Raw genomic sequence first — 72,089 nt, forward strand, 5'->3', positions numbered from 1 at the left:
ACGAATAGCTCAAGTAGACAATTTTGAGGTAAGATTTTGAGTGAACAACTTTGAATCAAGGGAAATCATTATTTTAAACAAAATTTTTTAACCACAAATGAAAAGATATCAAAATTAGAAATTTATGAAAAAAACAAAACAAAAATTAGATTGAAGAAAATCGAGGGATAGTGGAAATGCGACGTGATTAATCGACAAGTTGGATGGGTCATTGGATTTCACCAATAAATAGGCTAGGCTGTATTTATTCAATTTCAAGACCAATAAGAAAAGAAAAATAGAAAGAGAGAGATGGGGAGAGAAAATGGAACAACTCCATGGTTTAGGTTGTTGGAAAAGTAGTAATTGGTGTTAGCAATGGCTGGTTTTGGTGATTGAGTGGTCAATCGGTGGTTGTAGTCGACGACGAGGATCCCAATGACATCGGCAATAATAGCAATAAACTCGATTGGCCAAATATCAGTTGACGATGGGAGGCTTGAATGGAGAAAATGGGTGTGCGTGTGAAATTTTAACAAACTTTTGAAGTTTTCCAAATGACACTTTTGCCCAAAAAGTTTTGGGTTATTGCATATAAAACCAGTTATTTTTAGTTTAATATGCACATGATCTTAGATTTTGTTTAAATTGCACCAAAATAGTTATAATTTACAGTTTACATATGAGAGTTTAATTGTTTGACATAAATTATACTCTTATCCTTGAAATTTATGCAAATGTGAAGTTTATGTTTATTACATTAAAATTCAATTTTTGATATGCATGCATATATGGTTGTATCATTGTCTGACTTGACATATAAGCAAAAAGAGAGGGAATATTGTAAAGATTGAGATTTTCACAATGCATATAATGCCACAAAACATTTAATAGCCAAACAAATAACACTATTTCCTTCCAAAACAATTTGTAAAATAGATTTAGTCATGTGAAAAATATATTATCAACCTTCAAAGCACCAAATTAAAACTAAGTATTAGAAAATTTTAACCAAACGAGCAATTTCACCCTTATCAATAAGATCAAATGCAAATACAAGAGATACAAATTCAGGGACGGATTTAAATGTGAGTTGTCCTTAGCTGAAGTCCAGAGCAACCCACAATAAAAATTAAAATTTTAATGTAAATGTTCTGCCCATATCCATTTCAGCCCACCCCACCTTAAATTGTTGGATTCGCTCCTATACAAATCATAAGTAATTTAGATGGATGGAACTAAGAAGTTTAGAGATGGGGAAACAAAATGAGATATTGATGTTTTTCAAAGAAAAGTGAAGCATAGAAACAAATTTAGATTTGTAGTTTATATAAGTAGATGTGTCATAGATATACTATATTAGCATAAATGTTTTATTGGGAACAATGGTAGACTTCGGAACCATTATATACAAGATGAGAATTTATTTCACATGTCATAATTATTAATTTCTATTATTGGCATAATCCTAATCTCGACCTGTGACTAAAAAATTGTCTACACATACAGTATTAGGAATAATATTCAATGTGAAGCGAAGGCAAATAACTTACTATATTTGTCTACAAAAAATATTCTTTTTCAATATCATATATCTATGTTTATCTTTACTTTGAAAATAAAACTTAATTTATTAAGAAATTATTTTGATAAAAATGTAAAAAAGTTAAAATTTCAAAATAAGGCATCATATCTATATTTATCATTCTTCAGAAAATAAAACTTAATTTAGAAAAGAATTTCTAATAAACAATACAAAACAATTAGAGCTGTAAATAAATCATTTAAGCCAATGATCCAATCCAAACTCGATACATAATTAGTTGGGTCGACTCTTAACAAATTCGAATGATTATTGGATCAACCTAATAAGAATTTATTGAGTTTGAGTTAATAACAGGTCAACTTAAAAAAACTTGAAATCAACCAAATAACAAGACATGTTTAAATGGGTCAACATGAAACCCATAATCCAAATTGACCTATTAATTAAAATATCTATTAATTTCCAAAATACTCTTAATAACTTCTTCAATTTTCATTCATTTACTTTCTATTTATATTCATATGTTTTTGTTATTAATATTTTAATTATTTTTTAAGTTGTATCATGGATGATAAATGTACTCTATTTAATTTATACCTTTACTATTTTGGATTGTTCAAAAAAATCATAACGAAACTAATTACTTAACTAGTAATTTGCGGGTTATTTTATTTTATTTTTAATTTTAATATTTTAGCTAATATTTAAATTTAAATATATACTTAAATAGATTAATGGGTCAACTTAATGTATATATGTTAACTTTAACAAGTATTTAATAAGTTAAGCATTCTCAATCTAATAAACTAACAGATCATTAAGTTCCGGTTGAACTTTAACGGATTATGACCCGTTAGTGACTTGATTCAAACCCGATTTATTTACTTATTTTGACACCCTACAAAAAATAAATTTTAATATATGAGATCACAACTATATTTATGTTTATTCCAAAAATAAAACTTAAGTTGGAAAGCAATTTCAAATAAAAAAATATAATTCCAGGAAAAGATACCATATTTACATTTATCTTTATTCAAAAAATAAAATGTAACTTATAAAGGGTCGAGCTAACTTATCTTGATTAATATATATGTCATTGACAAATAAACACACCAAAGCAAGCAGATGGCCCTCCACAACTGTGACAACGTGAATTCCTCATCATGTCCTTTAGCCACCTGATTTCGGAAGCTAACTCCTTAGTTCGAGAATGGAATTGATGGTTCTGTGTCTTTGTTCGTTGAATCTAAAGAAGATTACAAGGGCACCAAAAATGGAAATAGTAAAGGAACTATTATAAGTATATTTTGACTAAGGAATGGTTATTTTTCAGTCAAGGTTTGGACTTAACAAGGCAAAACATTTTGTGCTCATTGTTGTATTTAGGAAAGGAAATGATGTATATAGATAGATAGATAGATAGTTTGAGAAAAGATCTAACATATAGCATTCTGCATCGAGCGATAAGAAGAATTAGAACAACTTATCCTGAGAGATCTACACAAACTTCCCAGGGGGTCACCCATCCTTAAGTTTTCCTAGCTCAAGTACATTTAATCCAGGAGTTCTTTGCTTACATTCAGCTCAAGAGATATCCAGCTAGTGTTATTCATTCCTTACATATCCTCGATATATACTACTACCCTTCTCTGGACTCTTAGGGTATTACATTTTCCTCCCCTTGAGCACATGACGTTCTCGTCATGCGACCTTACAACTGGTTCCAGATCTTCTCCTCTTTAAAGGCTGCCATCCTAGAAGCCTGCCAGGAGCCGCTCCTTATTTAGGCCCTTATGCCCCAGTGCCACTCCCAGCCCTTATCGGATCGTTTTCTCCAAGGGTCGGCTCTGATACCACTTGTAACATCCTGTATCGAGCGATAGGAAGGATCAGAATAACTTATCATGAGGGGCTTAAGCAAACTTTCTAGGAGGTCACCCATATTTGAACTTCCACAACTCAAGCACGCTTAACCCAGGAGTTATTTGCCTGTATTCAACCAAAAAAGTATCCAGCTGGTGTTATTCATTATTTACATATCCTCGATATATACTATTCTTCTTTGAGCTCTTGCGGTATTACATAACATTCTGCATCGAGTGATAGGAAAGACTGAATCAACTTACCTTGATGGGCTTACGCGAACTTCTTAGGGATTATCCATCTTTGAGTTACCCTAACTCATGCATGCTTAACCCGGAAGTTCTTTACCTACATTCAGCTCAAAATATTTCCAGTTGTTATTGTTTTTTTATTACTTATTTTCGATATATATTACTATTTTCTAAACTTTTGGAGTATTACAAAAGATGCACAAAAATAATAAAGAAAAATGTTTCGCCCTTATTTGGCTTGGTTTGTTTTGAAACCAAAACTTAATCTGCATAGGGGATAACCCCAATTTGCTCCCTAGTCCCCGAGTGCGATTTTGTTCACCCCTTTTAACGGGGGTAAACGTAACCCCCGTCAGTAAGGGTTAAAAAAATAACTTATTTTTAAAAAAATAATATTTTATCCTAAAAATTGCAGAAATTAACTATATTTCAAAAAAAAAATTATTTTTAGAACTTAACTAAAAATGTGATAGGATCAAAACTGGATGGATTAGAACTTATAAAAAAATGACAAAACTTACAAAAATAATTGATAGGGTTAAAACTGAGTCAAAACTGGAAAGTAATTGTTTTCAGTAATTAGTTTATTTTAGTGGCTGAAAATAATTTTTTCAGAAAAGTGGCTAAAAACAAATTTTTTTTTAAAACATGATTAATTTTTATAATTTTCAACATAAAAATAAAATATTTTTTTTAAAAATGATTATTTTTTTACCACTGACGGGGGTTACGTTCACTCCCATTAAAGGGGGCGAACAAAATCGGACTCCCCAATCCCTGTTGTAATTTAGGTGTGGATGTATGGTTAACTTATATTTTATAATTTAATATTTTATTTAATATTTTAAGTTACATTTTATTTTAAAAAGCTGTAATGCTGGAATGCTGTAAGGGCAGCAGAATCATGCTGCATCATAATTTAATATTTTATTTTAAAATTAAAACTTAGATTTTATTTTAATATAAATTAATATCTTATTTTAATAGTACACCAAATAAAATAATATTTTAAAAATATAACTAAAAACATAAATGTTAAACATAATATTAATTTAAAACTTTAGAAAATTAGAATTACAATAATTATTGTAAATAACTAAATGTTTATCCATAATTAATAATATTTTAAACAATAACTTATAATATATTTCTAATTTTTAAGAATATTTCATTCTAACTCATAATTTCTAAGAAAAAAAAAGTAAATAAAGTAATTGTGTATTGGATTTATTAATTTTCTTATTTTTTAGTTTTTTAGTTTTTTTTTTCAAATTTTTAAAATTTAAACGGGCCTAGTATGCCCCAAGGGCAAAATGAGCAACGAGCCAAATGGGTGATGACCACTTACCTTAGGCTTGACATGACCCTAACAAATTGGGTTGGGCGACTGACTAGCTTGCTACAATATTGATCAAGCCAAGCTTCAGCACGGGTGGGGCAACCTAACCAATTTGGCAACTCTAGTTAAGATCAAGCTGCAAGCTCGTCCTAAGTGGGATTTAGCTTTTGGGTGGAAGAGGGGTCTTTAATGCAACAATCACTACAATATTGAGGTATCTTTTGTCCTTGTGTTTGCACATTCATGGCACACAATTTAGATCCACACCAAATAACCCTCATTTTCTCGTTATAGTCGCGAGCAGGGGTATTTATGGTGTAGTTTGACCGATGTATGCTCTGTTTAATACATCAAATTATATGTGTAATTTTTTATTATTTTAAATCATACAATCTGATTTAATCTCTATAAATCGCACCAAACCACATCGCATAATATGATAGGATTTGGTGCGATTTTCACAATTTATCTAAGTGGGCTTTCTATTGGGTTTGTTAGATTAACAAATTGGTTCTAAAATTTTTTTGATTGATCATTTTAACAAAGAGCTGGAAGGGGATGATGATAGGTAGAGAGTGTAGGTGGGAGCTAAATAGAAAAAAATGTTTAGGCTTTAGAGTTTTATTTTTTTAATTTTCATATTGTTAGATGATGTTGCATCTTTTTTTATATTAGTTTTGATGATGAAAAACATTTATTGACTTAATTCTTAATTCATGAGTCAAGATTTTTAGTTTTCAACATATATCAATTTCAATATCAAGTATTATTTTGTTCAAATAAAAATCAAGTTCATTCTTATACATATGGAGATTTACAAAAACAAGTATATTATGATTTAAAAGAATCTCCTAAAATGATTTTCAAAATTAGTCTTGAAATCATTGGTCAACATAAAGCTAAAATTATTTTAAGGCAAAAGACCAACTAGAACATATTTTTGAAAATATTTTTTTTTGAATAATTATCTCCTAATATTTCGATAGCTAATATCTATTGGTGTTAAAATTATTTTTAAAGAATTTTTCAACAAATAGAAAGTATATATTTTGGAGGTGGTAAAATCGTAAAATCCTGAATTTATAATAAAACCAAAATTCTACTTTCTTATTATTATGGATTTTGATGTTTTAGATATTTTTATTGAATCCAAATATGGGGTACTTGATTATTTACATTTATGTATTAAAGTAAATGAAAGATAAAATATAAATAAAAAATATTGACATTTACTTAAACTAAACAAATGTAAATATGTTGTAATGTATACATGCTATGAGTTGTGCTTTCAAGTAAAAATTTATCATGTTTCTGTGCATGTTTCGAAATCCCTTTTGAAAAGGTTTTCAATGAATATTTTTCTAAGTGTATATGCTATTTTGAAATATCTATGTAATGCATATGTTTTCAAATCAAGTTTTGGATTATGTTTTGAAACCTGTATATCATGTTTCGAAACCTCTAAAGTATGTTTCGAAACCTTCATTATATGTTTCGAAACCTCTGACATTTTTGTCAGCAGGTCATTTAAAAAATCGAGATGCATATGTGCTGCAATTTTGTATTTATCAAAATCATTTGTTTAATGCTTTCTCTATGCTCTAAGAATTCAAATTCAAATTTGAATTGGAGATTATATGTTTAATCATAGTGGGCATAAGACCTTGTCTCCCACTCAATGTTTCTGTAACTGCAAGTCCAACTGGAAAGGCTGTATATGTTTCAAAACATAAGAAGTATGTTTCAAAATCTAAGTATAAAATTGTGATGTTTCGAAACTTGCATGCTATGTTTCGAAACCTACTTTTCTGTCTTATCTCTAACGACAATAAAACAGCTAGATTTCTATCTCTTGATATAAATAGGAGGTATTTGAAAACAAAAAGAAGACACAACAAAAGAGCACACACTGGAGACACATACACAAGCACAAGTGTACTAAATCCTTCTTGACAAATCTTTCAAAGAAGATCTATTCATTTATTCCTAGATGTGCATTATGGTGTGAAAAATGAGAAGCAAATTGAAATTCGAAGTCTCTTCCTTCTAAGCTCTATAATCCTCAAACCAAGAGGTTTTTGCAGCTATTGGTAAGGCATTTAATTACTATAAATTTATTGGGTTGTAAAGATAAGTTTCAATTACTTTGTTAATGGTGTAAGATTTGAGTTGAATCTAAAAACTCATTATGGAAAAGGTTTAAGTTGAGTCTAAAACTCACTTGTTGTAAGGTTTTAGTTAAGCCCGTAAAAATTCACTTGGTGAAAGGTTTAAGTTGAGTCATAAAAACTCATTATACAAGGTTTTAGGGTGAACCGTGGTAAAATCTGTGTTGATCACTAATGAAAGTGATTGGGATTGAAAAATCCTTCAAGTGGAAAAACTTGAAGGTAGTGGACTAAGTGGGTGCCGAACCACTATATATCTTGTGTGCAGTTAATTTTTTATTTTTGTTTATCCATTATTGCTTGAGATTTCAAAAGAAATGTTTTCAAAAACTAAAACATATTTTTCTTGAGAATCAGCCTATACTTATTCATATAAACATAAATATATATCTTTAATCTCAAACACCTTTGGTATACTCTTACTTATGTAAACCATCTTTGCCAAATATCATTATTTTGATATACAAGTTAAAAGATTTTGAATCAAATAAAATATAAAAGTATATTTCGAAACACACATTCTATATTTCGAAACTTGCTAAACAAAAAAATTTATTTCGAAACATATACTCTATATTTCGAAACATAGTGTTCTGCCATCAATAAGTATTTTAATTATCGAAAAATTTATACGAATCCCAATTCACCCCCTCTTGAAATATATTTGCCATCATTAGAACTAACACTAGACTCTTAATAGTCAAGAAATTCGGTTAAACATCAAAATTATTTTTATCAAACCACAAACTGTATGATTTATAGATTTCTCAAATCATCTCAACCAGTTTCCCCCAAAAAAATCACGTCGCAATGCAGTTAATTTTCACGATTTAGCAATTTTTTTGAACACCCCTAGTTGCAAATTGTATGTAAACACCAAAATCTTATAGTGTTCATTTGGTCTAGACAAGAATCAAACTGATTTTTTGAAATTTTTTAAATTGAAGGCTAGATTGAAGTAGGGAAGGATTAAAGTGGACCAGAGTAATTCGGTTTCATTCAGTCCTATGTTGCATATGTATGTTTTTTTATAAGCAAAACTTGAAATAAATCTATAAAACTCAAATTCTGCTTCAAACTACTCCAAAAATGTTTGAAGCATATTAAAAACAATATTTGGTTGCCAATCTTTAAGACAATTTCATTTAGAAGTGTCATTATTGAGATATAATAATAAATTTATTTGATAAAAAACGTTATTATCTAATCGTTTGACTTTATAAAAAAAAGTTAAAAAATATGAAAAAATTACTCAATAAACATTTTGACACTTAACTTAGACACTAAAAATGACCCTTTCCATAAAAATGACCCCACAACAATCAAAGAGGGGGGCGCCTGGTGGGTTACCCACCTATATCTATTTTTTTATACTTAATATATATATATATATATATTAAACATATAAATATATTCATATATATTTAATTTATTTGACCAATTCACTTGACTAAACACAAAAACGAAAATAAGAAACGTTTTCGATATAAAATAAAGATGAAAAAACAGATACTTTTCAAAAAAAAAAAAAAGAAAATAAACATAAACAGTTTCGAAACAAAAAAACGTTTCGGTACTACCTTGCTTAGGAAAAACTTAAGTCATGAGAATGCATTGCAATAGCAGTCGTAGACACTATGATAGGCATCCCTAAAGGTGCATCAACGACAACCACGGGTGGGTTTGCCACCAACTAGCAAAAGCAAAGAAAGAAACCTCCACGCCCCCCCGTTGTCGGATTGGCATGGCGTTGAATGTCTTCTCAATAGGCCATAAGTCACCAAGTGCTCCTTTTTTATGAGAATAAACAAACAAGCCCACTATATATACGATCAATCCCGATCACTAGTCTTATCAGACCATAAAGACATATTATTATTATTAAGGGTAAAGGAATGCAATCTGAAAAGGAGAGATGGCAGATAAATTGATGGTAAAATATATAATTTAAATTTTATAGTTATAAGTTTTTTTATTTAAATATTCTAAAAAAAATTATTTTACTTAAATTTATAATTTCAAGTTAATTATATTTTTAATTTTTTTTATTATTTCAATTATACATATTAATTATATAATTTTGAATCAATTATTGTCTCGATAAATTTATTAAAAATATAATTAAAATAATAAAAAATAAAAAATATAATTGACTTAAAATTATATAATTTAATATATTTTTAAAATAATAAAATATATAAATACAAAAACTAAAATATATATTTCGAATTAATTAACTAGAGATAGTAGCAAACTGAAAGCCAAGCCGAGGATAATAGGGCTTGGAACCCACTAAAACATCACATCATTATGACTCCTAATGTAATGCACCCAATGAAGTCTACCCCTTTGCATTCTCAATTCTAACTCAAGCCAACGAAAGGGTACTGGAAATCCTTTAAAACTATCAATTCTTTTATCTATTTATTTATTTTTAAATTTCTTTTCTCAACGCATTCCCAATTCTAAGCAACTGTCATTGACTCATTGGCATCATGAAACCTGATATTAACTCTTAAGAGATCAACGCAAGATGATATCTGTTGTCTCTGTGTGTGGATATTAATTTTAAAATCATATTATATGTGTATTATTTTTATATATTTTGAACTATATAAAAGAATATTATGATTAAAATATCCCTCATTTTTATGTACCTTATAAGGGACTTTTTTATCATTAGTATACTTTTATGTAGCCTAAAATATACACAAAAATATACTAATAATATTTTTCTTAATTATAAGAGATCAAAGACAAATTAGGCACAATCCATTCAAATAATAAATCTAAAGTAAAAAAGCCAACTAAAAGGGTATGAGAAATCTTTTCTAATTATCAATTCCTTTATTTATTTATTTATTTTTCGATTTATTTTCTCAATGCAATCCCAATTCTAACTTTAAGTGTCAAAGGGACTTTTAAAGAACCCACAAAGACAATTCTTCTTTGTATGAAGACTTTGAGATCAACCTTTAGTTTAGATTTCCATCAAGCTCGAGTGGGCTACTTTCTTCTGGGTCTGTATCAGAAGGGCTTTTCCTGAAACCACCAAAGACGATTCTTCTTTTTTGCAAGACTTGAGATCCCCCATTAGTTTAGTTTTCTATCAGGTTCGGGAGGGCTACTTTCTTCAAGGTGTGTGTCTACATGTATTACCACTACCAACATTGTGCCTTAATTTACAGTCCAACAGCTACCATTAATGCTATAAAATAAGAAATCCATATTCACAAACCATAACAACTTCAAGCTTGGACTAGGAAATGTCTTTGATGAATAAACAGAAGTGGATAATGAAATCGGCAAGTCAAGCTACCATGCTGCAGCACCATAGAAATATAGAAGACTTCCAGCAAAAAGATTTCCATTGACATAATCTAAAACAAGCCGATAGTGACACAGCATGCATACATTCATCAGAAGCCAGTTAAGTTATTCAAGGCATCGGTCACAATTCATCCTGCATGCCTGTGCATTCAGCAGCAGCAGCAACCAGCCAGCCATTCAGGAATGAGTTAGTTTGCTTTATGCAATTTTTAAGGTATGGTAATTTACAGGTGCTTTGCGAGGATGGACTTGACAACGCCTTGGGCGATCGGGTGATAACATTCTCGAGCTTCTGAGAACACCCTTTTTGCAAAGATCTTCTCTTCTTCCATTCCGCTGCCTTGAACCAATGCTGTATAGAGCGGCCTAAGGTACTTCATCCTCCCAACTTCCTTGAGTGTTTTTTCCACCTCATTGTGGTAATCCCTACACTTGGATGAAATGGCCAGTTGGAGAAATGCCACCTTGACCTCGTAATCTTTTGACTCTGATAGACGATAGCGAGCATCCAGGTCCAATAGCTGCATAACCAATCATGTACAGCACGCCGACTTAGCAAATGTCTAATGTCTTCTTTGGAAGCATGTTATTCAGAAGACATCCGAACTAGAAAAAAAAGTTCCAACCAGCATTGATATTGAACACACAATGCCAGCTTGAATACAAAAGAAGTGATTTCACTGTGTGAGCCCAATAGAAAGGAACAAAAACGGAAGGCATAATCAAGCAAGACTTCTAAACCATGAGTTGTTTACCATTTGATTAAATCACTTGTTTGTAACCCAACTGACAAAAGACATGAAACAGTTAAACATAGAGAAAACATGATAATACAAAAAGACAATCTTCATCCAGAAAAGCCTGCATCAGGTTCCCGAAAAAGAAAAAGAGAGAAAAGAAAAGAAGAAGAAGAAGCAGCCTGCATCATGTAAATTACACTAGGGTTACCACTGTCAGTAATTTCTTTTAGTTTTTCTTCCAACCACATAGGATGATTCGCGAATCAGGAATAAATGTTCAGAAATTTGAAATGCCAAGATGAAAATTTATGATTGCCAACATATGACTTAGCAAACATGAGAATATCTTCCATATATATAAAATGCAAGAAGCATATTGCCAGTCGGGATATAATGAGAGTAAAGGATCCTACAATCAACTCAGGAAATTAAATTAACGTTTATTCAAGCCACATAGATCACAAAAAGCCTAACAACTTGACAAGAATTAGGGATAACTGGTACTGGATCTCAATAAGACTTACCTGTGAAGCCTCAACAGACTTGGGCAGGTTCTCCAAATAAAGTTCCCATTCCTGTCCATGCCAATCGGCAACTTCATCCTCCCTTGGCATTCTACCAAGGTTGAACTCATTTGCTAGTGATACAATCTTTGTATAAATGTCAGAAACTGGCTCCATGGCATCTGGAGGAATACCAGTACCCTCGGTCCATAATGCCAAATCAATTTCATTCTCTATTCCCGGAACATTTGTTTTTAGGAAATTGAGGAACATATCCGTGTCTATAGACTGGAACTTGAAAGTGGCAATATATTTCTTCAGGAATTCATCAAACACAGGCCTTCCAATCTGGGTAGGAATGAATAACAAAAATTCAGTCTGGCCCCTCTCCACTGAGAAGGATCAAAAGTTTAAATTGCAATAAATCCAACATACCTGCCGCTCAATGCGCCATAAGAACTGGAAACCTTTCTCATAGGGAACTTGAGAATACACATCATCTGGATCCACTCCTTCCTGATTTGTTTTGAGCTTTGTGAGCTCCATATTGTCCTTAAATCTCTCCATTTCCTCCACCAAACCTCTCCAACCAATTCCCATATTTAATGCAGCTATGCCTTCCCCTTGCACAACTTCAACTATTCTCCTCTCCGCATATGTAGTGAAGCCCTAAAATCAACAAGACTGTATTAAGAGAGCTGTCTCTAACCATACACGTCAACCATTCTGCATATTCATTTGTGCACATCAAGAACCTTTTGACCTTATTTTTGTTACTTCGTTTAGAAATTCCCCATAACTTGCTATTAAAAAAGCATTTCCAATGAAGCCACCAAATGATCAGGAAGAGCTAAAAACTTTTACATGATGAGCACATTCACAAGACAAAATGATTCACATGGTAAATAGACTGGATCTTGAAGAATGTTGGAGTTTTTAGACAGTTATTTTTGTTCTATGACTCGAAGAATGGTGGGTATTTATGTACTAACATAAGCAAAATATGAGAATAGTTGAGATTAAAATATTATGGTAAATGCATGGCCATAGAAGCAAAGACAAAATAAGAAAATAGGTTATATGTAATAAGGTTGAAATGGCACCTATTGAAGTTAAAATGTGAAAACCAACACTAAAGTGATAAGAATATGTGAGAAAAAGACGGATTGACTTGTGAAATAAGTGAATAAAATGTAGGAAATGTGAAGAGTACGATCAAAGAAAACTTGATAGAAAACTCTTAAACATGAAATAGATATAATAGTTTTAGAAAGGATATGGCAATGGATAGAGATGGCTGAAAGTCTAGAATTCATGCAATTGGCCTCAACTAAAAGCAGGGCCGGCCCAAGGGCTAGTGGGGCCCTAGGCGAAAATATTTTTTTTTTAGGAGGGTGGGGTGGGGGTGGGGGTGGGGGTGGGCAATTCTGTGTGTGTAGGGGGGTTGGTGGGCGGTGGCTTGGGGGGGGGGGGGGGGATTCTGTGTAGGGGGGTTGGTGGGCGGTGGCTTGGGGGGGGGGGGGGATTTTTTGGGGGGCCCCAAATTGTGTGTGTGTGGGGGGGGGGGGGGGGGGGGGCGGGTTTGGGCCCCCCAAGAATTTGGGGGGCCCTAGGCATAGGCCTTAGTGGCCTATGCCTTGGGCCGGCCCTGACTAAAAGGATCAAGGCAAGTGATTGTTCTTGTTGTTAAAAGGCACATAATCAAGTAAAAACTCACTGATGTGATGCAGAGAAATAACTGCAATTCCCAAAAATATATGAATTTCATCATGGAAGGGAAGCCATAAACCTTTCCCATGAAGTAGTCTGCGAAGCATCACAACTTGTGAGATGCCTCTGTTTTTCGCAAGCAATGGCTGTGTCGATGGCTTTATTGCCTAAATGCTATGCAGTCTTAATTCTTTCCAGAAGAAATTCCATAATCACTCAAACTAACACTCTATTGATCCATGAAAGAATACCAAACAAGAAAACAATCCAATTGGTGGCATATTTCTTTTCATTTTGAAATTCCTTTGAAGGTTGAAAAAACATCTTTACCTGATACCACAGGCAACTAAACGGAAAATCATAAAGAAACATAACAACGGATTCATTTCTTCTTCTTTTTTTTTGTCTTTTGAACAATGAATTGCAGATACCTCGTTCAACCAAAAGTGATCATTGGTCTTGTTGGTAATCAAATTCCCAGTCCAGCTATGGGCGAGCTCGTGCGCCACCACCTGCGCGCCGCTTGCATCGCCTTTGATCACCGTCGGTGTCAAGAACACCATCCTCGGATTCTCCATCCCGCCGTAGGGAAAACTCCGCGGAAGAACCAGCAAATCAAACCTCTCCCACTCATAAGGCCCAAACAGCCCCTCCCCAACCCTAATCATCTCCTCCGTCCCGGCGAACTCCCTCGCAGCGGCGTCCAGAACCTCCGGCACCGCCTCCGCGTAAACCCTTGTCCTGGGCCCCACCTCCCGGAATCCAATCTCTCCGACGGCGAATGCGAACAGGTACGGCGGCACCGGCTGGTCCATCACGAACTCCTCCACCACTCTCCCCTCGCCGCACCAGAGAGAATCCTCACACACCCCCGCCGCCTCTCCGGCGGCCGGCGGGCGCCGCTCCACCTGCCGCGCTGCCATCACGGCAGAGAGCCTCGCCGGAAAATTCAACCTCGCCGAGTAACGGATTCTCGCGGCGGGGGTATCCTGGCAGGGGAAGATGGAGCGGGCGTGAATGGCTTGGCATTGGGTGTAAACGAAGGGGTTGGTCTTTTTGAACGTCTGCGGCGGCAAGAGCCACTGGAGGGCGGAGCTGGAGGGGGAGGTGGAGAAAATCACGGTGAAACGGGAGTGGTTGGAGAGAGAGACGGTTAAGGATTGGCCCTTGATGGGGTCGGGAGAGGAAAGGGAAAAGGGGAGGGGGTTTTTGGTGTGGGGTTCAAAGACGGCGGAGATGGAGAGGGATCGGGCGTCGAGGAGGAAGGGGCCAGAGTGGGGGCGGGGGAGGGAGAGGGCAGCCGCGCCGAGGATGGTAGAGGAGGAGAAGTCGAAGAAGAAGGAGAGGGAGATGTGAGTGGCGAGAGGGTGAGAAGAGTCGGTGAAGGAGTGGGGGTCGATGGGTGCCATTGTTGCTGCTTGGAGCTCTGCAAATGTTAGGGTTTTGGTTTTACAGTGATAAGTTCTGCTTCCGCCGGCCAACATTTAATGACAGCGAAGAAGAAGGCAAAGTCGCTGACAAACGGTTCGGAACCCACCCGGGCCAAGGATCAGACGGGTCGAATCGGAATTTACTTCTCTTTACTAAATTTAAAGGTAAATTACTAAAATTAGTAAACATTTACTTTATTTTTAAATTTAAGTTTAAATTTTAATTTATCAACCAAAATATTCCACTTTTCATTTCACTTCACTTCAATTATAAACCATTGTCAGAGTTTGTCAATTTTCGAGATATCACAAAATAACATGAAATTTTAAAAATAATAAGTTATCACATAAGTTGTATAAAAATAAAAATAAAATAAAAAAACGAATATGATAGGTTGTCAAGTCATCCCTATATCAATGTCTTTACTTCTTTCTAGTAAAAACTTCTTGTATAGGTTAAGTTAATTAAAGATGGGATAAATTTATAATTTTAACTTCACAACTACTTAAATAATGGGATTCCACCACCTTTTGACTTGAGGTACTTGGATTATTTGAGATGGACAAAATCACAAATTTGAGTTTGTCCATGTGATGAGAAGAAGAACATGAAGATACAGTGAAAAAGGCATACATTTTAGTTAAAAAATAATTAAAATTTATTAATTTCAAAAAAGTTCAGCAAAAAATAGGTAGGGCTCGACGAAAAGCAATGTCTACTCTAAAAAGGTCATCCGAATGGGTTTTGTAAAAATGTGGCTCTAGAGAAAGTCTTTAGGTGTTTGAAGTCGCAAAAAGTTATATTCCATGGGAATTGGGAAGAGGGTCTTCAAGAAAGATTAAGGTCTTCCGATTTGCAAGATAAAAGATAGTCAAAAGGTATGTAGGGATATCTTCTACGTGAGCTTTTTGATGTCTAAGTCAAATATAATCATAGTGCTGAAGTGATTATGTAAATGTAGTGCAATATGAATGGTGCTTTCGAAAAAGTAGAGACTCTTCGAAAAATGTATACGCATAAGAGTCGGTGAGAGTTTTCGAATTCGCAAGAAGATGAAAGGTCAATAGGTATTTATACTTCTCGAAGGATTTGGACACATGGCAGGGTGGGATCCGTGGGGCACATACGAGAGGGCACGTGGCAAAAACCTTCGGATTAGGGTGCCCAACTATCCTTCGATTAGGATAAGGAAGGACCTTGGGCCAAGCTTTGGAGGAAGCTATCCCCCTTAAAACGTCTTCAGAAGACCACATTGGCATTCAAAACTAGTCCCTAAAGCTAATCCCTTTGAAAAGTTACTCAAGTCTTCAAGGAACAAGCCCTCGAAGACCTTTTTGGGATAAGGCACTTTTCCGAGCCCGACTAACTTCTTTGGGGAAATTCCCCCAGAGGCTCACTTGAGGAAACCTTGCGAAATATATGTTACAACAACATGCGTTTATGATCAACAATATTTGTATTCATACTCTCACTCCAATCTAAAGTTATCTCTCAATTTTTAAGTACCATAGTCAAAATCCTTATATTTTTATTCATCTCGATTAAAAGCCTTTATCCCTCTACTTTTCTCTTGACCAACTTCCAATGTGACCCTAAAACCTAAAAAAATTGTTTTTCCCATTAAGTTTGGGTTTAATTACAAACTTAATTTTGAAACTCTAAATCACTAGTGATAACACTGACCGTTATCAATCCTTAGTCACTCCTCTCTTTCTCTTTTTTGTCACCTTATCACTTAATCAAATATTCTTAGTGTCGCATGAGATTGCTAACAACATAAATTAATTAAGGATAATGATATTTTTATAATTATATTATTAAAAAATAAAAAAATATAAAATTAAACTTTCAATATTTTTAAAATAATTTATTCCATTCTTTTTTGTTTAATAATTCTTCTTTATAAACGGTGTGGAGGGACAAGGGCATTGATGCTTTGCTATGAGAATAAAAGGAAAAGTGTAAGGGTTAAGCTGTTATTGTTCTTTTCTATTTTATTATTTTTTACGAAAATAGGTAAACACGTGTCAATCACAAAGTCAGTCTTTATGTCTTGATTTAATTTGAAATGTGTCGATGTTCAGAAATGGTCGGTCGAGATTCATCGGCCCGTACTGATTCAACAATCACAAATACGAGAGGAAGAAGACAATAACACCATTAACAAGCAATACATAAAGATTTTTTTACGTGGTTTGATCGAAATGATGCCTAATCTACCACTGTCCTCTGATTAATTTGGTAGAGTAACAGTATATATTTTTTATTATGTCTGTACAATTAGCTCTGACCCCTATTTATAGTGCGAGATATCAACAATTTATACAAAGTTAAAAGTGGTGGGGTCACCTCGTAAGAGACAAAGTGCCCTTATTATCTCCATAAAACATGGAGTAAAAGTTTCACACCATGTGGGGTATGACTTTTCATGGATAATGATAGATAGATATCAGATCCGATTATTCTGTTTCGTAATCTCATTCGCGAGCTGATTGGGTTAACCCGCGAGCTAGAGTCATTGCTAGGAGCTCGCTTGTTATCGTGATCAGAGCTCGTGCTTTAACAACTATGCGACCTCGCAGAGATGGCTTCAACCTTGAGCCCATTGGACTTCGAGAAGATGGGCCTTATCATCGGACCATTCCCAACCCGTAGCAGTTCGTATAATAGCCCAAGACGGTTCGAAAAATGCTCGTAACAGAATCTTTATACAAAACTGTTACTTAAACACTTAATTTTAAAATTTAATGTGATATTTATATATTAATATATTATATTATGTATCATATTAATATAAATATATAATATATCAATGCAAAATATCATCTCCAGTGTCAAAATTAAATATCTAAATAATATTTTTTATTTATATATTAAATAGAGATGATAATTTTTTCTCAATTTAATTCAATTTTAGGACTATTTTTAAACTCGGGACAGCAAATAAAGTAGAGTTAGGTTATTGCGAATAATTTATATATGTAATTTATGTATATTTTAGAAGAGTAATGCTAATTATTGTTTTAAAAATAGTGATAAGATATAATAAATTTTATATTTAAATAAATGTATTTACTACACCTTATTTTCACCTACAAAACATTTTTATTGATTTATAAAATGTTATAAATTATGATGCAATTAATAGGAGTAACATCAGTTCATTAAATTGTTTGCGATGAAATTAGGAGCTAAATTTATTTCTTTTAATTTAAGATTGAGATTGAGCCTTAACCGACTTGAATTTAGTTGACTTCAATAATTCACTTTTATTTTGTGAATTAGTTGATTCTGAATTTAATTTTATGAACTAACAAGGGTTGAAGGTTCAATCATCACATAATTCACGAGTTGCTCATACTTACATAGTTTTCATATTCGAGATTGTTTTGGAAGCCTCCAACCTTGAACATGTCTCAAGTATCCTTAGCAATAAAAAAAAAAAAAAAAAAAAGGAGAATTTTGGTCGTCTCAAGACATAATACAAGTGGTAAAATTTCTAAATTTCATTAAGAATGGCAGGAATCAACTCTTGATGGAGATAAGAATACCTCATTTAATGGAGACTAATTGTGTGTCCGCTTGAAAATATATAGAAGTTTGCGACTGCATTAGATTTACTTAATTAGAGGGAAGTTTAGTCTCCTTTTAGAACTAGATGGGCGAAACTTAGACACCTGAACCATAAAAAAAGAAAAAAAGAAAAAAAAGAGAGAATGGGACCCCACGGGCGTAAAGCACTTGAAGTTTTACATAAGTATTATGATTCGAATTAATGTGACGACTTGAAAGACATAATTATTGTTAAAATATAATATTTAGCTGAAAGACAATAATAAAGTAAAAGACAAGTTCCATATAAATTGTATTGAATATTATATATAGACTATGTTCGCACATCAATGTATCTAAAAGTGGATCAAAAGGGAAGATCATCATCTTTGAAAATTGATCGGGCAAAACTCGAACATCCCAAATAAAAAAAAAAAGAATAAAGTCTTATCCTTTATATTTTTTGACACTCAAATTAATCACCATACTAAAAAATAATACAATAGTGATACAATAGGAATGTAATAAATTACGTACCTCACCGGTTGAACACTATAATTTTATATAGATAATTCATGCTGAAGGAGTAGTGTAGATAAAGTCACCCGCCCAGGCTTCAATGCACGGTGAAGGGCCCGGCAAGCTTTTTTGGGGCCCACTTTATCTCTAATAATTTTTGAAAATAATAAAATATGAAATAAAATAAAAAATAAAAAGTGCACTATAGCAGTGATGCACTCAATCCCATTAGTCTACGTGACTTATTAAATATATAGAAAGAATCAATATTTTTCTATTTTTTATGATCAATCTTATGTACGATATAATATTAAATAAGCATATATGCTTTGCTTTCTTCCTAATCAACCTTGCCTCAATCTTCACTTTGGGATCTATTTATTCGCCAAATCCATATTTTTAGTTTTGTACTTTTATGATTTTTTATGTAATTATTTTTTTATTATATTTTTTTATTACATTTTTAAATTTAATTTTTAAATCAATTTAACTCTTATATTTTATTTTTTTTTAGTATGACAAGTCAAATATTTCATTATTTCAATTATATCTTTAAATCTACATTTTTAAGTCAATTTAATTGATATAATTTTATTTATAAAAAAAATAAAAAAATAAAATAAATATCATATATTTTAATTACATCTTTAAATTTATATTTTTAAGTCAATTTAATTGATATAATTTTATTTGTAAAAAAATAAAATAAATATCATATTCTGTTTATGTCAAATTATAAGAGTTAAATAAATTTAAATATACAAGTCTAATAGTGTAATCGAAATAATAAAAAATTTAAATTGTTACACGAAAAAAATTAAAATACAACAATTAAATTGACTTGAAAATACAGATTCAGAGATGTAATCGAAACAATAAAAAATTTAGTGACTAAAAAAAAATATATATATATAATAAAAAAATATAGATTTAACCTCTGTTTATTCAATGTCTTAATTAAGTACTTAAATTTTTTAAAATTATTTCAATTTAATACTTATCGTTAACTAACTATTAGTCGCCTTTAGTCAAGTCAATAATTGATTCACAATTGACATAAAATTCGTTTTTTTTGTAAAAAAAAAAAAAAAATGTTTAGGTATCACATTGACAAAATATTTTTTATTTATATAAAAATTTGAATTATTCGACATTAAATTTTTATTAAATTATTTTATCTTACTTCTTTTTTCACAATAAAGTATCGGAACATGTTAAAGTTTATATTACAAAACTATAAAGTTAAACCTAAATCTATGAGTGTACAAACTACATAGACTAGACAATTTGTGTACTTTAGACACTTCGACAGATTGAGTCCAAACTTGAATCCGATATGGTATTAAAAATAGAGATTCTCTAATGTATTAAGCCAATATCAAATTTGTGTGTTCATGTATTTGTGTGTGTACTCCCACTGAGCATGTGTATGTATGTATGTGAATGTGTGCATATATATATATATATATATATATAGGGATAGATTCAGAGATTGAGGCTTCAAATTGAAGCCTGTGCTGGCTCTCCCCGGCTCTGCCCTTCGATGGAATAATAAGGGCAATGAACTTATTTGACCATTGATTCTGCATATATATACATACATAAGGGCTGAGGCTGAAGCCCGTGCTGGCCTCCCCCCTCCCAATTCGCCCGCGTATATATATATATATATATATACATGTATATGTATGTGTGTGCATGTATATGTACATGTCAATGTATGTATTGTGTATGTAATTATATACACATTGCATATGTGTGTATGTATATGTTTGTGTTGTGTTATTTGTATTAAATTAGATTAAATGTAAACAAGTTTATTTATATTTGCTGTATGTTTCTCTTTCTGTTTAGCGTTAGAATTAAATATCTCTTTAAGAAGGTTTGTTTCTAGAAGGGGTAGCTGGCCAAATCAGTTGGGTAGTTAGTTAAAATCTTGTAACCCATGCCCCTATATTGTATAAATAGGGGTCATGGGATAGGAAATAAGGCAGAGAAAGTTTAGCGCACCTATTATCGGAAATGTTAGGTTGCGTTATCTTTGTTTTTCAATTTTTAATTTTGAGTTTTGAATTTATTTTTAATTTTCTATTTTGATAGTTTGTTTTTAAAAAATTGAAAACGTGTTCTCTTTGTCATTTTAAAAACTATTTCTCAAAACAGAAAATTAGAAAACGCGTTCTCTTTAAAATTTTGAAAATAAATTTTTAATGATATTTTATTCAATAAATTTGATTATTTTGTAAATTAGAAATATTTAATGTTAATATATTATTAAAAATATATATACATTCTAAAATTAATGAATTTTGTAATATTTTTTCTCATTATAATAATAAAATATGAATAAATAAATAAATAAATAAATGTATTTTGAGTTTAGAGTTTGTTTTAAATGAAAACACTCAAAACAACTTTTTGTTGATTTGAGTTTTCTTTATAATTTTTTTTTGTTTTAAAAAATATATTTTTAAAAATAATAAAGAGAACGCGTTTTTATTATTTTAAAAAATTAAAAAATAAAAATGACTTAAAAACAGCAAAGAGAACGCAACCTTAATTTCTAATTTTTTGTCTTGTATGTGAGATTGACTGCGAGAGGTAGAGAGTGGCTAGTTTATAGCTTGTATTCTCTAAGATCCTTATAGCTTTCACTGTATATGGGCAGGAGGGGATTCAGTTCTCATTGTAATCATCCCATGGATGTTTCAAGATAGTGGATTAGATTGGTGTCTCGTAGTCTGGATATAGATCTTGTTTTCAAGACCAAACCAGAATAATTCTTGTGTGTTCTTGATGTGTATATCTCTGTTTGTGTTTCTCCTATATGTGTTTTCATTATCGATATGTTTTTGAGTTGATAGTAAACTAGTTAAGTTGAGAGAATCGATAGAGTGTTGTGCGTTACTCTAAGAGTTTGCGTATATATATGTATTATATATGCATATTCATATACATACTATATATGTATGCATTTATATATAAATAAACATGTCTGTAAAAAAACAGTTTGTGCCCAATCAAACTGACCTCAACTAATTCACATAATGTGTGATTTACTCTGCCATGCATGTTGCATGCCTTGGCTGTAAAAAACAACAATAATAAGCCTTTATCCCACTTAATGCCGTCGCTTACATAAAGTCTAACCATCCACTGTAGCCGTAGTAATCTATTTATTCTATGAGATTGGTTATTTTCAATTTCAACTGTATTTATTTATTTTTGTAATTTGAGCTAAAAAAATGTTTTAAATGCCCATAACAACTCTTTGTTTTTATACAATTTATTAAGAGACATTTAAAACATTTCACAGCTTGGACTTTAGAAAAAAAAAAAAAAATGCTATTGATACCCCTTGAGCTACACAATGCAAAATGATAAAAATACCCTTCATCTAAAGTAGTAAAGTGCATGACTAAAATACCCCTCAGTTAAGGGAGATCAGGCGGCGCAAGACAGTGAGGCGAGACAATGAGACACAAGGAATATTTTTTAACATTTTACATGTATTATGTAGTCTAAGGTATAATTCAAGAGATACTAATAACATAGTCCGGAAAACAGTTGCAGTCCAGACCAAAAGTAGTTTTATTCTTATCCTATTATTAAGCAAACACAATTTGGCAGTACCTCTAGGTGAAGCCTTTTTAATTTTTCTAAAATACCCTTTTATCTAATGTAACTTAAGTTTTGAAAAAAATAAGTGTGTTAACAAGATTTGAACTCATAAACTCCAATTATAACTAATTAAACTATACTGTAAGTATCAAGCTTGTTGAATGGATCTTTATTTAGAATATTTTATTTTTGACATTTGAGTGCATATCACAGACTACTCCGCTAGTAACCTACTAGGAAAACCAAAGTGGATTGGGTAGGCCAAAACTTCAATTTCACCATTACTAATTAAAATTCTATCCTTGTCCTACTACTAGCACTAGAACATGAGAAAATGACCACTTTCTATAAAACCAGAACAAAAATCACTGCTCAATACCACCAGACCAGCAAGTTATTTTATTTTTTATTTGGGCTTATTATCAAGTAGCCGACTCCATGTAGTGGGATAGATGCATCGTGTTTTGTATTTTTGCTACCATTGAACATATGAGAAGAAGACCAATAAACATTTGGTCCTATGAGAAGAGTGAAAAAAATGGAGGAAATTTGTATAAAAAAAGATAAGAAAAACACCAAATAAAATTTGGCGGTGAACTCTACAACATGACATAAGATATTATGACTATATAACAACATAACAGAAAGGAAAAAGGACCAAGCAAACTATCACATAACAGATCAATAGGTCTCATGCCTCTAAGACAGCATTTCAGGTGAAAAATATCTCATGCAAGTTTACACTTCTATATAAACATCCACAACTTTAATGTCAAACAGATGAAAGCAGCAGCAAACTACCCCATAATCATAGTCATAAAGGGTCTTAAACTGATGAATTGAACCCAAAACTGGTGGCACGGAATAAACTCCATTTCCTTTCATGAAGAAGACCAAGCATTCACCCTTTAAAACATAATTTCAAGCAACCATATCTCTAAGCTAAGGATGTCGAAGAGTAGACTAATCAGACATAACAGAATAATCAACATAAATCTTAACCAGACGGTGAATCTGCAAAGATGACTCTTATTCCATTTCCTCAATCCATCACAATTGGTAAAAAGCCGGTAGACAATATGCCTTTCACCTGTAGAATCTGCTCTACCACCCATCATGTATTAAAAGCCTCGAAAAGAACCAATGAAAGGTTAAAATAAAGACGGTGTAAATCAAAGCCCAGAATTCCATAAACTACAACCTGGAAAGGAGACTGAGGGTTCAGATGGTTGAGTGTAAGGAACACATGATACATGCGATTTGTTTCCTGTATACATTCACTGGGGTGGTTGCTAGGGGGCAAAGGCACAAAAGCATATGGGTTATCATGTACAGATTCTTTGTCCAAATCCAAGAACATGAGAAAATTAACTCTTACTATAGAACAAGTAATAAGAATCACTACTTAAAAACACCAGCAAGTTGGATTGATATTTTTTCCTTTTTCCCTGCAAGCAAGTGGGATTTCTAAAATTCTCATGTTTGATCCATTTGGTCACATGCATTTAACATAAATTTCTAGGTGAAAAATATTGCGTGCAAGGTTACTCTTCCATCACATATCCACAACTTTAATGTTGAAAAACAGATGAAAGCAGCAAAGCATTCCATAATCATAGTCATAAAGCATTTCAAGCCACTAAATTGAACCCAAAACTGGAGGTGCAGCATAAACTGCATTTCTTCTTCGATGAAGAAGCTCAGGCATTTGCTATTGAAAAAAGTAATTCCAATGAACCATATCTCTAAGCCAAGGGTATAGAAGACTGTCAAACTTAACAGAGTAATCAACTTAAATCTTAACCAGACAATGAACTGTTATGTTCTATTATCTATTATTGCAACTCCATTTCCCGTGAATGGTGCCTTAATTCTTACAACCGACAAACTGAGATCATTCCAAACAATCACAAAACAAAATGGCGGAAATTGTTTACCACCTGTTCGGTTTCCCAAAGAGTCTGAATTAACCAATTTCAGACTGCCTGAGTTATGAATTTTATAATTCATCCATTTGGCTGTACAAATGAAGCAACCCTTTTCAAAAAACTAAACCAGATTCAAAGAAGGAAACAGACACATATCCAAGTAATCAATAGATTGGGCAATTGGCAACCTATTCTGCTCCGAGCTTACAAAAATCTTGAATTAACTTATCAGAAATTAACAAATTTCATATTAATTTGGCATTAATTACCAACCAAGAACAGGGTCAGTTATACAGAATTCTACAACAACTATACCCCTCAACGTCAATTCAATCAAAATCAAACACAGGAAACCAATATTACACTTACAGCATATAGCATATGCTATTGGCTCTCCTCGAGCTTCTTCACATAGGCCTTGAGCAGCAGCACCAAGTCCCTCGCCGGAGCCTGCAAAGTCCCCACCACGGCGGCGGCGGGGCGCTGCAGCGACCCGAGAAGCTGCGCGTAAACCTCCGCCCTCGTCGGCAGCGATTCCAGCGCCTTGACCTCCTCCGACGGGTAGAACTTGCCCTCGAACACCGCGCCGGCGAAGTCATTGCCCTCCAGCTTCCGCTCCTTCTGGAAGCTCCGGTAGGGCTTGATGGCGGCCGGGATCTCCTCACTGTGCACGAACAGCCAGGCGTTCATGCCCTTCATGCAGGGCTTGAGGACCTCCCATTCAGTGCCCTCGATCGCCTTGTAGACCAGAGTGTTCTTGGCCACGATGAGCTTCGAGGTCTCCGGGAGCAATTTCCGGAGGTCTTGGAATTGTTTCACGGTGAAGCCTTGGTATTTGATTCCGGCAAGGAGGTGGCAGTCGACGAGCTGCTGCTTGACCGTTTCGACAGTCTCCTCCTTCTTGTTTCGGCTTATGGCGGCCTGAATTGAGGGGCGGCGGCGGAGAGGGGGAGAGGGGGAATGGAGATTGCAGGAGAGTGGGTTTTTGAAATGGGATTTGAGGGAGAGGGTTTGTAAGGCCGATGAGGGCGGCGACGGCGGCGGTTTGCAAGAGGGGAAGATGAAGAGCGTAGCTTCCATTCTTGGTGTGGGGGAGCGGAGCGGACTGCTCTGGTTTGGTGCTGTATCATCTTCTTACCTTATCTCTTTATTTTGTAAACATGCCGATTGGAAACGATGTCGTTTTGGTACTCTAAATGTATTCCGCTGCTCCAGCGGTTTGTTAGTAGTAAGGTCCTTTCTCATTATTAACAAAGTATGAGTTGTGGCATAGTCCTTTAGTAGAGTTCTCCCAAACTAGCCAACGCACATTTGTCATCCCAGAGCAAGTGATTTGCTTCGGAGAAAGTCCTCCTCAGGTCAGAGTCCATCTTTTCTGGGAAAGTCCCTCGACGCTCATTATTTATTCGAGACCAGTTTCTCAAATTTGCATAATTTTTCCTTGGTCGAGCTTTCCTCTTGAGAGAAATCGAGGGAGATACGTCCTCTTCCTACATTACTCTGCATTGTCCCGTTGCAATGCAACTTGCCTATTCTAAACCCACATCCTTCTGGGAGTCCTTTCCCAGATGAAGGAGGGAGGGTTTCCCTTAAATGTCTTTTTGAGTTCAATCTCGGGACAACACATTGAACGAGAGAGATGCACTGCCCCTTCTCGGAAAGGAACGCTGCACTATCGCACACGCATAGCCCCAAACTCTTCAATTTTGGGGAGAAGATACAACGAGACAAGAGAAGGACTAAGTAAAAAAAAAAAAAAAAAAGTTCAAATAAGCAAAGCACACCTAGGTCTAGCAATAATCCTAGAGTGACACCCTTTCCTTTTTGCTTCTCCCTTGCCAGGGGTGGAGCTAGGAAAATTTTCTAGTGAGGGCATCGTTATTGCTCAATGATCACATGAAGCAGGCGAGGCGAGCAACGAGGTGAGAGAGAACCAAAAAGACAGCAATCAACTAGTGAGCGACGGAGGGCCGGAGGGGTGAGCCAACGAGGTCAAAGGCGAGGCCAAGGTTGAGACGACGACTCCAGCGAGTGATAGAGTGAGAAAGTAGAGAAAGGTAGCAAGTGAGAGTGAGGCGAGCGACAGAAGAAAGAACCGAAGAGAGTGAGCCGTGAGCAAAGACTGACCAAGGGTGAGGGCAAGGGCAAGGGCAAGGCAGCGAGTGCCGAAGTGACAAAGGAGGGCAAACGAGTTAACGACGGTCCGACGGAGCCATGGAGGCTAGAGCAAGTGAGAGCGAGAGACAGGCAGCTCCCAACTGGTAATGAGCGAGAATGAGAGAGGGAGAAGGGTAGGGGAGATAGGCGGTGGGCACTTGAGTGAGAGAGGGACTAAGGGAGAGTTTTCACTTTCCAAATTTATTATGGGCCTGAGTATAGGCCAAAATTAATGGCGAGCCAAGGCCTAGTCAGGACCATGGCCTTCACACATTGGCTTAGCCCTATCTCTCACACGACATTTCTGCATCTCATGTTGCATGATGACCTCATTTAACTTAAGCATTGATTAGAGGGCCTACGTGGGAGAAATCCCTACATGCCCTTAACTGCTTTTTGTCTTACAGACTCACTTGAAAGATGAAAGTTCTCCTATCACCTCTCAACAACCCTTGTAACGGCCCGCCTCCCGGAGTCTCTGCACGCATAAAGGATCCGTGAGAGGGTCATTATTGAGTGATATTGAACAATAACCCAACTAAAACTCTTACTAAAAATCATAATCTTTTATTATATAACGTCTCATAGTCATTCTTACATAATCAGTCATACTGTGAGCCTACCTGGCTTGCATAACATATATCCTCTCGAAATTATAAAACATTACTTTGACCAAACACATAACACCCAGGATCTAGTTTCGAGAGAGTTTTGCACTTGTTACCATGACACGATTGCTTGAACCCAAACCTCGCTGAACGTATCTGCTATCACAGACTTTTCTCTTACCTAGAATGATGTAAAACAAAAGTGAGTCACAAGACTCAATAAGCTCTAGAAAGAAAGGCTGTAGGATACAAACATGACTCTTCCCATAACATCCCATGCAATTCATGCCAATGCAACGTCATGTCATGCCATGCCCCAATACCTGCCTTATTTTCAGATGCATAAACATATAATAAACTTCACATAAACGGTCCTTGAGGCCCACATCAAACACACATTGGCACCCAAGTCCCACATACAAAACTGAAATCAGCCTCTTATAGGCTACCATACCATTTCCCTTACACGTCCATTTATATCCCTATCAACATAATCTGTTGCCGTGGGTCTCACCCCAGGGTCTTACCGTGGGCCACGCCGCCATGGGTTTCACTCCCAAGGTCTTATCGTGGGCCATGCTGCCATGGGTCTCACTCCCAAAGTCTTACTATGGTCCACGTCGCTGTGGGTCTCACTCCCAAGGTCTTATTGTGGGCCATGCCGCCACCCATACTCATCACTTAAAATCGCGCATCCTCGCCATGCAGTGCAAGACATAAGAAATGCAATGGTTTCTGCAGCATAAACGTGATGACAAGGCCCCCATAAACCAAGCATCAGGACATGCTATCAGGCCATGCTACGCCCATATAAGAATACACACATGCGATATGCTCTAAATGCACCGGCTCACCTAAAGAACCCAGGTTAGCTCTTAGACCAACCGGGTTATGCAGATGCTCACACATCTTATCACACACAAAGCATGTCCCCAAGTGAATGCAACCCAGTCCCTATGCAGTACACACATCATGATATGCACACAATCAAGGCGAGAATCTGGCAGTACCAGCTCTTCTGGCCCATCTAGCGTTTATCGTAACAGCCGATGACTGGCGCCTATACATCTAGCTATCAATTGCCACGACCTATGGTCAATAGTCAGTGGCTTTGTACCCCATACCCTTAGACACACTTACAGATAACACTGAACTTAGTCACTTTAAGCTTATCATTTCACAAACTATAAACTTTCTCAATGAAAACATAAACTCCATTATATCATTCTTATGCTCATCTCTTCTCATACATAGGAAACTATCTCCACATTCATAATAAATTATTAACATAACTCCATTAAACCATAATCAACTTCTCTACGAACCTAGCCCAACGGGTATGACATCATTTCTAAGGGAAGCGAAGCGATACAAAGCTCCATGATGGTCGAAATAAAAGACATCATTGCTTAGCTCATTCCATTAACAGTAAACTCATCAATAAAATATAAGTCATAGGGTGGTTACCACACGGATTATTATTATTAATATGTGGAACCGAGTTACGGTGAGGGAGGGAATAAAATACGAAAACTATGAAGACTTTCACAGGAATTAAAGAACATGAGGAGAGGGTTAGGAGCTTGCCTGAAACCGGCTGATTCCTACCTCTTTTGTGCTCCCGTTGCGAAATAAAACGTTTTGCTGCGTTTAATAGAACCATGGCTTAAATTAATTAAATCTAACTGCATAAAATTTATAATTTAATTATATAACACTTCTACTAATTTTTACCCACGTATCTGATTACTTTCCATGTCGAAATAATCCCAAACCCCTTTATTTTTCCTATATTTTTCTTTATTTCTTTTCTTTTATTTTTCTTTCCTTTCTTTTCTTTTTCTTTCCTTCCTTCTTCTTCTTTTTCTTCCCCGCGCCTTTTCCCCTGCACGCGCACCAGCGGCCACTTGCCGCGGTCGAGCTCCACTAGTTGCCACCACCTCCTACTGGCGGCACCATCGACCGCCCCCGCTATCGGCGCCGCCACCCACGGCCTCCCGCTACTGCCTGCGTCGCCCCCCTCGGTTGCTGCTGCTGCTGCTTCGCTCGGCTACCATGGCCGAGCTTCACTCGGCCAGCTTCCATGGCCGCCGCTGCATCACGCCTCTCTCTCTCTCTCTCTTTCCATCTCTCCATCTCTCTCCCTTTCCCCTCATTCTCTCTCTCTCGGCTTCCCTCTCAATCTTGCTCTCTCTTATATCCTAGCTTCTCCCTCTCGACCATGGCTATCACAAACTCTGTTTCTCTCCCTCATCTGTTTTAATTTGAAAGAAAGGGCTACTGTAGAATGCTTGGAGGCCACGCACGTGCACACATACATATATATATATATCAATTGATTTAATTTAATTCAATTTGATTTAATTTATTATTATTATTATTATTATTATTATTACGGTTGTTATTATCTTTAGTATTATTTATCTTCCTTAAATTCTCAAATACTCAACATTGATTTCAAAATTTCGGGATGTTACAACCCTAGTTCATCTAGCGTCACAACTTTCCCTTCTAGTGAATTAAGCCTCTTCTAGGCCAGTGGATTGGATCAATCCTAGACAACCTCCTCCTCTCTCAGGTCTTGCGGTCAGGGTGGGAAACCTAAGGGGTGCCTTATGTTCTTTTGGTTGCTCGTTGAGTTTCCTCATAACAAATAAATTTTAATTGTTATATTATATCAACAATAATTTGGCACTATTTGTGAGAAACATACAAAAAGTCGAAGACGAGGTCCTCTCAAAGCTGCTCAAAAACTTCTTTGCTTGCTGTCAGATTCATACAAGAAGGCCTTAATAATTGGAATTAGGTCATTCGAGACAACGTCGACCTTTGGTGGCCAATATCATGTAAGGTCTCTGGAGCCATTGTGATTAGTGGTTAATTTTGTAAAATTTTGTTATAATTATACCCTTATTTTGATATTAAAATTGGGTTTAATTGAATATTTTGTGATCATATGCAAATTTGTATGAAAAATAAAAATTAAATCAACATCAAGGCATATTCAAAGATCTATAAAAAAAATAAAAATAAAATAATAAATACTAATAACAATAAAGAAATAAAATATATAATATATATTCATGTGTGATTTGCATGCATAAATTGTTCTTTGATTGGAAATTTGTTTGTCAGGCATGAAATCTAATGAAATAGTGGTTAATTGGTTAATGCACCACATGATTTCTCAACTTAAGTGGAGACTGTTACCTAATATTGTAACACCCCGCTTTTCTCTTACCGAGCGTGTCACTATGCTGAGGTCCAAAATATACATAAATTATTTTTTTCTTTCTTTCTCGGTACATAACTTAACCTTAAGTACCGAGTCTCGAACAAAATCCCCAGCAAATCATTAAAAATGCAGAAGTGATAATCGAAACCTGATATGGTACATAATCAATTCACTTTATTTATAACATAAGAATTCGTACCATAGTTAACATAATATCCTCAATATTGAAATACATAAATACATGGAGATTCCATAATATTCTAACAAGGCTAAACATCAATAAAGCATTAGCTAAAATATATCCGAGTCAGCTTGCTGAATCCATCGGCTACGCCATCACGTGTCGTCATATCTCAACATGTTCCTTGCCCTAACTGCAAGTCTAAAACTGGAACGTTGAATGTTCAATGGGCATAACCCATTAGAAGATGAAACTTCTAGTGAAGGTCCAAAACATATATACGAATGCATGATGCAATAACATGAACAACATTTGCCCTTAGTGTAACTTTTCTGGCCCGCAAGCCCGGCTAGGAATCCTAGGCAAATCCCGAACTTCTGTAGGATAAGCCTAACGTTATTCCCTCAACGCTCTTAGGGAATTACGGCTACACTCTGGGGGCGACGTCCCATTCCCATGCACAAATATCAAAATGACAATAATATTGTGCCATGCAATTATCACGACTTTCCATGCAATATGACAAAATTAATATTGCACTCATAAATAGCATGCATATAAACAATCATCTCATGAATATCATATAGGGTAGGATAACTCACAAAACCATGTTTAGGATAAAATTACTCACCTTTGCCCTAAAGACCAAGATACCTTGAAAAGCGCGCATTGCCTCGATATGCGTGCCAGACCTCGATTCTCGTGCCAACTCTCAAACGTTGCACCAATCACATCATCTCGATCTCCTCAATCATAAAATAATATTTAATCACTAAATATCCTCAATATTCCATTTATTTCCTTTTATTTCCTATTTTGCTTCATTTTGCTTCATTTTTCCTTCTAAAAATCCCAATAAATACATTGAGACTATTTTCTCAAATCTATTTTCACAAAAATTCATAATAGACTATAAAATTCCAAGGAAAAATACTGGACATACTCGGATGTTGCGTTTTCACGCAAAACAAGGCTCCTTGGCTCGAAAACTAAGACATCGGGAATCCCAAATTCAAATCTTTTTGCACGGACCTCCGTAAAATAATTTTCCAAATTTTTCTATATTTTTTTCAGAATTTTCCCAAGCCCGCACGTGCTAGGGCGACTGGGCACGCGTGAAATGCAGCGCGTGACCGGCACGCGCCGGTCATCTTCTCCGACACTCTGGTTGCCGGCGATATGATATTTTCATGCCATATTAAAGCCCTCTTCTAGTCGATCCTCTTGGCCAAGTTTGAGCCTCAAAGAAGCACCAGAAGACCTCCAATCGGGGCCTTGAACATTTGCCCAAGGGGTCCGCCCCAAACTCCGACGACCTCTCGAAACCTCACCAAACCTCAACCAAAATAGCTCAAAATCTCCAGAATTATTCTACCTCTCATGGGCTTCAAAATCCTCTTATTTCCATTGCCCAATTCATTTGATTTCGGCCTTGATTTGAAGCTTTATGTCTTGAAACTTTCGGCTACTTTGAGCTCTATTTATAGGCGATCATCGAGCTTCAAAATGGCTTTAGCTGCCTTGCCCATCACCTTAGGAGGATAAACCTCCCCTAGATCGACCTTGAGTGAGCTTTAGCCGATCACAAAATGGATTTGCAGGCGTGCGAATATCCGGCCAACTTTCGGCCACTTTTTCTTCAAAATTCGGCCACCACGATGGCTTTTGTCAGGCAAGCTCTTTACAAAAGATGCTCCCCTGACCAAGCCTCGTGCAACCCCATGGCCAAAATCGGCCATGGCCGACCAGTAGATTTGTCTATGCTAGTTTTTTTGCATTTTTGCACTTTGGCCCTCCAAGTTTTGGCTATTATCATTTTAGCCTATTTCACTTAACCCCTGAACTTTTTATAATTGCATTTAAGACCCTCAAGTTCTAAAACATCATTTTGACCCCCAAAGATTCTGAAAAATCATCATTTCGACCTCCTTCTAGTAATTTCGAAAAACTGCACTTAGGCCCGAATCTTCGTTTTGGCCCTAAACTTCTTTGTTTCTTCCTGAAACCACTGAAGGGTTGTTCCTTATGAAAAACCAAAGCCCCCTGAAGCTTCTTTTGACTTCCGGGAAGTCGTCTACAACAATTCGGTATTGCGACCTAAATGGCAGTTGTATTTTTGTTGTACCGAAAATTATTCTCGATCTGATTTCTTCCTACACCATAAATCCTATCTCGGGGTGCTCGTTAATGCCACATCATTTTCCTTTGGCATCTCGGCTCCAGGGCACTCCCGGTAGTCGATTTGGTCAAATTTTTCGGCTATTCAAATACTAATTTTCTCTAATAAATTGCTTATTTTTAATTAACCCAAATTTCTCGGGTATTACAAGTATGAGTAATTTGAACCTATTAACGTTCTTTATGAGTGAATTAACGTTTACTCTAGTCATAGTTTTCATTGCCTCTCATGTTTTTCAATAGTTTCAGTACATTACTTTGCTTTGAATGCCAAAAATGTCAATGGAATATTTAAATTAGTTTTAAATTCTAAATTTGATGACTGAGTGAAAGTGTGTCAATATGATATGACAGTGAGATTATTTTGTTGAAATTTTGAACCTATTAACCTATTTCATTTTTTGATTATTTTTTGTGTTAGCCCCATTGAGCCAATTAAATTATTTTATTTACCTTTATCTAACGCCTTAACGTTGTAAATTTTTTCTCTACCTAATATGTTCAGGAAATAGTCTATCTTAGCACAACAAATCTTTAAAAAAAAAAAATGCCGATCTTTGTATATTTCAAGTTAAAATAGCATTAAAAAATAAACTCTCAGCTGCCTCAGCCAAACTTTGGCGTAGTAATTCAATAAAAATGTTGAGGAGATTATATATGATTGCGTGTTAAATTTTTGAAAGAAAAAAGAAAAGAAAAGAAAAAAAAGAGAAAGAAGAAAAAAAATATAGATCCTTCTAGTCAAGATAGGTTTATTTGCTTAAATAGTCAACTTTTCAACGCACATTTCTTGATATATCTTTTATCTGTTCTTTGTTAACCCATCCACCCCTAAGCCCCGTTACAACCTATATGCAATCCTTCTAGATCCTATGATACATGGAAGCTTGGGATTTGAATTTTAGAATTGGAATTTTGTTTAATTTTTGAAGTTGTGCAGTTATGCATTATTCCAATCATGAAGCTTTGTCAAGTCCCTTTTCTTTTGTATAATTCACTTTTTCATTTTTGGATGACATCAATTTGAAAGTTGTTTACATTTAATTTTATTATGGTACATCCCCGAGAATAACCACGAGGGATCATTTTTTCATTGGAGAGTATGTCCGGGAGGATTGAAGTCAAAGTTTAGAAGTTGTAATGTCAATGTGTTAATTAATTTGATTACTATTTTCTGTGATTGAGTGTCTTTTGACGAAAATATCACAAAGAATAGTCGATTGAGTGTAAAAATAACTTGTTATTGTTTTATATATTTTAGTTTCAAATTTGAAATCTATGCATTAATGTTGATATTATGAATAAAAATTAGCCAACATGAAATCTAATTGTTATGAGACTAATAATGTTTAAGTTGAGAGTGTGATTAACGGTTAATTTTGTAAAATTTTGTTATAATTATACCCTTATTTTGATCTTAAAATTGAGTTTAATTGAATATTTTGTGATCATATGTAAATTTATATAAAAAATAAAGATTAAATTATCAGGGCATATTCAAAGATTTAAAAAAAATAAAATAAGATAATAAATACTAATAATGATAAAGAAATAAAATATATAATATAATATGTTATAATATATATATATATATACACGTATACATTCATACATATATTCATGCGTGCATGCCATATATATATATAATATAATAATACATACACAATTAAGTTGGGATGCAGGCATGCGTAAAGCTCCAAATTGAGGGCTCACATTAAATCCATTAAAGTCCAAATTAAGCTCCCAGCCAGCCACATGTTTAAAGCCCAGCCGTTCACTGCAATTAGAGACCATTAAAGTCCAGCCGTTCATTGCAATTGAAGGCCCATTGAATTGGGTTTAAAGGCCCAGCTCGTGGAACCAGAAGTGAAGGCGCACAGCTCTAACGCGGTCCCTCTTCTGCAATTTTTTATCAAGTGCAAGGGCAATCTGGGAAATCAAATAGGCATGATACATACATTTGCGAGAGCACAGTGCGCAATACGGGGGCAGATTTCTCGGACAGGTTCCCGGCCAGAAATATGAGCACAGTGCGCTGCACAGAGGAGAAAGTGAGGACGCACAGCAGTGAGGTTTCGCACAGCAGCGTTGATTGTTGTTTTATTATTTTCTGATGTTATTCACTGTTAGTTTGTGTTGTTTAATTACTGAGCATTGTTCTTCCATTTCATTTCTATTAAATTTTTATTATGTTTTTAATTCTGTTATTGGCATTTACATTTTACATTTTGTAATGTTTAATTTCTGTCCATTTTAGTACTAAAATTTACTTTCTGTATTTTTAATTTCAATACTTTAAATTCTAGCATTTAATTTCTGTCATTTAATTCCCAGCACTTAAATACTTGTAATTTTAATTTCTTTCTATTTCAATACTGCATATAATTTACTTTTTTGTATTTTATTATTCCTGCACTTTAATTTCTTGTATTAAAAAATGAAGATGTGTGGTTAATAATTCTCAAGCCAAGACAAGAACAGTGTCCAATATCAAAATTTTCTGAGTTAACTGAACTTTATTGTAAGTTAAGGTGTTAGAATTAATTTTTAGATTTTTGTCAACCACTTGAGTTTGGATTGTGATATATGCCTAACTCGGAACCCTCATGCCATGTATGTGGATTGCCCAACCTAGAAATATCTTTTTCCCCAAGCTTAAGTATACATTATATACATGTTGGTTTATGGTGGTTGCTTAAGTTAGAGTCGGCATACCACGTATGTCGGTTACTAGAATTAGAACCATCATCATTCTGAAATGTAATCAATAGCAAAAATTTTAAAATTAATTTAACTCGATGATACCATCCTTTGTGAGTCTTGAAAAATATTTGGATTGACACTGAAATTGTCTTAACCCAAGATATTTTGTTTTCAGTACCGATTTAGTAAATTTTTCAATATTAATTGATCTGAGCTGATCCACACACACTCACCATTTCAATTTTTTTGTACTTTCATTTCTCGTACATAAATAAACGAATTGGCCTGATAACCCAATTCGTATTGCGGCTTTTATTTCCATTTAATAAAGATCTCCCAGTGAATCGACTTGGATTCCCATCTAATAAATAAATTTGTGCTGTAACGCATACTCATACACTGACGAGTATAAACGTTCTATCCTTACATGTCTGATTTGTTTGTCTTTATTTGTTTGCGTCTTTGTTTAATTAACTACACAGAGTTAAGCGCAGTCAAAAAACCATTCTTGATGGGGTTATGCTCTCAAGCCTCCCGAACCAGCATTTGGGGAAAAGAAGATGCCTTGCAACTCCTCCTAGAACGCCCTCCCCTCATGTTCCAATTGCTAACGCAAAGGCTACTGGGGGACGCATCATGGAACATGAGGATCTCCCCAAGTGGGAGAAAGAAACACGAAGATGGCCTTACAGTGCCTGATTATAACACCCCGCCTCACCGTGCGTGTCACTATAAGGGTATTTTTGGGAATCTTTTTTTTTTTTTTAAATAACATCATCACGCGCAATGCTTCAAGAATAACCTTCACATGCACACACAGGATCCCGAAAACCCCAGTCTTGCCCGTTTAACTTAATAAGATCAATAATCTTAACAACTAAACGAGACATATCATAACGTAGCAGATACATTAACATCAAACATCGTGATTCTTACATAGTATTTCCATAACAAAATACATATTACAGATAACCCAAATGATAACAACGTTATCGTACAACTATTCATACACAAGCTGATATACATACTAAAACCCCAAAATGTTACAGCTACTATCAATCTAAGCACCATTGACCTTCAATCGGCCATGTCCTTACCCTCGCAGCAATTCTTGTCTAGAACATCAAATGTTCCAGGGGCATAACCTAGATTAGATGATAAACATCTAAGTGACGGCATGAAATAGTTTACATAATGCATGAAAGACATACGGGCATGGCATTTATAGACAAAACGACACATGCAAACACGTCTATCTTGAGAAATCTCCCTGACATACTCAACCTCCCGTGGAAAACACATTCCACACACCGTTTGGGTTGACTTTGCCGCGACATACTTAATCTCTCGAGTGTCCTACCGTGTCACTCATTCACCAGGATTAACCTTGTCCCATTCTTAAGAAGACCCCATCCCGTCCCATACGGATCCAATAACGACACGAAAATCAATACCTTGATGATATGAAAATCACACGCCATGCATTGACTCTTTTGCAAGTAAAAACAGTTGATGCAATATACCACATGATCAATATGCAAATGATGCCATATATACATGAATAAAATGCATAAGTATAGCATCCCGAGTTCTGGTCTCGAGTGCCCTACCGTGTCACTCGTTCACTTGAACTCACACCAAGACATATCCAAAACAAAGGTAAAACTAGAGTTAGACCACTCACCTCGAACATATTCGGATCGCCTCGATCCTCGTGTAATGCCTCGATTTGCGTGCCAAATCACAAACACTTGAACTTGCAGTCAACCTCGAACCATATCATTTCCTAAACCCCATATTTAATTAAGGAGGCATTAAAATCCATTTTTCTCAATTTTTTCATAATTTTCTCTATTTTCTCCCATTTTTCACCTCGATAATTCAAAAATAATTATCTCCTCAGGCATTTTCCAAAATATTTCAACACAATAATTCCTAAAATAATTAAAGAAAAATACTAAAAGAAAATTACTGATTTGCCCCTATCACACGCACCCTCACACGTGGCTGCGCGTGAAGGATGGCGCATGCAGCCACGCACCGATCATCTTCCTCAACTTCCCGACGCCGGCGACTGCTCCGATGGACAAGCGAAGGGTACCCCTTTCAAGCCCTTGTCTATTCGATCACAACAGCACCGGTCCCCCACCAAAAAGACACCGGAAGGTGCCCCAAACGGGCCGTTACAGGCGGCAGTAGGTGGACCGCCTCCAGATTCTGGCCGACCTTCAAATAGCCACCAAATGTATTCTTTTGCTTCCCAAATTCTCCAAAACTAATCTACTACCTCCAAGGATCAAAAGCCCTTTACCAAACCTCTCAAAATCACACCAAAACGCGGCCGATTTTCTTGCTAAATTTTGGCTAACCCTCACCCTCTTTTATAGCAAAATCCGGCCACTTCCTAGCCAATCATCGGCCAGACCTTGGCCCTTACGAAACCCCTCGCTGTATAGCACCTCCCCCAGGCCCTACCGCGGCCATCCCATTGCCGGAGACAGCTCCACGTGCGATGGAAGGCGGTGGTCGTTTTTGGCTTACTGTGTTCACACTGCCAAATTTTTGTTTTATTGCACTTTGACCCTCTGCTTTCTTCTAATGACATTTCCACCCTTTCCATGATACCCCTGGTAAATCCAACTATACCACTAAGACCCACAAGTTTAGTACATCTCATTTGACCCTCGAAATTCTTGAAAAATTACTGTTTTGACCTCCCTCGGGCAAATTTAAAAAATTGCACTTAGTCCCGATTGATCGTTTTGACCTTAAATCCATTCGTTTTCAACCCGAAATCACTTAAGGGTTGTTCTATACATAAAATACAGGTCATTTACATGATCCGTTGACTTTTCGGATATCTCCTACGTCAATTCGGTTTCCTTAGCCCGGTCGATAGTTGTACCGAAAATTGTTCCCGATCCTATTTCTTTCATCACTAATAATTTGTATTACTTGTCAATACTATACCATTTTCCTTGGCTATCTAGGGTCCGGGGTACTCCCTCTAGTTGATTCGATCACTTAAGACTACGACAGTGTGTCCTATAGCCTTATTCTTTCGAAGATTCCACTTGTACCCTTCATCAAATATTATTTATAGCCATAAATTATTCCTGGGTATTACATCCTGACAAAGTTTCTGACCCTTTTTCCCATGGCCAGCCTTCACGTCGCAAAGGCACTTGGCTATAGCCATCAAGTTCTGTGTTCCACAACCATTTTCCCTGGAGACTGCCCTTGTATACCTTATGCAAAATAAGGGAGATAATGATGAATGAGACCGATAAGGCCCCCAATACCCCTCAAATCTCTAGGAAATGGGTTTCCTACCTTCAACCATATCGCAGAAGTTCTTGTTCCCCGTGGTCTCCATAGCTATTTTTCCTTCATATCTAGAGCTATGATGGAGATGGTACACTAACATCTTACAAGTTTCTACACCTTACACGGAGGAATGATATCTACCACAATGAAGGCCTATTCAACATTCTATTTGCCTCATCTGGTTGGAAGAATACAAGTGAAAGGCACTCGACAGGTGTATTTCCCCAAGCAAGCATACCCCTTCTAGGTACCCTGGATAGTTTGCTCTTTCCTGTCAGTTCGGGAAGAAGATGGAAGCACTTGATGACATGTTTTCTTTCCTTTAAAATAACATTGCATCTAAATGAAGAAGCAAAGAATAGTTGTGAGAATAAACAAGGGAATAATTAAAGAAGTACCTTTAGTAAAACTTTCCCATAACTATAAGAAGTGCTCGTGTACAATATAGTCTCCAGCCTCTTGGAACAACTCAAGGGCTCCCCTCCTTGAGGATAAATTGCTAGCAAAAGGCCATCTCCCTGAGACAAGCATTAATTGTGCTTCCGTAATGAGGCTATCTCTGGTACCAAAACCATCAGGCCATTTAGAAGGAAGATATCCTGAAACCAGTCACCCAAGATATTTCTGGATGCAACCAGCCTCCATATGGACGGACATCCTAAAAAAAAAAAAAGAGAGAGAAAAGAAGAAGAAAAGAAGAGGAAGGGAGTCTATCTTCTTAAGTGGATGTGCTAGCTCCTCAAAAGGCAATAGAATCGCAGACATAAGTTAACATTCCTCTTTAAGGAGACGTTCCCTCAGAAGCCTTTCTAACAATCTTGTGTCTCCCGTGCGACCTCTTTAGAGCAGTCCCTCACATCCATATTCATCACTCCCATACTGTTGCTTGGCTCTCTTATCCAGTTTTAGATGTAGGCACAATGCTGAACTGGCAAAAAAAATATCCAGTTGTAGATGTAGGAGCAATGTAGGACTACTAAAATAAAATATCCAATTGCAGATATAGGTGCAAATGTCGAATCGCCCAAATAAAACTTTACATAGAGGATGTAAGTTAGTGGCTAGATTGCTTCACCAAAACTACAACTCTTGTTCCATTACTGCTAGTATCATCATCATAGGAATAATTAATGTCTGCATCATTACAATGGCTTTCCCCACCTTTTGAACCGGGCCTCAAAAACATCCCGTATTGTGGACATAGGTGCAACGCTGAACTACCAATTAAAATCTTGCCTGCTGAGTCGCCTAAACAATCCGTATCATGGACGTAGGTGCAATGCTGAACAACTAATCAAAACTCTTTCCTGTGGATGTAGGTTAGCTCACCTCAAACAACATTACCAAAATCTCGTGTAGATGTTGGCTGGACTTTCTGTTGAACTGTGACAAACAAAATGCCAAATCAACTGATTTAGGGCAATTCGAACTGCAGTAACAAAATCTTGGGACTTTGGAACCCTGCGGAGACATTTTAACCGCTATAACAATATGGAACCTGGCGCTTTTGTCCACTTTATTAGGGCCACGCATAGACATAGGCTGGTTTTCACTGAACCGTGACACTAAAACTATGTACCAAATTTCAATCCATGTCAGGATAAGCCTCCCCACATATGTAGATAACCTTAAATTGCGTCACCAAAACCACGGATGTAGGCTGGTTTTTTTTGAACTACGTTAACAAAATCGTCCCCCATGGATGTAGGCTCTGTCAGAACTGCGTTACCCAAAAGGTGCATCCAGCCACAAATGTAGGGTTATTCTGAACCGTGATAACAAAACCAAGGAGTAGATTCAAGGATACTATATAATATGTTAGCTTAATAGGGGGTGAATTAAGATTTTTCACCATTTTAAAGAATAAGAACATAAATCAAAAGGAAATTAAAAATGCAGCACGCACAATTTATAGTGGTTTAGCTTTAAGCTTAGTCCATTACCTTGACTTCTCACCAAGAATTTTGACAAACCAATTTTACCTTAGTAGATTTTTAGCAGCTTAGCTACTAACATTTACATAATGGCTTTTTAACATTGGTTTAGCCACAACCAATGCCTTTTATAGTGTAAGGCTTAACTTTTACAAATTTCGCAATGAAATGTGAAAAAGATTTTTCAAGAGAAGAGAAAGATATTACAAGTAATCAGGAACTTCCCTTGATAATACAGAGAGATAAAGAAAAATAATGAATTTAAGTACACTATCTTTGAATGGGTCAAGTAGAATGAACGTGAAAGCTTAAGAAGTCATGAGAGTAGGAAGATTTCAACTTAGTTCATTGTGTGTCATTTTTCAGCAAGCTTCAGCTCCGATTTATAATCTTCGGGTATTGAATGCAGCTGTTGTCCTGTTGTAAACAATTAGAATATTTGTTTTGTCTCACAACTACTATTTTTTTATCTTTACAAACTTCAAACAATCAGTTAGAAATTCATAAAATATACCCATGTTATCTGAAGAACATTTAATGCATTGAAAAGTAAAGATAGACTGTATTTAATAAGTTATAATGACTATATTTTTCAAAATTTGTCACATGTTACTCGAGTAAAAACTAGATATTACTTGACTAAGTTTGATCTTTACTCGACTGTATATATTTTGTAATCGATTAATTTTTCTGCTTACTTAAGTACAAAGATACTTTCACTCAATTATATTTGAGTCACATAATTTTTTTTTATACACTTGATTACAAAGCACTTTCTACTCGGTTATAACAAGATCTTTATTTGAATACAAAGTATCTTACTCGATTAAACTTAAGATCCAGATACCTATCTTATTTTCAACCTATGTTTACTTGATTACAAAAAACAATCTACTCGAGTATAACTAATCTTTACTCAATTACAAAAATAAGTACTCGATTACTGAAGCATTTCAGAATTCAATAGATTTTTTAGGAAAATATACTCGATTACAAGGATGATTTACTTGAGTATGAATTAAACATTACTCAATTACAAAATCTATTACTCGATTATTTTTAACTTGATAGAGAATTTCATTATATGCTCGAGTACCAAGACTTATTTAGTCGAGTATAGTTAATAAAAAAATCCTATTTTTGTAATTGATTAATTTTAGAAATGATAGAGCATTACTCATTATGCAATCCTTTTACTCGATTAACCAAAGCTTGGAAAATCTACTTAGCCTTTTTTTAATATTCACATACTCTATTAATTTAAGCTAATCACTCGATTAACTTTGAGTTGATTTGAATAAATTACTTGATCAATAACTTGACTTTCTTAAAAACTTTACATATTATTCCTAATTGTTTTAATCATCATTCTTTAACCAAATTTACTAATTTTCTCATTAAATCAAAACATCAAATTTCTCATCAATCTCCCCCTTTTAGATTTATGAGCCTTTTTGATGATGACAAAACAATTTACCTTAAGAGAATTTTAGTAAAGATTCCTCTGAAATTATTAAAAGTCTCCCCTTGAATATAATAACCCTTTTTGGTTTTTGATATTTTTCTCCCCTTTTTGTCAAACAAAAGAGGCTCCCCCTAGAAACAATAAAGAGTTTGCATAACAATGCTCCCCCTGACATATTGGATATTAGAAAGTAGTTTGCTTTCTTTATTTTGTACACCTTGAATTTTTTGAAGAATTTTACAAACACAAGAAGTAAAAGAAACTTGAAGTTTTCATTGAATGTAAAACGGGTAAATTGAATGCTCAAAGGATGCACTGATAAATAAATAAAAAATTACATAAGATCCTATTCTACTGGTGGTGGAGGATCTTCCATGATCCTTCTTCCTCTATTATTGTTCTTGAAGACCTTTTACCTGTGGTCTTTATTCTCCCACTTGAATGCATAGTTATTCTGATTTTAGCTAGGCCCTCCTCCACTTTTTGTTGCCTTTACTCTAGCCTATCTATTCTCTCCATTATGGCTTCCTAATTATTGATGAACCTCGAGATAGAGCTTGTGAGGAATTCATCTAAGGGTATCCTCAATGTTAGTTGATGAGATGAAAAGGCATGGTTTTGAGGAGCTTGAGAAGATGATGGAGTTCGTTGAGTAGATGGTGGTGCTGTAGGTTGGGGAGTTTTAACACCTTGAGTAGGAGTGTTGAATGGTGGATTTCCCTTTTTAGGTTGTTCTGGTTGCTTTTTTTTGGAAGGCTTTTTCCATACCCCATTGTCAAATTTAATTCTTATTCTTTTAAGAGTGTAACTAGAGTAGGTATCAAAGGAAGACTGAGAGATGGACCTTTCATGCATAGGACCATGAGTTGTTTAAAGAATAAGGGTAACAAGCATCCCAAATGGAAGCTTGCCAGAAGTTTTAGTGATGTCTGAGTCATACATATGAGAAAAAAGAAAAATTGGAAGATTGAAATGGATATTGTTAATGGCACACCACATAAGTTCTAGGTCAGTGTATGTGACAAAGTGAAATGACCCACCCCTAACATTGATTAATGTGGTGATGAAATGGTGAAGGACCTTATATTTTAGATCTAAGAACTCATGTGAACCTGGGTGATTTACTGCTAGAAAGGTTTCCTTCTTCCCAGTTAGGGCTGTCCATATTTCATCACAATCCAAATCTAGGTCATCTAGTACTGTTTCACAAGGCGACAGTTCCAAAAGACTAACTAATCTTTTAGCAATAAATCGGTATTCTGGGTTATGAAGTCTAAACTTAAGGATGTCTATGCTATATTCTTCATTTTTATTTTCTGTAGGTTTTAACCAACCTATTATCTCGGCCAAACACAGATCAAGCGTAGTAAACAAAAAACGAAAAGTTCCAAACCACAACTCACACACACAAACAAAGACATAGCGATATACATGTTCGGATCAATAGATCCTACTCATGGAATAGGCTCCACCTCTAGTCAATCCATTAGATCTCAAGTTTACAATCGGTTACATGATACCAAACGGAAGTAAAACAATATGTAACGCCCCGCTCCCACCTATGGGTGTTACTCACGAATAGTCAGCTTACTATTCACACGCTAGGGCAAAGATAAAGAGACGGCTACGTTTCAATGGGAAACGACCTAGGTGGGAACTAGGCTTTGCCCTCCCTTCGCTCCACTCGAGGATCCAAGAAATATCGAAACGACCCCGCGACATTAAAACCCGAAACCTCGCAAAGTGTCACCCCTTCTCAAACTCTTAATGAAGTGTTAAGGATGACTTCCCAGGATTGACAAAATAAACTATCTCACTTGCTTCATATAAATTATGGCATAAAGCCTTAATTATAAGAAAATAATTCTTCTTTGCCCCAACTATTAACCCATTTTCTCACTTCAATTCCTTTAGAAAATATTTGGATTAATATTTCTTTGGAAAAATTTAATAAAATTTCCCTTATCAATTCTCCATTGATTTTTCTCTTTTAATTATTTCAAAAACCATAATTTTCCAACCCTTAGGAAATTAATTTTTGAAATTCAAACCTCAAGGCATCCTCATCTATTTTCAAAATTTAAGGAAAATACTCCATTATTTATTTTCCAAAATATAGGAATTTTTCCCCAATTTTCACAAATTTATATTAATTTAATAATTAATTTGGAGGCTAAAATACCCCTTTATTTATTTAAACATAAATTATTTCAGAATTTCCAAAATAATATATTATATTTAAATAAACATTAAATAAAATAAAATAAAAAGAAAAATCCAAACAGCAGCAGGGGGGCGTGCGGCAGCCAACCGCGCCCACCAGCGCGGGTCGCTCGCTCACTGGCTGCTCGGCCGCATGGGCGCATGCTGGCGCGCGGCCGCGCCCAGGCGTGCCCAGGCACGCCCCCTGGGCCAGCACACTGCCTCAACTTTTTTAATTAAAACAAATATATATTTTTTCTTTTAAAACCCAAAATTTCCAGAATGCTTTTACACTTCAAATGGCTTCCAAAACATTCAAGTTTGCCACTATTCAACCACATTAAGCATTCATTACATACTTAACAAAATAAATACAACATCAACCACTAAATCCACAAAATACATATACTTCACATGCATTTCTCCTTTCTTCATTACCTTCAACCTTGCAAAACTCATTTTCCCTTAGAGGATTCTCCACCTACATAGAGGTCAAAGGACCTTATGAGCCAATGCTCAATAAGGGTGCTATGCAAATGTAAATGTAACATGAGAATATAAACATATAATGCAAATGCAATGCATATTATGAGTAGTCCTCCATGCCCTCATAACCACTTGGGTTAAGGCACCAACTAACCCCTCTCTCATCACTAGTCCTCCTTATGGCCATAGGTCCACTAGAACACAAAACATGCAAAAAGACCATTACATGTAACTCATTCAAAACATATACAAATGCAAGCAAAACCCCCATCACTTGGGGTTATCCCTTACCTCTTTACTTCTTGAAGCTTCAAGCCTCTACTTGCCAAGACTCTCTCTTTGGTTCAAGCCACCTTAGAAGAAAGAACACAACCTTAGCTCTTATATACAAAAATTAAAGGCTATTTCATGAGAGGGAAAGAAGGCTTACCTCTTGCTTGCCTTTCTTCTTCCTTCTCCTAAACTTCTTCTTACTCTCTTTCTCTTAATATGTGGAAAAACCTTGCACAAAAATCTCAACTCCCTATTTATAGAGATTTCCTACTCAATCCATGCCAAAACTCAAGATTACATCTTAGCCATTGATTTTTCTTTAATTCAAGAGACTCAATCTCAACCCTCCAATACAAGCACAATCCTTGTGCTTCTCCTAATCCTCAATCTTAGCCATTGATTTTAAGAGAATTCATCTCTAGTCTCTAAAGAAACACAATCCAAGAGACTTAGTCTCTTTAAATCTCATCCTTTGATTTTCTTTGAAGATTAAATCCTCAACCATTGGATCAATCTCTAATTCCCATAATTCTCTAATTTTCAAAATTAATAAATAATGACTAATTTCAAGATTGACTAATTTCTCCATTTTCCATTTAATTTAAATCCATAACTTTTCAAGCATTTAATGGAGACTAATATCTTTTTATTTTATTTTATTTAAATTTCTCTTGAAAGACTTAATTCATTTTACTTTGGCATTTAATTAAATCCATCATTTTTCCACATAAATGCATGACTAATTTCCATTTAATATGGAATTTCTTTTAATTCTCTCCATAATGGCTCTCATTTAATGCTCGAGAGACTAATTTCTTTTCTTTTTGCATTTCTTTAAATCCCACTCTTGTTTCATAAGATCATGCCAAGTGTCACCAATTACACTTAATCAAATTATTTCTTATTCCCAAATTTAATTAAATCCCATTCCATGAGATTTTGCCAAGTGTCACAAATCTAACCTACTTGGCTTCCATTTTAATTTCTAATTATCCATGCATTTAAACAAGAATTAAATTCTCCAAAATCAATTCTCCAATATAAAATAATTTCTCCAAAAATAATTTACCCTTTTATGGGACGGAACTCCAAATTACCGTTTTGCCCCTCCTAAGGCATCCTATATATTATGTGCCTTCTCATTAATTCAAGGGCAATTATGGAAATTTTCATATACCAATACTCTTAATTGATAAAATCTATCATGACTCATCAAGGGTATTACACAATATTGTAAAATACAACTGAAATAGAAACAAAAAACAAGAACAAGAGTAGATTTGTTCTATACCGATCTCACGATCAAGGCTAAGAATTTTTTCTTTTAGTCAACCAATCTCTCATGCCTTAGGCGTTTAAAACAATATAGAGATTAAGCAAAAAAGCCACTTACCACACGATCTTACCATGGAAACAACCAACCAACCGATCAAAAACAAAAATCAGAACGAAGGATTCACGAGATGTGTCTTGCGTCAAGAAATCGCCAACTAGGGTTTCAGAGAGAGAGCACGAGAGAAAATATTAGAATGTTGTAGAGATTAGGGCATCAGATTGCCCTTATATAGCAGCGCCAATTGGACCAAGGAATAGGTTGGGCTTGCAATGAAAAATGCAACACAAGAAATAGATATGGGCTCAGCCTATAATAAAACTCAGCAGTCCATAACAACATAACATGCATGATAATTAACAGCATATAATAGCAATTAATATGAATAACAATTATATTTAAAAGAATATAATATGCATCTCAAGATCATATAACAACATGTCATCATTATGATAAAATCAAAGAATGCAAATAAGAATTCATTTAAAATTTTTTGAATCACATAAAATCAACAAATTCCACCTTAATTCAAGAATGGATTAAAAAGTGGATTAATGATTATAAACCCCTGCAAGTCTTCCACAGCTACGTTGGAAGAACATTGAGCAAATCTAAAGCCTGCTCAAACTTAGCTACTGGAACTGATTTAGTTAGGATATCCGCTGGATTTATTAGAGTAGAAATCTTCTCTACCTTAACTTGCCCTTTGGATATAATATCCCTAACAAAATGAAGACGCACATCTATGTGCTTGGTTCTCTCATGAAATGCACTATTCTTTGAGAGATGAATGGCACTTTGGGAATCACATAATACCTTAGGAATCTGGTCACCTAGACCTAATTCTCTAACTATTCCTTATAACTAGATAGCTTCTGTTAAGGCAACATATTTTGCCTCAGTGGTTGATAAAGCCACTATGTGTTGAAGATTTGATTTCCAACTTATCATATTTCCACCTAAAGTGAAAACATATCCTGATAATGATCTTCTTTTATCCAAATCAGCTACAAAATCAGAATCACAATAACCCTTAATGCTGTTGGAATTTTCAGCATTTGATCTAAATACTAAACCCTTATCTATTGACCCCTTTAAATACCTAAGGACCCACTTAACCGCTGACCAATGCTCCTTAGACGGGTTACCCATGAATCTACTTACCAAGCTGACCCCTTAGGCTATGTCAGGCCTAGTACCTATCATGGCATACATGAGGCTTTCTACTGCATTAGAGTAAGGAACCTTCTTCATGTACTCAGCTTTTTCCTTAGGTAAATTTCCTTTTACAGCTTGAAGCTTAAAGTGAGGAGGAATAGGGGTTGTGACAGGTTTACAGCCTTCCATATCAAAGAGATTTATCACTTTCTTTAGATAACCAGATTGAGACAAGGTCAAAATACCTCTTTTTCTATCTCTGTTGATATCTATACCTAAAATACGCTTGGCTGCTCCTAGGGTTTTCATTTCGAATTCTGATTTTAGGGCTTGAGTCAATCTATCTATTTCTCCCTTTTCTTTACATGCTATAAGCATATCATCTACATATATAAGGAGATATATGAATAGTTTTTCTTTAAGCTGTTTGAAATAGACACAATGGTTAAAGTTACACCTAGTGTAATTTTCTTTGAGCATAAACTCATCAAATCTCCTATACCATTGTCTAGGAGATTACTTTAGACCATAAAGCGACCTTTGCAACAAGCAAACCTTATTCTCCTTACCTTTTTCTATGAAACCTATAGGCTGATCCATATATATTTTCTCTTCTAGGTTTCCATGGAGAAAAGCAATCTTGACATCTAATTACTCAAGCTCTAGATCATGCAAGGCTACTAAGGCTAAAACTAACCTTATAGAGATATGCTTTACTACAGGGGAGAATACTTCATGGTAGTCTATGCCTTCTCTTTGGGAAAAACCCTTGGCAACTATCCTAGATTTAAATTTGGCTGGTTCTACACCTAGCTTTCTTTTAAATATCCATTTGTAGTCTATAACCTTTTGATCTTTAGGTTTATTTACAAGAATCAAGGTTTTATTCTTTTGGAGAGATTCCATCTCTTCTTTCATTGCCTTTAACCATTCAGTTCTATACTTACTTGCGCAAGCTTCTTGATAACTAAAAGGTTCTTCATGCTCTATTGTATCTCCAATATTAAGGGCATAGGCAATTATATCAGCATGAGCATACCTAGTAGGAGTTTTAATCTCTCTCCTCACCCTATCCCTATATAGGACATAATCATCCAATTTTAAAATGATTTCAGTTGAATTCTCATTATCCTCATTCTCTATTTCAGTTTCAGTAAGATCTAGAGAGCTAGACACTTGAGAACTCTCTTGTCTAGTCTTTACTACCTTATCATTAATGATATCCCTTTCCACCTCAAACTGAAATTTATCAGCTTGGTCTACCTTAGCATTTTCCACCTTATTTGGGGTATAGTATTATGATTCTTTGAATACTACATCCCGGCTGATGATCGACTTCTTTTCCTCAATCAGCCATAATTTGTATCCTTTTACCCCTTGAGGGTATCCTCAGAATACAGCTTTCTTGGCTCTAGGGTCTAACTTCCCTTCTCTCTTATGGACATAAGCAATACATCCAAAAGGTCTAAGGTGGTTTAGAGATGGTATTTTCCCACTCCATAATTGCTTAGGAGTCCTAAATTCTATGGAAGAGGAAGGGGATCTATTTATGAGATAATAAGCAGTTGAAACTGCTTCAGCCCAAAATTTCTTGGGCAAGTTAGAGTCTTTCAAAAAACATCTAACCTTATTTAAAATAGATCTATTCATGTGTTCAACAACTCCATTTTATTGAGGTGTTTCACTGCAAGTTCTATGCCTTGCAATGCCTACTTGTTTGCAGGAATTTGAGAATTTTTTATTACAGAATTCCAGGCCATTATCTGTTCTAAGGGTCTATAATTTCTTGCCTGATTGCAGTTCTACATAGGTCTTCCACTCCTTAAATTTAGCAAAAGCTTCACTCTTATGCTTAAGGAAATAGACCTAAACCTTCATAGAATAGTCATCTATAAAGGAAAGGAAATATTGGGCGCCTAAAAGGGAGCTAGGGACTTGAGGAGATCCCCAAAGATCGGAATGAACATACTCTAAGACATCTTTGGACTTATGAGTTGCAGAAACAAACTGCAACCCGTGAGACTTGCCCAAAGCACATGTCTCACAAAAGTCTAAATTCTTAATCCTCCTAGGATTTAAGATTCCTTGTTTACTTAATTCTAGTAAACCCTTCATTCCTATGTGACCTAGCCTCCTATGCCACAAGACAATGTCATCATTTTCAGAAGATGAGACTGCTGCACTGCCAGAGATAGTCTCTCCTTGAAGGACATACAATCCTTGCTTACGGATTCCCTTTAGAACTAACATGGATCCTTTAAACACCTTAAGGACACCATTTTCAGACTTATATGACCCTCAATTCGAATCTAACATACCTAGGGCAATAAGATTTCTTCTAAGGTTAGGCACAAATCTCACATTGTCTAAAGTCCTATATGCTCCATCCCACATTTTAAACCTAACTGACCTACACTAGTTACATTGTAGGATTGATTATTACCCATTAGGACTTTCCCACCCTTTATATGATGGAAGTTAAGCAACCAGTCTCTCCTAGGTGTCATGTGAAAAGTGCAACCTGAATCTAAAATCCACTCATCGCCTATAGTATGATTTGACATAATTAGGCCTTCGGCATTATCATATCCATCAGATAAATTTTCTGCATCTTGATTACTAGAGTTTTCATTTTCTAGATCTTTCTTTCTTTTGTAACAATTCTTTCTTACATAGCCCTATTTCTTACAATACTAACATGTTCTTGTTTTAGAGGATCCCCTACTAGTTCCTCTAGACTTTGAATTTGACCTCGTTTTACTTCTACCCCTTGAATTCCTTTGCCTTTATTTTTAGATTTATGTTCCCAGTTACCCTTCACATTTAATCCTTCAATACTATTTATTTTCTTATCTTTCTTATCATCTTCAAGATCTCTAGATCTTAGGGCAGACACTACATCCTCTAAGGATAAGGAGGTTCTACCATACTGCATTGCAGTCCTTAAATCTCTATATGACTCGGGTAAAGCATTTAAAAGAATTACAGCTTGGTTTTCTTCAGAAATACTCTCATCTATGTTTTCTAGACCTATTACAATGACATTAAAGTCATATAGGTTTTCTTCTAGAGATTTAGAGGTATTCATTTTAAAACCAAATAGTTTTCCTTTTAAATAAATCTTACTGGTTAAGGATTTAGTCATATACAAAGATTCTAACTTATTCCAAACCTTTAAGGCGATATTTTCTTTATTAGCTTGCCTAAGGACTTTATTAGAAAGATTTAAAATAATTAGGCTATAGGCTAATCTATCCATTTTACGCATTTTAGGGGTAGGAGGGGGTTTTACTTTATCTTTCTCAGTTATCGAAGGTTAATCCAGTGCTTCAGAACACTGGTTTTGAACCAATATTGCAGTCATTTTCTTTTGCCACAGAGAGAAATCACCATTACCATCAAACTTATCTAATTTATACTTAGATGGAGCCATTTATATGAGCAATAAAACAGAGTGGTAATTACAGGTGATATTTAAATTTACTAAGATTAATCAAACAGGATTCAAAGCAGAAATAGGAACATACAAGGATAATCACAAATAAGATATCAATCTTATTTAGATTTTATGTACGAGATCAAAGATTTGAAACAATTAATTTTCCAAAAATTAATTAAACCTAAATTAGGTTTTTCAAATACAAAACCAGAACATACGACAGTATATATCACATAATAGAGAGAACAATAGATTGTTTATGTAAGATCAAGAATATACAAAATATTTAGGGCATGCAACATATATCTAACAGACTAAAGTAAACACTTAATGCACACAAGAAATTAGGGCAAAATAGCGTATGAGGACAGAAAACCTTAGGTTGCGTTCTCTTTACTGTTTTCAAGTATTTTTTAGTTTTTAATTTTCTAAAATAATGAAAACGCGTTCTCTTTGCTGTTTTTAAAAATACATTTTTGAAAACAAAAAAAAAATTGTAAAGAAAACTCAAAACAACAAAAATTTGTTTTGAGTGTTTTCATCCAAAACAAATTCAAAACTCAAAACATATTTATTTATTCATATTTTATTATTATAATGGGAAAAAATATTATAAAATTCATTAACTTTAAAATGTATATATTTTTTAATAATATATTAACATTAAATATTTATAATTTACTTAATAATAAAATTTATTGAATAAAATATTATTAAAAAAATATTTTCAAAATTTCAAAGAGAACGCATTTTTTAATTTTCTGTTTTGAAAAATAATTTTTCAAAATGACAAAAAGAACGCGTTTTCAATTTTCTAAAAATAGACTAGCAAAATAGAAAACTGAAAATGAATTCAAAGCTCAAAACTAAAAATTGAAAAACAAAGAGAATGCAGCCTTAGTTGTTAGAAGATCTTACTAGATCTGTGATTTACTTTTCGGATCTGAGACGGTTTGATCAGGATCTTGGATCCCCATGGCTCTGATACCACTTGTAGGTTTTAACCAACCTATTATCTCGGCCAAACACAGATCAAGCGTAGTAAACAGAAAACAAAAAGTTCCAAACCACAACTCACACACACAAACAAAGACACAATGATATACATGTTCGAATCAATAAATCCTACTCACGGCAGAGGCTTCGCCTCTAGTCAATCCACTAGATCTCAAGTTTACAATCGGTTACAAGACACCAAACGGAAGTAAAACAATATTGCAAAATACAACTAGAACTGAAACCAAAAACAAAAACAAGAGTAGATTTGTTCTATATCGATCTCACGATCAAGGCTAAGAATATGTTCTTTTAGTTAACCAATCTCTCACGCCTCAAGCATTTAAAACAATATAGAGATTAAGAAATAAAGCCACTTACCACATGATCTTACCATGGAAACAACCAACAAACCGTTCGAAAATAGAAATCAGAATGAAGGATTCACAGGATGTGTCTTGCTTCAACAAATCGCGGACTAGGGTTTCAGAGAGACAACACGAGAGAAAATATCATAATCTTCTTGAGATTAGGGCATTAGATTGCCTTTATATAGTAGGGCCGATTGGACCAAGGAATGGGTTGGTCCAGCAATGAAAAATGCAACACGAGAAATAGATATGGGCTCAGCCCATAACAACATAATATGCATGATAATTAACAGCATATAACAACAATTAATATGTATAACAATTATATTTAAAAGAATATAATATGCATCTCAAGATCATATAACAGCATGTCATCATTCTGATAAAATCAAAGAATGCAAATAAGAATTCATTTTAACAATTTTGATTTTAGGTAGGCTAGAATAGAATTCTACTAGGGCTCCAGGGTACACAGGTAGGTTAAGATTTGATAGTTTGAACCAACCCATGTTGGTAATACATTTCTTTAAGTTTTCCCCAAATTTTATGGATTCAAACTCATTCTAGTCAATAATTCTATTAGGGAAAAATCCCCTAGATAGGACTTTAAAAAATAGGGTTTTGTGTCTGTCATTCCTAAATCTTTGAGAATGTGTGTGAGAGGGAGTGCTTGGTTTTGGATTTGATGGTCTCTTAGTATTAGTTTTCTTAGATTATGAAGGTTGACTGGGTGAGGTGGTGTTTTCCTTACGTTTGGGTGCCATTTTAGAGTAATCGGACTTGATTCAAAGAGTATCAAATTCAAGTTTTTTTTTATGATAAATCGTTTTGAATGAGATGAAGATGAAGGTAAATGAGTTGATTTCATGCAAGGACAAACAAAATCAAAAGAGATGAATACAAAAGTTACTTTGAATTGAGTTTGCTGAGAGCTACGGTTCGAGAGATTTTCAAGAAGAGAGGTTTAATCGAGTGGATTCATTTATATATTCGCGTAAGGTGTCGATTAGAATCCCTAATTTTTTTAAAATAAAATGAATATTTACTCGACTATTTTTGATTTCTAATCGAGTATGGCTTTAAGATTAGTCGACTATTTTTGGTTTGTACCCAAGTAATGATTGAATATATGCTTTTACTTGAGTATTAAAGTTTTGTAATTGATTAAAGACTTGTGATTTAGTTGAGTAACTTTGATTTGTTACTTGAGTAAGGCTTGCATCCCCTCTACTTCAATATTTACTCGACTAACATTGATTTGTACTCGATTAATATTACATGGTAGTCGATTACAAACAAACCCTTACTCGATTTGAAATGATCCAACGGAGAGATGCCTAAAATACTCGCTTATTGATTTATTTTTGCTTGATTAAGGATTACATTTACTCGGTTAAAAACTAAATCTACTCGACTAAGAACCAAATTTACTCTATCACTACATGATTTGTACTTGACTATTTTCTCCTCAAATTTTGATAACACCTAATTCAGTTTTGATTTTTGTGAATTGATTTTTCTCTAAAGGTTTGGTAAAAATATCAACCAATTGATTTTTTTGTTGGCATATATTCCAAGACTATATCCCCCTTTTGAACATAATCTCTAATGAAATGATACCTAATTTCTATATGCTTAGTACTTGAATGATGTACTAGATTCTTGGACATATTTATAATATTAGAATTATCACATTTAATAAGAATTTGATTCACCTTAATTCCATAATCCTCCAATTGCTGTTTTAGTCATAAAATTTGTGCACAATAGCTACAAGCTAAAACGTATTCATCTTTAGTAGTGGAGGTGGCCACACTATTTTACTTTTTAGATGACCATGAGATCAACATGCTTCCTAGTAATCAATAGGTGCCACTAGTACTTTTTCTATCCATTTTGCATCCAACAAAGTCTGCATCAGCATAAGCATAAGCATGAAGTTTTAGGGGAGAATTTCTAGGATACCATAAGCCTAATGAAGGAGATCCCTTAAGATATTTGAAAATTCTTTTTACTACTACCAAGTGGGATTCCTTGGGATCACTTTGATATCTAGCACAAATTGCTACACTAAATAGGATATTAGGTCTTGAGGCAATGAAATAAAGGAGGGATCCTATCATACCTCTATATTTTTTGGGTAAATTATATGAAACCCCCTACACTTAGGGTCATGTGCAACTTACCTCCTTGTGCTTTCGATTGCATCAAAAAACCCCCTTACACTTTCAAAACGTTGCAATCAGTTACAATTTGTTAAAATTTTACTTAATTTTGTGTACGTACAAAATACATAATTCTACATACAAATTCTAGTATATCAAAGAAATACAAAATTTTGCATTAGTCAACCAGTAGATTGCACAAAATTATGTAAAATTTTAATAGATTGTGGCTGATTGCAACATTTTGAAAGTGTAAGGGTTTTTTTTGATGCAATCGAAAGCATTGGGGGGTAAGTTGCACATGACCCTAAGTGCATGGGGGTTTCATATAATTTACCCTGTTTTTTTTTATCTACAAAATTTTCACTTTCATTCTTGTCCATTTTCATAGATGTGCTCATCAGGGTATCCATGGACTTTGCCTCATTCATATTAAATTTCTTTAGAATATAGCTACTATACTTAGATTGACTGATAAATATTTCATATTTTAACTGCTTTATTTGCAATCCTAGAAAATAATTTAATTCTCCTTCCATACTAATTTCAAACTCTAGCTTGCATTATAACAAAAAATTCCTTACATAAACTATTAGTTGTTAAATCAAAAATTATATCATCCACATAAATTTGGACTAATAAAATATCCTTTTTATCCTTCTTAATGTATAGAGTGGTGTCCACATTCCCCCTTTTGAAATTATTTTAATGAGAAAATTGTTTATAGTTTCATACTAAGCCCTAGGAGCTTGCTTAAGTCCATAAAGGCGTTGGTAAGCTTGTACACATAATTGTCATGGAGTGGATCCTCAAAACCTAGGGGTTGCATCACATATACTTCCTCTTTTATAAGACTATTTAGGAATGCACTTTTGACATCCATTTGATATAGCTTGAATCCCTTGTTACAAGCATAAGCTAGCAATAATCTAATGGCTTCAAGTCTTGTTACGGGTGCATATGTTTCATCAAAATCTATGCCTTCTTTTTGGCTGTAACCTTGAGCCACAAGGCTAGCTTTGTTTTTAACTATTATCCTATGCTCACCCACCTTATTTCTAAACACCCATTTTGTCTCTATGGCTTGCTTATCCTTTGGCTTAAGTACCAAAGTTGTACTTTGTTTGTTTCAAATTGGTTAAGTTTTTCTTGCATAGCCATTATCCAACTAGGGTCTTTTATAACTTCATCTATGTTTTTGGGTTCTAAGTTTGATAGAAATGTTACATATTCACATTTGATTTTTTAGGTGGGATCTTGTTCTTACACCTGGTTGATATCGCTTAGAATTCTTGATTCATCAACATAAGATTTTTCTCTATGGCTAAATGAATCCTTTGGTTTTTCTTCTTCCTATTCTTTTTAGGGATTTTGATTATTTTCCTCAAGAGGTTGCTCTAGAATTTTCCATTCATTTTCATCATCATTTTCCTGAGATGGAGGAAGGTTTTCATTATTTTTATTAAAATGTACATGAAGTGACTCTTCCACCCCTATAGTTCTTTTATTGTATATTCTATAAGATTTTCTAGATGAAGAATAGCCTAAAATATTTCCTTATCACTTTTAGGATCAAACTTACCTAAGTTATCATTTCAGTTATTCAGGACAAAAAATTTATATCCAAAGGCTCTAAAATTAGATATATTTGGTTTCCTATCTTTATATAGTTCATAAGGGGTTTTATTTAAAATTGGCCTAATTGAAACTCTATTCAAGATATGACAAGCAGTATTCACTGCTTCAGCCTAAAAATATCTAGGCAAAGAGTTCTCACATAACATAATTCTAACCATCTCAACTAGGAATCTATTTTTCCTTTCCACAACTCCATATTGCTGAGAAGTTTTTGGAGCTAAAAAATTGTGAGAAATTCCATGCTCATCATAGAAAGATTTGAAAGATATATTCTCAAATTCTTTTGCATGATCACTCCTAATATTTGAGATTTTTAGACCTTTTTCATTTTGGATTCTTTTACACAATTTTATGAATTCATCAAAAGTGTCATATTTATTTCTTAGAAATATTGTCCAAGTAAATCTTGAGAAGTCATCTACTATCACAAATATATAAGATTTTCCTCCTAAACTATGAGTTCTCATTGGACCACATAGATCCATATGAAGAAGTTCAAGTGGCCTAGAGGTTGAAACTATGTTTTTGGGTTTAAAAGAAAATTTAACTTGTTTTCCTTTCATGAATGCATCACAAATTTTTTTTTTTTTATCCATGTTCATTTTAGGTAAGCCATTTACTAAATCTCTTTTTATTATCTTTGAAATTAGGTGTGTACTAGCATGACTTAGTCTCTTATGCCATGGACATTTTGGTTTTAATTTACAACTACTAAGCAAGTATCACCTATATTAATTATGTACACATTTCCACTTCTTTTTTAGTAAAAATTTTAGTTTTAGTATTCTTATCTACTACATTGCATTTATGATCATTAAAAGAAACACTATAACATTTATCACATACTTGACTAATACTCAAAAGATTATGTTTAAGACCATTAACATAGTAAACATTATAAATGTACGTGTGAGAGGAGTTACCTATAGATCGAAAGTGACATGTCTGCTATGATGATCCTATGGTTGATGAGGCTTTTGTCTCCTGTCATGTGCCTTGAATAACCACTATCAATAAACCACTTGACCCTCTAGTTGTTTGCTTTCAGACACATGGACTGCAAGCATAAAGAGCTAAGATTGGTAACCAAGGATTTTGGGTCCATTGGATTAGAAACCTAACCTCCTACCATTTAAGCTTTCTTAACTACCCAAACCTTCTCAGATACTGATTTTACTTAATCTTTAGGAATCCAAACCTTTTTGATTTAGATACTGATTTTACTTAATCTTTACGAATCCAAACCTTTTTGATTTAGATACTAATTTTACTTAATCTTTACGAATCCAAACCTTTTTGATTTTATATGGTATTCCCATTGCAACAGGACAAAACATGTTCCTATGTCCATAGTTCTTGCATTTGGTGCATTTTGAACCTAATTTTTCTGTTTTTCTTTTGTTGTAACTATTTTTTCAAGGGTCTTATGGTTGTTATTCTCAATATACCCTAGGCCAGTTTTGTCATAAAAGCCTTTTTGTGATTCTAAATTTTTTTCTAAAATATTTCTACCTATAGTAAACTTATATAAAACCAACTTTGAATCCTTAAGTTTATTTTATAAAATAGTGATTTTTTCTTTGAGAGCAAAGTTTTCACTTCCAATTTTTTTCACTTTTCTCTTGATTTTTCTAAATCAATAAGCAGTTTTTCACATAGCATCCTAAAAGTTGAGCTATTCTCATTTTCATCATCACTTGAATCAGAATAAAATTCAGAATCACTTGCCTTAGATTCCTCTTTTTCCATAAGGCAAAGGTTGGCTATTTCTTAGACTTTATTCTTTGAAGAAGAGGATAAGTCTTCATCAGTCTAGGCTACTAGCACCTTCTTCTTCTTCTTCTTCTTCTTCTTCTTCTTCTTCTTCTTCAGCTTTTCATCTTTCTTTGCTTTAAGATGCTCTGGCTAGATGTGACCTAGTTTTCCACCACCATACCATTTGATCTCTTGCTTAATTTGATTCCTTCTTATCTCTCTTTTCAAACCTATTCCTGCAAAAATGTCTAGAAGACTTATTTTTCAATCTTCTTAGAAACTTTTAGCAAGGCAGCATACTCCAAATCAGTAGACTCAAACTCAGACTCAAACGCTTCATTTTTTGATGCTTTTAGTGCTATTCCTTTTTTTTTTTTTTATTGTTAGGAATTTCTTCTTGCCTTCTCATACTTAGTTTATGAGTCATTAAGGATCTTGACAATTTATCTAGGGACAATTTTTCTAAATCTTATGCGTCTTGTATGGCAGTGACTTTAGGATGCCATTCATGTGGTAGGCATTACAAAATCTTTTCAACAATATCTTCATTTGATATAGGTTTTCCTAGATTCTTTAGGTTGGATACTATATTATTTAGTATAGTTTACATATATTTTATTGATTCACTGGGCTGCATTAAAAATTATTCATAATCATGTTTAAGCATTATGATTTTGGACCTCTTTACCTTAAAGGTTCCTTTATGTGTTACCTCAAGCTTACCTCAGATTTCCTTGGTTGTTTCACATGCTAAAATTCGGTTGTATTCCTCTGGGATGAGAGCACACTTTAGCATGTCTTTGGTTGCTGCATTTAGCTTGATCATCCTCATGTCTTGATCAATATCTTCCTCTGGTTTTGGAATAATGGTATTCCCCACTGCTATGGTTGGCATGTTGAGTCCACTAAAAATTATTTTCCATGCCTCCGCATCCCTTGAAAGAATGAAAGTCTTCATTTTGTTCTTCCAGTAAGCATAATTGTTGCCATCAAAGAATGGTGGCTTGTTGGAAGATTGGCTCTCCTGGAATGTGTTATTTGTTGTGTTAGCCATAGATCTTTTCTCAAGGCTTGTTAGACCTATTAAAGAGACCTGCTCTGATATGTAACACCCCCTCCCCCAAGTTATCCCATTTCAAGGCAACCTGGAAGAGTGGGTGCTAGGGACATAGACAAAACAACACTTAGCCACAAGCATGCATACACCTGCCATCCATCAAACTCAAACCCAAAATAAATACTTCCAAGGATTACAGGCATAACTTTTCTTTAAGTTACATTACACACAAAATAAAGTCTACACATCTACCAACACAACTTCCCAAGACCATTTAGATCAAGAGGGGACCCCCACGCGCACAAGTCTACCCATCTTTCTTACTCGACTCGCCACCTGCCACCTCTTTACCTTTACCTAGAATGAAGGAGAGTACAATGTGAGCTACAAAGCTCAGCAAGCATAAGAAATAAGAAGGAAGAGTATGGCAGAGGATAATAGGATACAGGTGTGGTGAACATGCATATCAACGGAAATGACAGGTAATAACTCAGGAGTTACACACACCCGTAATGATAATGTCATGCATAACACACATATAAGTCTATCAACATATAAATGGCCAGTGGCCTCACATAGAAAATAAAATGCATCATAATACATACCAGTCTGTAGCTAAGTCCGGGAACCAGAAGTCATATCTGATACACTTGGCTATAGCCATACGTATATATATATATATATATAATCTCACCCATGGTCGTGACCACTGGGCGCGCCCCTCAGTAGTCACCGCAGAAGCATAACCCCAGTCAGGCTAATGCCTACTGGTTTTAGGGGATATATCCCGATGGCACATAACCGCAACACGCATAATCATCTCTATCCATGCCTTTTCCAATGCACATACAACACATAAAGTGGTCACATACAAATTGCATGTGCTAGAAATAAGATCTGATGCTCGTGCACACTCATGAGATGTTATACAGGAAGTCAAGCCAAGACATGCTCATGATGCACAATTACCATTCTTTCAGAACATGCCATGACAGTACATATAAAAGCAATCTAAAGTTATTCTCTATTCATAAACATGTTCAACATAGTTAGCCAGTAACATTGAGTCAAGGATTTCTTGTTTAAACTCAAGTTCACAGTGAGATATATAAAGTAGGGCATGGAGAAGAAACAAGTCTCCCATGCAAATTTCCACTTAAAACTCCATTCCTTAGGATTAGTGGGGAGAAACAAGCCCCACATGGCTGTTAGGAACTTCCCCTCAAGCTTAAATACCTTAACCCTAGTCAAGCTCTCAAGACATGTAACCAACCCATAACACAATAAAATCCAAGAGAAAAGAGGAAGGAAGAGAGAACTTGCCTTTTACTTCACTTATTGACCACTAAGAACTCCTTGGTTGAAAGGATCTAGCTTGCTGTGAGAAGAAAAATGAGGGTTTGAAGAAGAATAGAGAACTCACGAGAAAGAGAAAAAGAGAGCTCTATTCTAGTGAGATTTTTCTCACAATTTCTCTTTTTATATTATCTTTATAAGTCATCTTTATCCATCTAATTATTCCAAAATTCTCTATATATTTATTATATTTTTTTTATATTTTAGTTCTAGAATTTTCTATGTGTTTCCAAAATTAATGAGGTATCAGGAGATATATATATATATATATGAATCACTGAGGGAGGCATTCGAATATAATTTAAGGCATTCAGATGATATTTACATATATATGAAGCTATTTGAAAGTCATTCAGATGATCTGGCGTGTATTCAAATGAGTTAGAGAAAGATTTCAAGTTATGAGAGTGACATTCGAATGAGGCAGGGGGATATTCGAATGAATTTTAAATAGTAACTTGAATTACTGAAGGAATTTGAAGCTCATTCAAATGCAACAGTGCTCTCTTTTGGATGAATTTTGCAATTTTCACTAGGCTCATTCGAATGTAAAGGCAACTCATTTGAATGTGAAGGCTTAAATGGATTCTGGACAGCTTTGACACCCTTTCGAATTATGAGCATAACTCTCTCATCCGAACTTAGATTGAGGTGATTCAAGATTCTATAGAATGAAAAGAGAAAGATATAAAACTTTCATGTTTTAAGTTTCGAAAGATTCAGGCTGGAACATAGTTGAAATTGGGTTACAATGAAGAAACACCACCCAGCAAAACAGACCATTCGAATGGATCACCTCCCATTCAAATGACTCACACCCCATTCGAATGGGGTTGCTCTCATTCGAATGATACTTCCACCATTCGAATATCTAGCCTCCCAAAGCCCCACACATTCGGATGCCTCTTCATAAACCCTCCTAACTCTTAACCACTCATCCTAAACCTTCCAAAACACATACATACACACTCACATCGCACTAAAACCCAATTCAATGAATAATTCTACCCACACATCATAAGATAATACCGTGTTATTCATTGATATCAACACCCATCTTCAGGTCATTACATGATACCACTTGTAGAATATGTTAGCTTAAGAGGGGGGTGAATTAAGCTTTTTCACTCTTTTAAAGAATAAGAACTTGAATCAAAAGGAAATTAAAAATGCAGCACCTAGAATTTGTAGTGGTTCAGATTTAAGACTAGTCCATTACCTTGGCTCATCACTAAGGATTTTGACAAACCAATTTTACCTTTGTAGCTTTTTAGCAGGCTTAGTTACTAACTTTTACACAATAACTTTTTAACCTTGGTTCAGCCACAACCAATGCCTTTTACAGGGAAAGGCTTAACCTTTACAAATTTCATAATGAAATGTGAAAAAGATTTTTCAAGAGAAAAGAAAGAAATTACAAGTAATTAGGAACTTCCCTTAATAAGACAGAGAGATAAAGAAAAATAACGAATTTAAGTACACTATCTTTGAATGGCTCAAGTAGAATGAACGTGAAAACTAGAGAGATCGTGAGAGTAGGAAGATTTCAGCTCAATTCATTGTTTGTGTCATTTTTTAGCAGGCTTCAGCTCCTATTTATAATCTTCTCGTATTGATTGCAACTGCTGTCCTATCTTAAACAATTAGAATGTTTGTTTTGTCTCACAACTGCCATTTTTTTGTCTCTACAAACTTTAAACAATCAATTAGAAATTCATAAAATATCCCTATGTTATCTGAAGAACATTTAATGCACTAAAAAGTAAAGACATACTATATTTAATGAGTTGTAACGGCTATATTTTTCAAAATCTATCACATGTTACTCGAGTAAAAATTAGGCATTACTCGATTAAGTTTGATCTTTCCTTGACTGTATATATTTTGTAATTGATTACTTTTGCTACTTACTCGAGTACGAAGATACTTTTACTCGATTATATTTGAGTCATAGAAAATTTTTTTATATACTTGATTACAAAGCACTATCTACTCGATTATAACAAGATCTTTATTCCAATACAAAGTTTCTTACTCAATTAAACTTAAGATCTAGAGACCTATCTTATTTTCAATCTATGTTTACTTGATTACAAAAAAAGAATCTACTCAAGTATAACTAATCTTTACTAGATTACAAAAATAAGTACTCTATTAATGAAACATTCCAAAATCCAACAGATTTTTTAGGAAAATATACTCAATTACAAGGACGATTTACTCAAATATGAATTAAACATTACTCGATTACAAAATCTATTACTCGATTATTTTTAACTTTAATGAGAATTTCATTATACACTCGAGTACCGGGACTTATTTAGTCGAGTATAGTAATCAAATCATCCTACTTTTGTAATTGATTAATTTTAGAAATGACAAAGCATTACTTGATTATGCAATCCTTTTGCTCGATTAACCAGAGCTTGGAAAATATACTTAAGCTTGTCTTGATTATTCACATACTCTATTAATTTAAGCTAATCACTCGATTAACTTTGAGTTGATTTGAATAAATTACTCGATTAATAACTTGACTTTCTTAAAAGCTTTACATATTATTCCTAATTGTTTTAGTCATCATTCTTTAACCAAATTTACTAATTTTCTCATTAAATCAAAACATCAAATTTCTCAATAGATATGAATCATGTTACCAAAACCAGTCCCTTGCGAATGTAAGCTTTGTCCAAATTGTTCACACAAAGTCTCTCGGATTGTGAAAGTAGGCATTACATGCTGAATCGCTTAAAAACAATCTTCTTATGGTCTTCTAGTTGCGGAAGTAGGTTTTACACACCGAACTGCCTTAACAAAACCTGGTTGCGAAAGTAGGCACCACAAATCGAACTACTAGAACAAAATGATTGGTATTGTCCTCGTGGATGTAGACTGGGTCGAACTGCGAAAACAAAATCTTCCTATAGTCTTTTGGTTGCGGAGGTAGGCACCGCATGTTGAACCAACTTAACAAAATCTCTCTCAGAATTCTATTATAGACATAGGACAATCTGAACCATAAAAACATAATCCCAGAAGCTTCTACAGCACCTTCCTCAAAGGTATGCCCGGAGGAATTAATATATTTTTTCTGCTTCACTTTATACTATGACAACTTACCCTTTCTTTTGTAAAGCAACCACTCGCTTTCCCTAGCTTGTAGTAGGGGAACCATGGTATTTTTGTTTGTTGTTGTCATAGCAGGGAAAAGAAAGCAGATGTACCTAGTTATAAATCATGCCCCATCTGCTTTGAGGTAATGTATTATTCAAACCTGGTTCTTCCATTCCTTTTTTTCCTAACCTTTATGGTTTGACAGGACCAAGAAGAATCAGATAGACAAGTGCTAGGTACTCCTAACCTTGTCACTTGCATTACACATACATGCATACACAAGTTATGCATTAGGAGCAATTCCTCAAGCTCTTAAAAAAGAATTCTATTTACTATGCTTTATTCTATATAGTTAACTGATTTTTTCTTATTTAAATCAAAAGAAAAACCTATAAAAGGAACCTACTTTAAAGGGTCAAGCCTGTTAAAAAAGTTGGCAGGTGCATTTGGAATTCTGAATTGGTCCCCAAACTGGTCCACCTCAAAAGATCCCATTAATTCCCAGGGTGGATCAGGATCGGACAAATATGGACTCTAGGGCCTTGACAAATTCACCAAGTCATCTAGAGTATCTACTATTAAAGCCTATTTTAGAGTACGCAGATCTAAATCATACCCTCTCTAATCCAATGTTTCCATCCTCACAACTCCCTCCAAATAAACCATCTTAGGAAACAACTCCCCAAGACTCAACATTTCCATTATGCTCCAAGCTTTGTAAAACCCCTACTTCTTGAAGCTTTGGGCATATGATTCTTTTCTCCTATGGCAATCTTGGGAAAGCTAGTATTCCTTGACAACTTAGGCGTGGGCTTTGCCCACATCTACCTACAAGAATGCGTTGTCTTTACGTAATTGCTCTTGCTCCCTAAAAATTTAACCATGCTCTTCGGCGAGAGCTAGATAGGTTGCTTGGATATCTCCAGCCACTGATTGTTGGATTTCCCTAATGCCCTTCAATCTCCTCAGCTCATCCTCCATGGATGCAAGTTTTATTTTTAAGTCTTCATTCTTAGCCCTTAGGCTTTTAAGTCATTTCTTTTCTTCCCCTAGGTTGTATATGCAGGTCTTGACCCGATGGTGCTCTTGCACCCAAAATTCCACCTTCCACTCCCGGGTCTTGATTGCGAAGGCCCATTTTTAAGAAAGTATGATTCATTGCATTCGCCATAACCATGGCCTAAACTCCTTGAAAATAAGAAATCATATCAAAATAAGTTCAAAAATCAAATCTAAGAAGCACAAATCTCTTACCTCTATCAGTAGACATTTTGCCCAATCCATGTCCTTGGAAGCCTACTTAAAAAACCTTGACTCGTCCCAAGGTAGGATGGTCGAGTAAATCAATCTTTCCCCTACCCCTGGCCCATCACTGAATCTATATCCAGGACTTTGAGGCAAGCGCAAAAATTTTTGTCGTGAAGACAACGACCATCAAAAAAAGGCATCTCCCTCTGTATGGAAGGTTGCTCTAGAAAAATCGATAGTTGTTGAGGATTTTCTAGCTCCAGTGCCTTTCCATCATAGTGTTCCAGTTGTTGCGAAGGGCCCCTCATTATTTGTAAAAGTCGATGTTTGTCCTAAATCCCCATGCTCAATTGCACCAATGATTTTGCTATTTCCGCCTCTAGTTATGTATCTTTTGCTTCTACTTCTGGAAAAATACAAACAACTTAATTTTTAAGCTAGGTTTTTACCGGATAGTTAGGAAGAGATAGATAGGTGCGGGTGAATAAACGTCCTCTGGCTAGAACGAGACGAGAACCACGAATTGATATCGGATAGCTTGCTAGGTGTGAACAGACTAGGCCTTCCACAATTTGAGGAGGATTTGGTCTCAGTGTAGAAATAGTTTCTTATAAATTTGTTATCTTAAGAGAGGGGTGAATTAAGATTTTTCACCTTTTTTAGAAAATAAACTTAAATAAATGAAATTGAAATAAGAATGCAACACACTGGATTTAAAGTGGTTCAACTATAAAGCTTAGTCCACCACCTTGGTTCACAACCAAGGATTTTGCAAACACACAAAGTGTATTTTACTATATCTTATACCTTTTCACAGGATCAACTTCTCAACATTTACAGTTGGCCTTTTCAAACTAGGCTTAACCACAACCACTACTTTTCAAAGGATAAAACATAGCCTTTATAGTTGGCTTTTCACACTTGGCTCAACCACAACCAAACAACATTTTCAAGGATTAGGTGTAACCTTTACAAGTTTCATAAATATTGTGAAAGGAAAACAGTGAGCACTGAAAATTTTCTCTTGAAAGAGAGTTACAAGATTTGAATATGTAAAACACTCTATTTAAAATATCTCACTGAAAGATAATATATAAGCTCGTGAGAAGTAGGAAGCTTTTAAATGATTGCATGAAGCTCTTGAGAAGCAGTTGTTCTAAGTGTTGTAACCTTTTTCAAGTAGCTTCTTCTCCTATATATAGATTTTCTACATTGAATATTAGCTGACATGGCAAATGACAATTGGAATGTTTCAATTTGAGACACAACTGGCACTTTTTTGTCTCTATGAGTATTAAACAGTAGATATAAATTCATAAAAGTACACCTATGTTGTATGGAATGCATTTAATGAACTAAAAAGATAAAACTGGCAGCATTTAATGCGTCTAATGACTATATTTTTTCAAAATATGTCAGTTTATACTCGACTAACTTTTAGGCTTACTCAACTAATATAGGATCTTACTCGATTGGATATACTATGTCATTGATTATATGAAGGGCTTACTTGAGTATGACAAAGTCCTTACTTGACTAATATAAAAGCCACATAAACTTGCATTATCCACTCAATTATAAGGCTAAGCTTACTTGACTATTAAAGATTTTTATTGGAGTACAAACACTTGATACTCGATTAAATAAAAGACCAAAAACTCATTCAGCATCCAACCTATCTTTACTCTATTAAAAAGATTATTCACTCGAGTGTAAAAACACATTAGTCGATTATAAAAAAAAGCTTCACTTGAGTAAAAAGATGCTCATAAGATTTAATACAGAATACTCGATTATCAACAAGTTTTACTACTCGAGTACAAAAGATTGATATTTGATTATGAAAATTCCTTGCTCAATTAATTTTTGAAATGACAGAGGATTGCATAACATACTTGAGTAGAAGGATTTTGATAGTCGATTAAATTAAACCTTTACTTGATTATATACATACATGTAATCAACTAATTTGAAAATAGGCTGAGCATTACTCGATTATATTCAAAACATACTTGATTGGATTTTCACAAAATATTTTCAAAAGCTTTACTCGATTAACGAAAAGAGGTTACTCAATTGGCTCTCATAAGCTTTATGAAACACTCTATTATTTTGAGAGTATACTCGATTGATATGAACATATACTCGACTGTTTTAAAAACATATTTGAGTATAAAATTATCAAACACAAGAATACTTAAAAATGTTTTGGATATCATCAATAAACCAAATTTACTAAGAATATATTTGAATTTACCAAAAACTATTTTCTCATAAAATCAAAATACAAATTTCCTAACAATTTCTACACCCATCTGATATCAGGCTACATGTATACTATTTATTGTATTTCATTTGATGAAACTGTATGTTGCTTAAATACCCAAGCTGCATATGGTTGGCGTATAATATTGCTTCCACTATGTAATCTAATACACAAAAAATTTTAAATTTAACCTATACCGCTATGCGTCAATTCCAACAACTGGCTCCCCACGTAAACCAACTTCTCCCCATTTTCTTCATATAGTCTCACAGGCTCTAAGGCCTCCACCGACTAAGTCTTCAACATTGCCTGCTCAGAGATAGACATAGTTTCAACAACAACATTGGGAACCTTTTTGCCTTTTATGCTCTTAGTGGATGAAACATAACAAATTTGAGCTTTCTTCTGATCCCCGCGAACCTAGCCTACAACATTGGGAGTCAAGAATTTCAACAAAAGATGACCTGGATGAATAATTGCCCTCATATTGCTAATGAGTGATTTGCCCAAAATGACATTATAAGCGGTGGATAACGTCTTTATCACCATAAAATTCACTTGGCGGGCCACATTCTAGGTATGTGTGTCTAATGTTATTAGTGATTTCATAGACCCTTCCACAGGTAAGTACTGCCTCACCAGGCTTGAGCCGATCGTGAGGAATGTGCATTTGCTCAAAATAGTTCTAATAAATCAAGTTGATGGAACTACCACTATCCATGAGAATCTGATCAATTGGATGTTTTGCAATCACAACAGAGAAATAACAAGAGGATTGTTATGCGACATGAGCATGTTCCCCTGATTATCAAGAGTAAAAATTATGGGTTCCTCGTCAAATTTCCCCTAAGCCACAACATCCACATGAATAGCCTAGTGTGCATATGCCTTTCTTGCTAAAGAGGAATCGCCAGCCAGGGTTTCTCTGCCAAATATACCATGAATATGCTCCCGTGCCGACTGATTATCTGTAAGGGGTGTAAATGTCCCCTCCCTATAGGGTCTATTCTTCTATTGCTGTTGAGTTCTCTATTGTTAGTTGCCACCACTACTGGGTCCTCCCTTCCACGGGCCACGGTCTGCTCTAAGAGGCCTATCTAGCTTCCATAAGTTGCCAAAGCAAGGCCTTCATTGCTGATCTTGGGCCTTGCCTAAGCCAGTCTAAAAGAAATTGATCCATTTTTCCTTCTTTGACTAATTGCTTGATTTAGTCATGCAAAGCACAACACTCTTTGTCAAATGGCCCAAACATTGATGAAATTGGCAAAAAGAGTGCAAATCCCTGCATCTTGGCCTATCAGAGGGTGGAGGAAAACTGATGAAGCTGGTGTGCCCCACAAAGGAGATGATAGTTGTATAAGAATTAGAGAGTGAAGTGTATGCCTAGAACCCCGCTTTGCTAAAATCATCAAATCTGGGGGTCTTTACATCACTTCGCCTAGATCCCACACTAGTTGGTTTCTCTCTTTTCCTTGCCCCCTCGCCCGATTAGGAATTTCAAGTGCGCAAAATATCTAATTACACCACATACCTATTGGCTCGGGCAAACAATTTAGCTAATATTACTGGTTGATCAAGAGTTAGAGACTCACTTAGTAGCAAAGGGGTGGTTTCTTGTAGAAAAGCTAAAATTGACACACCAATCGACAGATCCAAAACTTCCAAGGTGGGATTCCAAAAGCGATCTATGTACTATCGCAATGTCTCATCATACCTTTGCCAAATACTAAGAAGGTAAGTGGAATCCTTTTTTCTTAAAGCATTAGCAACAATGGTTGCGATGAACTCCGTGCGCAGCTACTCGAACGAAGTAATGTAACCAGTCGAAAGTTTGTTAAACTAAGAATGAGCATACTCAACTAGGGACTAAGGAAAAACCAGACACATAGAGGCATCATTTTAGTTATGCAAATGCGCTAGGGATTCAAACTTTTGTGCATGAAGAATAGGATCTCCTCTTCCAATAAACTCGGGCAACTACAAGAGTTTGAACTTTGGAGGAAGGGAGTGGTTCAATATCTCGACATAAAAAGGGACTCTTTGAGGCTACTTATAACCATGAGCTGTCACAACCATATTTCATTCAAAGACTTCTTCCATTAACTCCTTAATCTCAAAACTCCATGAAGTTGGGAGAGCCCTAGGATTAGAGTCCTGTGTTAACCTTCACACAAATTTAGTGGAGATAGTGCTCCCCACCGTCTCCTCTCGTGTGATTCCTTTACCAGTATTCCTACACCTCTCCATGTACTACTTCTTAGGCATAGGGGGCATGTGACTGTGACTTTGGTGGAGCCACTAGTGGCTGTAGTAACTATTATGGTGGCGATGCCGGAGTCTGCCTAAAGGAGGCACTAATTTGAAGTCCCCACGAGGTAGAAGGCTTAATGGCGTGGGCCTCCCCAAGGATTGGCAAAAGTGTGTGTAACAACTTAGACAATTGCTTCAGTGCCTTGGACTTCTCCTCATCACTTTTCCTCAAGTCCTTATACCTCCGTTCTAATTTCTAGAATTCCACAAGAGACACAGTCAACGACTTTCTGACCCTAGAGGTTCTTGGTGCATAAACTTAGACCTGAACATCTCTCACACCACTGGGTTGGTCAGATTCATGAACTTGCCCAGAGGGACGTCCTCATTGCATGGAGGCCTGCTCGGGGTATGTAGTGAAACACCCTACCTACTCATGGCGTGTTATGTCTTAGAAAATTTTGGAACTTTTTTTTCCGACAAATTACATCATTCCCGAAATTCTCTTAGACCTATCTAGTGCCCGGCGAAATAATTTATACACTAGATATAAATAAAATCCTATAAAGTGGAATTTGAAATTGAACTTAATCATAGCATTTTATACATAGATAACCGAACATAGTACTTGTTAGAAAGTTCTCACGATACATAAGCTTCTCAAGATAATTTAAAACATACATTCTTTCTACACATAATACTTGAAATATTCATTCTACAACATAACATGGTACGCTTGCTCATTCCTCGACGAATCGTGTTGTTACACATCTTTGACTTCTGTATCATTACTGCAAGTCCCGACTGGAACGTTGAATAAGTAAGGGTATAAAATGTTTTATCATGTGTGTATGCAATAGCTTACTCATCGTAGGTATCAACTGCACCCTTCATGCTACCTACCACTTTTACGGCCACCTATTTCGAATGCGGGATGTATGGGGCACCCTTGATAAAGTAGCGGTGCCGATTCGTACTCCTTACGGCCACAATGCGCATGATCAATGACGTCAACGCGTACATATGCATTTCATAGCATGTCATGTGTGCAGTCTACGTGATGGATACATATCAGAGCATGTCAATATGATGAAAACATTCTCAAAGATCGGGGTTTAACATAAACATTTATAATTATACTAAACTTGTAACAGTACACTTACATTTCACAATTAAGCTGCATCGATAAGCGTGGCGACCTCGATAAACGTGTCAAACGAGCTATTTCTCAATCCTCGTGCCCCAAAGATTCCTAAAACATTAAATTTATTCCAGAATATCAATTTACTATTTTTCTCATAATTCTCATAATTTCCACAATTTCTCCTTATTTTCTAAGTCTTATTTCCTCAAAAATTCATGATAAATATCTAAACCCTCATTTAACCCAATTTTTCTTCACTAATATTCTTAAAATAACATTTCTAGCCTTCTAGAATTTTCTTGTAATTTTTCAGATTAATTTCCTATTTTTTTCCTTATTTCCATAATAACAAAATCACTTAAATAAATAATTAGTTTAGCATTTTCCGAAATTTTTTTCCCAAAATAAGGTATAAAAGAAATTCTAGATTTTTTGGAAATTTTTTCAAATTTTTTGCAAAACTTTTCTTATTTTCTTTTATTTTTTCTTATTTTCTTTTCTTTTCTTTTTCCACCTAGCGCGCGTGTGCAGGCCACGTGTCGCCTCCCCACGCCTTGGCGCGTGCAGCCACGCGCCCAACCTGGTTCATCTTCTCCCGAGGTAGCTTCGTCGCTGGAGATGCCGCTGCACCATGAAGCTTCGAAACGAGCTTCTACCCCCCCTAAATCTGACCCCCTGATCTCGAAAATGGCTTCAGAATTTCAAAAAAAAAAAAAAACAAACTAAAAATACCTCATTTTAGCGTTCGAAGGCGCAACTCCGGCGATTGCACGATTTTCTAGCAAGCTTTGTTTCCCCTATTCCTCTGTTCCATTGGCCACCAAACGCTCCAGAAACCTTGCCCACGACTCAAAGACTAAAACCCCACTCACCAAACTCTCAAACACTGCCCCAAACACCCGATCTTTGAAGTAAAATTTTTTGATGAGAAGCCTCGCTTGAACTCGACTATTTATAGCCAAAACTGACATAAGGTGTCCCATCAAGGAGGCCATGCGTCCTAAAGGCCACTCCGACGGCCATTGCGGCATTAATGCTGCCCCTCACCTCTGATTGCTTGTTGCAGGCGCGACCAGAGCATGGCCATTGCGCCTGCTCCAATTTTTTGATTTTCTGATTTTTTTATATATATAATATACATATATACATATGAATTTTTCATATACATATATATGAATTTATATAACAGAATAAAAATCCCAATTTTAGTAGATAATATTTATATAATTTCTAGTATTTTTAACTATGATTAAACTATATACTTTATACAATGAATTTAACAATGATAAATTTAATTAGAATATAAATAAATTTAACTATATAATAAATTTATACATACCTTACCTTATTAAATTTACTGATAAACACTAAAATTCTAATAATTTCTCTAGGGTCTTAAAATACCAAAATTATGATTATTATTCACGATGTCTTAGGGTATTACATGTAGAGGCTGGGTATACAGGGGAAGCACATGCTAGTAATGAACAATCAATGGACCAACCTTGCTTTAGCTAATACTGTTGGTTAGCCTCTTGTCTCCCCTATCTTTATTGCAAAGAAGCTA

General features: G+C 35.0%; 2 protein-coding genes across 3 annotated transcripts; both read right to left on the bottom strand.

Moving 5' to 3' along the window:
- Nucleotides 1-10,489: 10,489 nt before the first annotated feature.
- On the bottom strand, nt 10,490-14,966 carry LOC127810664 (leucine aminopeptidase). Its single transcript, XM_052350246.1, has 4 exons — nt 13,864-14,966; nt 12,158-12,391; nt 11,744-12,070; nt 10,490-11,000 (listed from the first exon to the last, which is right to left on the bottom strand). The coding sequence occupies exons 1-4, from the start codon at nt 14,914-14,916 to the stop codon at nt 10,704-10,706; spliced, it is 1,911 nt and encodes a 636-aa protein (XP_052206206.1). The 5' UTR covers nt 14,917-14,966; the 3' UTR covers nt 10,490-10,703.
- An 8,453-nt stretch (nt 14,967-23,419) lies between these two features.
- Nucleotides 23,420-25,619, bottom strand: LOC127809454 (50S ribosomal protein L10, chloroplastic). Of its 2 annotated transcripts, none has more exons than XM_052348252.1 (2): nt 24,853-25,619; nt 23,420-23,684 (listed from the first exon to the last, which is right to left on the bottom strand). In XM_052348252.1, the coding sequence occupies exon 1, from the start codon at nt 25,561-25,563 to the stop codon at nt 24,868-24,870; it is 696 nt and encodes a 231-aa protein (XP_052204212.1). In that variant the 5' UTR covers nt 25,564-25,619; the 3' UTR covers nt 23,420-23,684; nt 24,853-24,867. The 2 variants fall into 2 exon arrangements, with proteins under 2 accessions (XP_052204212.1, XP_052204213.1); XM_052348253.1 differs by having other exon boundaries at nt 23,422-23,654.
- Between the last annotated feature and the right edge of the window lie 46,470 nt (nt 25,620-72,089).

The sequence above is a fragment of the Diospyros lotus genome, chromosome 9 (assembly GCF_014633365.1).
Source record: "Diospyros lotus cultivar Yz01 chromosome 9, ASM1463336v1, whole genome shotgun sequence".
NCBI lineage: Eukaryota > Viridiplantae > Streptophyta > Magnoliopsida > Ericales > Ebenaceae > Diospyros > Diospyros lotus.

Excerpts from the sequence above, each read along its gene's own strand:
- LOC127810664 (XM_052350246.1), bottom strand. The coding sequence starts at position 14,916 with ATGTTGGCCGGCGGAAGCAGAACTTATCACTGTAAAACCAAAACCCTA. Across the intron at positions 12,071-12,157 it reads TATGGCGCATTGAGCGGCAG|ATTGGAAGGCCTGTGTTTGA; the intron begins GTATGTTGGATT and ends ATTCCTACCCAG. Across the intron at positions 11,001-11,743 it reads AGTCTGTTGAGGCTTCACAG|CTATTGGACCTGGATGCTCG; the intron begins GTAAGTCTTATT and ends TTGGTTATGCAG.
- LOC127809454 (XM_052348252.1), bottom strand. The coding sequence starts at position 25,563 with ATGGAAGCTACGCTCTTCATCTTCCCCTCTTGCAAACCGCCGCCGTCG.